The sequence below is a fragment of the Lytechinus variegatus genome, chromosome 12 (genome assembly GCF_018143015.1).
Source record: "Lytechinus variegatus isolate NC3 chromosome 12, Lvar_3.0, whole genome shotgun sequence".
NCBI lineage: Eukaryota > Metazoa > Echinodermata > Echinoidea > Temnopleuroida > Toxopneustidae > Lytechinus > Lytechinus variegatus.
In genome coordinates, this window is record NC_054751.1 from 31446991 (window position 1) to 31519079 (window position 72089).

The 72089-nt window shown below is 34.3% G+C and overlaps 1 protein-coding gene across 1 annotated transcript; it reads right to left on the minus strand.

The window, feature by feature from the left end:
• Positions 1–23338: 23338 nt before the first annotated feature.
• On the minus strand, positions 23339–49736 carry LOC121424702 (UPF0687 protein C20orf27 homolog). Its single transcript, XM_041620452.1, has 5 exons — positions 49724–49736; positions 47448–47610; positions 45848–45942; positions 25863–25991; positions 23339–24903 (listed from the first exon to the last, which is right to left on the minus strand). Exons 1-5 carry the CDS (start codon positions 49734–49736, stop codon positions 24800–24802), a joined length of 504 nt encoding a protein of 167 aa, XP_041476386.1. The 3' UTR covers positions 23339–24799.
• Positions 49737–72089: the final 22353 nt, after the last annotated feature.

Here is a 72089-nt window from a genome sequence, read left to right on the forward strand (position 1 = left end):
GAACAATTAAAATGTAAAAGAAATGAACGGAGGGAGGGAGGGAGGGATGAATGGATAGACAAATACAAAAAGATAGGAAACAAAGTCTATGATTTTGAAAGAGATTGAAAGAATGAAAGGAAAGAGCCTGGGACACGTGGCATCTCTTTATTACCATAAGGGCTCTTATCAACCAAAACATTTCGCGCCTTCTGAGAGATCTGACATCAAATCAGTGAGCGTGACCAATGATATCGGCTCACGTCAACGCCACCGCCATCGATCTCGTTACACAGGCCACCGGGTCTTGATGAAATGGTGGATGCCTCCGCTATTGATTTAAAGAAAGCTTTTCAGATTCCGGAAATTTGAAAAATCAATCGGCTAATTTTGGCGCCGTTTTTGACTGATTAAATGGCGTAACAAAATGACAATAAACCCCTGTCTTTATTTTCGATCTGGGTATGGGCATCAACGATTGTAAATCCATTTTAATCATAATCATCGCATAGGCTTAATTTGTTATGATTCTCCTTTTCATTGTCGTTGTTATTATAATCACCATCTTTGTCCCTCAAGATTTTTGTTATCATTTTATTATTACATATATTTCTTAACAAGAAAAGAATGGAATCGCCAAATTGAAAGGGGCCGCCTCTGCCTATAAAATTATTACTTGATCAAGAAAAATGTGATTTTATTGTTAAACATGCCATCGTGACCAATTTGTTTGTTTCAGTCTTTCTGCTGGCAAAAAAAAATCATTTTGATCTCATAACGGAAAAGAACGAATTTATGTGAGCTGAAATTATCTGTGGCATGTTAATCAGACTTTTATATGAGTCGGAGAGAATCGTGAGATCACAAAAAAGTTTCTTCACTAAGTTCACTTTCAATTCAATTCTTTCACGATGATAGCGGTTGCCAGCTTTCCATGGTCAAGTGTCGTGGATATAATCATTCGAGCTATATTTTCTTCTATACTATGCCAAAATAATTGTTTCAGGTTGATAATCATGATCAGTCATATTTTTTTCAAATGATGTCCTCGCCATTTCTTTTAATAAACGTTCGATCTGTTACAAATATCACACTTCATTTACAAAAATTAATTGGAAAAAAGACATTAAAAACGGGCATACAAAATGATAATTTCCAATTCTTGTTTGTTTGTTTTATTTCCGAAATCAGATAAAAATATACAAGCGAGATACATACAATAACGGAGGATCACCCAATTCAGCTGTATTTGCAAAATACTGCTGTTCTTCCTTGGGGTCCTAATAAGAAACATTATCATTATATATGATAATAGTTTTCATGATAATATGTCTATATTTCGTCATTATTAATGATATTTCTCCTTTTTATTATGGTTAACTGATATGGTTAACTGACTATTTTCTTAATAATAGCAATCATTTTATTTAAAATCGATGATAGTGGAAATATGGAATTGCACATAGATATACGACTTCTAAATTGATATGAAGTGTATCGTCATTTCTTCTGATGAAGGTCATCAACGTATTAAAGGTCATTCAAGCACGAATAGCTCAAAATGAAGCTTCAACGTCAAACCTTATCTCGAACTTGAAGTCGGCTCATGTTGCGAGCAGTCACTGTGAAAAATCCCAATTAAGAGAAAATCCGTGATTAATCGAATTTCTTTTCCTTCTTTAAAATCCATTTTAAGCTACTGTCTCACCAACGGAACCGACTCCAAACCGACCGATGGTATATGTCATTGGAAAGGACGTAATAGATTTGGTCGACCAGAAGCCCGTTTCGCCGTTGAGACTGCGCATGAGTGGGATGTTTCGCTTGTGATCATGCGCAATGGCCCGAATAACAGCGCCTGTTTTTTAAATCATGACCTCCTAGTAATTAGAAAAATATTTTGGCTCCTTTTTGACAGTAATTGGTTTGATTTTAAGAAGAATGTCACCCTTATAACCCATCTGTTGTTTATAAGACGTGTCTCAGTACATGAAATGTCTGTACTATGACGCCTTCATCTCGTGTGATATTCCGAATTCCTTATTTTTTCATGTTTATTGGCCTACCTCAAAAGACACTTTTCTATCTTAAATGTTTCCACAGAACATTTGTTTTAGTTATAAGCAGTATGAATACATGTTGCCTGTATGTCGAGTACAGCAGTGCCCGAAAATTAATCTACCAAATTAAAAAGAAGGAACATGATGGGGCTAACTATTAATTTGATGTCATGTTGTTAGTTGATGTTCAATGACTGAATGGTTTAAAGAATTGGAAATTACTGAAATGTAATGACCGTGATCACTTCTTAATTTGCATCTTTCCTCTTAGAAGAAAGCTTCAACGAATATTTTCTGCTGTTCTCTCGATCAAATTAGATTCTTAAAGGAAGTGGTGTCAAATCTACGTTAACAGTCAAAGTGAACGATCTGCATTGTATGCTCAATCAAGGGGCATCATCACTTCAGTTGACGTGTATTGTTTGTTGTTTTGAAAGAATAATGAGATACGAGATGATGTATACGATCTGTCAACGCCAATTTGTGTTCATAGCCTTTCATAATTATAAGAAAACAAACAAATCACGTGTTCTTTCTTTCTCAATTTCATCATGATACGAGCTTAAATAAACCATGGTATTGGCAGGACAGTGGGGACAATAGAACTCCATTGGGGGTCAACTCTATTTGACTTTGATCCATGGTGATAAGACAGTTGTTTCACTTTCAGGTATCAGGTATGGTCCCTAGCGATAGGGGTTCTGATCCCTCTCAATTACAGTCTCAAACCGTCCATAAAATTAACTACTATGTCACCATCTACCCCCGATCATCACACACACCAATTGGCTTCATCGTGACTTACTTCGTACTGTCTGACCTGAGCAAGAGGGCGGCGGCACGGTGGTTAACACAAAATTGAAGGGGGGGACAAAATGAAGTATTGAAAAGGGTGGGATTGGCCCTTTAACCTTGTTTAACTCAAATTTTACTGAGGAAAAATGAAGTAATTTCTGGGCTCGGAACGACTGATCATGTAGCTGATTTCTTCGATCAATGGCCCATGAACAGTCGCATTAAAAATCAGCTACACGATCAATTGCTAACCATTGTATGACTCCGTAAGGTTTGCTAAAACACGGCCATTATGTCGCATACGCCTTTTTTACGCACTGACCAGCATCCAATCAGTGGTGTTCTTTCATATTTGATATCAATAAACATATATATATATATGTTTGTGCATTAAGTTCAGTTCCCCACCCCTGCGCTTTCCCTGCATTGTATCCCTTTATTGGCTGGTCTTAATGGCCAGTTAAACAGCAGACGATATGGAGTGGTTTTCTAGGTTCATTTGAGTTTTATTTCATTCCTCGCATCGTATGTTGTCCTACTTTCTCTTCAAAGTTCAATCCGATGTCGAAAGTATCGCAATCATCGGCGAGGGGTATAAAGTTGGTCAGGATGAAGGTGATAGAGAAGATGATTATGACGAGGAAGAAGGAGGAGAAGAAGGAGGAGGGGGTGAGGAGGAGAAGAACAAGAAAAATAAGCAGATGGCGAAGGCGAAAAAGAAGAAGAGGAAGAAGAAGAAGATGATGGAGAAGTATGACAAGAAGAAGGATCAGAAGAAGAGGTAGGATGAGTAGGTTTGGAACGAGGAGGGATACAAACTTATTAATGGTAGTGGAATGTCGTAAACGGAAGTGTACCCCATTCTAAATATCCTAAATTGTCAGATTTGGCAACGGAAACAATTTATTTCCAGGGCAATAACCCCGGCAATAACCAATCACGTGAGAATGAAACAAGTATATAAATTTATATCACTACAACAGTGCCTTCATTATTCTTGTTTTCCTAAAAGCCAATATCACCATAGAGTCGATGTATCGAACTCATAATTGTTGCTACGGTGAATATTTTCTTGCACGCCTAATTTGATGATAAACATGTCATTAAATTTTTGATTGACAACCCAATTAGTATTGTAAAGGTTCCATTATGATGCGGAATGATGGGGCGGGCACCGAGGAAAAATTGTTTTTATCACATTCTGTAATGCATCTTTGCAAGGAATAATGCCTGGTTAAATGAATTCTTTATTGATAAATGCAGTCAGTAGGCTAGTCCTTAAAAAGTATAGCTTCTTTCATCCAAGCGATATTCATGAATAGAGAGGTTCTGCATATTTAATGAGCTGGGTGCGAACTAAACACCTCTTTTTTATTTGGCCATAGCTACTCTAAATTTATATCAAATTTCACAATTCTGGTATCATTGTAAAGAAGAAGATTTACTCTTTTAGGTCTTGTGTTTTAATTTATTTAAAAATTTTGTAATATAGGTGAAACTTATTATCTAAAACATGGTACAAAATAATTATTTTCACCTCACAAAAGTTGCCATTTTTCTCTTTTATTTCTGTTTGAGCCCAAATAATATTTTGATGATAAAGCTGAAGATCTAAGCTTTGATATGATATTGATCGGAACAATCGTAACTCTTTGCACCAGCACGGGGCCCAGATATGTGGGTTTCATGCTTCTCAGAAATTTCACAAATCTCGTTTTGTATCTTGATGGGAAAAGTGTGATCTTGACCCAATTAACATATTGAGAGTGACATTGTGAGAAAATACACACTTTCAGCTTAATGATGATATAAATAGTATTTAGGCTCAAAATAAAAAGCTTTGCACAATTTGCAAGAGAAAAACAGAGGAAGAAAATTCATTTTGAGACATGTTTTCAGGCATTGAATTCACCTGTTTGTCAACATTTTTTGATTAAAATAAATAACTAATATAAAAGAGTAACATTTATTCTTTCTTTTGATACTATGATATTCCCTCTTACTTGGGAATAAAGGGGTTAAGTTATTTTAGAAATAAAATCTCACGAATCACGAGGTTTTGCAGGGAGGAGGATTCAGCCACGAGAGGATTTGAATGAATCTTGCTGATTATAGGGACCTGCAGACAAATATTTTGTTGTTATTGCTAGTCTCTATGTTGTCCATGTGTACATCAATTTCTTAATAAACTCATTATTTACAGTGCTGTTTCTGTTTGCCGTGGGTTGATGTTTTATGGTAAGATATTGATTGAAAAAAATGTAATTGCTTACTGCAGCATTTCGGCAGATATAGCCATGGATTTTTGTCACGTATTGTCACTTTTGACTACAGTGGTCTCTTGTCTCTCAAAATAGAAGTTTATTCTCGTCTTTGGTTTAACATATCGAACAGAAAAATGTGATGCAATTCCAAAAATCACATTGACAAGGGGCATTTTTCATAAAATGCATTAAATAAATTCGAACTGTAAAATCCTGTAAAGGAAGACTAGGATATCATTACAAAAAGAGGTAAACTTGGAGAAAAACTTGGAAGAATATCTAAAAGATTGCTACTAATATGGTTTTACACTAGTCTGTTTCCCAAATAATATGGCAATAGAACAAAGTAAATCCTTAAGATTTAGAACATATCTCTCACGCGCAATCCTTTAAAAGAACCAACCCCGCCCCCTTCAAAACCCTACAGGTTATGAGCATTTTAAATGTACAACATCTATCGGTATTTTTCTCTTGTTTTATAACATAACATTGCTTTCCATTGTGATACCCAGCCAATGCTTGTTTGTCCGTTTGTGCAACACATAATACAGACGATGGACAGGAAGCGATATTCGATATAATGTTAGAGGATTGATCCATTCAGAAAATGGCGCCAAGGGATTTCTGAAAGCATTTTCATGACAAAAGGGAGATCTCGCAAAGAGCGTGTCAGTTCATATATACAGCACCCAGAATTGCTTTGTAATCCATGTTTGAGTGCCTCTTATCCCAGTAAGCCGTATAAACTTGCATTTATTCGTCTGCTTCTGAACACTAATAGATATTATTTTATTGTTGGTGCCATGAACAATGCTCATATCGGGCAGGAATGGTCGGACAGAAGAGTTGCGTCTCAAAGTGAATGTGGATAGGGATGTCCCCTCTCAATCTTATAGAAATGTGGGTTTGTATTACAACATAGAAATAATTGATGATGTGGTTTACGGTACACCATGTGGAGTGTTATAGAAACAGTGGATAGAAGAAAAGAAGAAGTGGATAGTAGACGACGACGGACAGTCAACCTGTCCGAAACGTCGAGTCTCTCTACTACTCATCATCTCTACTCGCCGACTCAAGCCAGCATCTCCTCATCAGCTCTACTACTCAAGCTGTTCTCACTCAACATTCCTTCTGGTTTACAGTCCTTTTCAGGACTATTTTCAAGAAAGAATACTCTACTTTCAAATATCCACTTTCTCGCCTATCCACTTCTTCTCTCCTTCTATCCACTGTTTCTATAACACTCCACATGGTGTATCGTAAACCACATCAGCAATTGTACATGCCACCATGCAAACCTTCAAACAACATCTAACATAGAAATAGGAAACTATGTTCGTGGATTTTATTCTACAAAAATATACAGTTAAAATCCTGGGTTTTTATTGTGTATTATTGCGATATTTAGTGACAAATGAAAATATTGGTGTTTTTTTAGTTATTTAATCTACTTTGAATGAAATTTAAAAAAAATGAGTGAAATGAATGATAAATTTATCAATGTGTGACATACATATACATACACACATACAATCACCATCGCGCATACTTTAATTTACATAATACTCTGAAGCAAAATTCAAAATACGCCTTACTGGTTAGGCACAGACATGGATCAGACGGCATTAATATCAGATATTAATTGCAAACCACATGATAACCATGCGGTGAAATATTATTCAATCTTAGATTCCCGATTTCCCTCAATCAACTCATGTTTAATGTTTGAATCAATCATGTTGCAAGATAATCTAGATTGTGGTTGTTCAGTCTGAAATGAATTCCTCGAATTTCTAAGAATATTATGTATGGAGCGATGTGCGGTTGCGTAAATGAGTAACAAAATATATTGAAGGGGCTTTATTATGACTGATGGAGCAAAAGTTCTTAAAATATGTGAGTGTGCAAAGACTTGGACCATTTTGATACTTTACAACAGTCTAATTTATTACAGATTTTACCCAAATATTTAGAAAACAAAATAATATTTCACTCTGCCCTTTCTTTCCTTTTTTTAAAACTTTTTGGTATCCATGGTCACCCCAAGCCCCATCTTTAGACCATTAGTTGTTCTTCCGGGGCCACATCTGACATTGAGATAACGACTCACTTCAGAAGTATCAGGATCGACTACCCTTCAAAATGTGTCAACATGTGTAAATTTGAATATCATATCAAATATCGCCACACTTTGATCCTGTCAATGCATCAGTCTGATTTTAGATCGTTGTAATGTTGTGCACCTGTTTTTACAAAAAATATCTTACTTTACAGAATATGAAAAGGGTATAAAAAGAATTCGGAAAAAATACATGCAACATTATTTTAGGTAGATCTTACATAAATAACATGGATAATGAAAATGCCTTAGAATAGTGCCAACTCGAAAGATTACATAAGGAGAGATAAATTGAAATTATAAATATATTTTTTTCTGAATCTTTGATAATAAATCCGATTGTTATGTCTTAAATAATGTAGGTAAAGCGTTCAATATAACATTTAAAACCATCAAAACGATCGTCATACGACCTCTGTTTCAAACAAAGGACAATACCATATTTTATTGATATTTTTTAATAACTGTTTTCTTTAGCATTTCAATTAATAACTGGCATATGTTGATACATTTTTCATAGGGGAATTACAAATTTCCTTTGGTAGTAGACCATATTTCAAATACTTTTTGCATATAGTAGTTCCACAGCATATGGTAACGTGTTTTATGCCGATAAGCTTTATGAATATTTTCTTTCATGTGAATATGCTTATTTAAGTCTTTGGTTGCAGAATTTATGTCCCATTATAGATTATGTTTCGAAATATAATAGCAAAATCGATTAATGGATCGTAAGCCTTAATTACCCCCATATCTAATATTGGATCTCCCAGATCCGGATAAATCCCTTATCCGGATTGGTACTGGTCCCAACGTGTCTGAATAAGAGAGGTCGGACTGTATTTACAAAAAGGCGAATATTTTTCCATACTTCACATAAATGTATATGTCTACATTATTTTAGAAAAAAAGAGAATGCACAGACGAAACCAAATCAAGTGGGCTTAGTTCAAGTTTCACGTTCAGACATTCTTAAGGACCATTATATTAGAATAAGTGCCAATGTCAGTGTTGAAGTTCAGTTTCTTGGAAATCAAGAGAAAGAAAATCATAATTCTTTTCCCAATTGCCAAAAATGATATTGAAGTGAATTTTGACTTGCTGCTTTTATTAGAATTTCGAAATTACTCTCGAACTTTATACTGAGGAGATTTGGGGTGTAGTTGCGACCACGGAGTATAGAGATAAATACGGTGACAAACTTCCTGGGATGAAAATGGTGTTACAATAAAAATAAAATATTTTAATTAGGGTTTTTCTTCCATCCTGATGAAAGAATAAAAATTACTCTGAGGGCGCAAGGAAGGGATACGACCAGAGACATTTTATTGCGGAGTTTAACCATTTCAATGGGCTACCGACATGCACTCTAAAATATTGGGTGAAAATGCTCCACGAGGGTGATTATGTGTCCAACCAACATTGGGCATTTCTTTTGGGAATTCTTTATAAACCACTATAATGAAAATTTTGACCATTCTAAAATAATGGCTGCTTATTTTTTAACCTTACTGGACAATATGCTTCCTGTTAGAAAGAGTTGGGTAAAATTTTAACCAGCACGAGGGTAAGCATGTTTCCAACCAATTTGGGGCAGTATTTTACCCAATGCGGGAGGCATATTGTCCAGTATAAGGTAAAAAATAAGCATCAATTACTTTAGAATGGGCAAAAATTTCATCACACTGGATAGATTTAAATGCCCGAAAGAAATGCCCAATGTTGATTGGACACATAATTACCCTCATGGAGCATTTTTACCCAATATTTTTTAGAGTGTATTTGTTCCAGATTGATATACAAAACGATAAACTTCACGATGTTCAGTGGTCTTTAATGAAACCAAGCATTTAGAACAAATCCGAGATGAGGAATATTTGAGAAGCAACATGCGTCATGGTACGTCATGAAGAATTATGAACATTATGGGCGCGATATTGTGTTACCATGAAGTTTGAAGATTTTTTTTATAAGGAAACAAAGTTGAAATACAAGCAACCAACCTACTCCAACAGTATTGATGCATAAAAAGAAAGTGTTTTTATAGATCTAATTGATCAACAAAGATGGTGAAACTGTTAATGGTGAATTCAAAGTGAAAGCCATCGAGTCGAATGCAAACTTTGATAAGTTCTATGACCGCATCCCCTCCCGACTTCCGGGGTATATGAATGCTTGCCGTGTATATGGGATACAATATAAGGACAAGATCTCGTCAGCTCCGAGATTTGCGTCAATTTTCATCAAAATAACCTGTAATAAAGCGCGATCGAATTTTTATTACAACCGCAGACGATATGCACTGTCCTGCGCTAAAATTCATCGGCGTCTAGCGCGTATAGTGTGCAAGTGATACAAAATGCATCTATTTTTTCCTCCATGGTTAAACGCTATGAAGCAATAATTGGTAGCGTTTTCTTCTCCGGGGAAAAGTGATTTATAAACAAAGCGATGTTGAAAGGTTAATATCCCAACCAACCTTCATCATTCCAATTAAGGGTAGAGTTTGGGCTTTCGACGAGTGCCATTTATGTCATTTGACATCATAAAATGGTGTTACTGCGCTCATCTCTAACCCAAGTGGTTTAGGTGATAGCACCCATCAAAAGTTCACGCTGCACTCTACATCCGTTGTCTCCAACCCAATTTTTACTTTCCATTCCCACCAAGTTCGCTTTTGTTTTTCAATTAATAAGGAATGTCACTTTGACCTTTCAGAATGGATGAAGCGTTCTTGTATTTAATTAGACTGCACGTACATCATTTACCTTTGACGTATTACAATTTGACTTTTTAAAGAATATTTTCACGCTCATTGAAATGATATTCTATAAAGTTATCTATTCATGTGTTTATTCGTATCGTGAACAGACGTTTCCCTGTCATGAGATGTAACAGAATATCAAAATATTTTGCATTCGTATTATCATTACAAGAAAAATAATTAGAACCCTCGGAAACAGTGGCGTACCTGGAAAACTTCGCGCTGCGTCGTCAGGGAGGGCAAAAATTTGATGACAAGCCCCCCCCCAAAAAAAAAAAATAATAATAAGTAAAGTAATTACATGAATTAATGAAATAAAATAAAATAAAGTAAAATGAAATGAAATAGAATAAAATAAAATAAAATGAAATAAAATGTGATATAATAGAATTAAATGAAATAAAGTAAAATAAAATAAAATGAAATTAGATAGAAATAAATAAATAAATTATGAAAAAATAATGAGATAAAAAAGGAGAAAGAAAGAGGTCATATTCATTTTTGGACGCCACTTTCCCGCATTCTAGAGCACAAAAAGTAAAACCCCACACTTTCCTGAAGACTTAGGGATGTTGGAGAAGTCTGTACCATAAAATGTTTTTAATAGAGTTATCATCATCGTCGTCATCATCATAATAATGATAATAATAATAGCAATAATTGACTTCCATATAGCGCGGTACCAATCTATAACTGCTCAAAGCACTTCGCAATTATCATTACCCGGCTATGATACTTGAGATAGCTTGTTATCACTATTATTATCACTATCATTTCATGAGATAGACAAGAACAACGAAGTATTATTTTCAGACAAAACAAGAACTGGGACAGGAGTCAACATCGCAGTGCTTATGGTTCTAAGCTTTTACAACTACCGCATACCTATCAAAATATAGATTTTTTGCAAAAGGGGACCGACGGCTTGTAAGGTCATAGGCCTTCTTGTGGGTAAAAGTTACTCCGAGGATAAACTATGCTTAGCTCGTACATAGGGGAGATATCGGGATAAAAAAGATGACCGCATTGCTACCACCTTTCCTCTTGCATGCATAAACTAGTGACCATTAGTATTCCGATATATATTCTAACTCCTGAAGTCCAGTGGGGCTTTATGTTGTGGTCAGGATGAACGATTGGCCTTTCCAATGGGTGGTTTGGGGATTCTAGTTATTCTAATGGATATGGGCTGGTAGGATTAGAAATTCATTAAGAAACACTCAAACTGAGTGCTCCTTAATGCTGTGTACTTATTTCTCGCGGATTTCCACTAGTTCTGCTAAAAATAAAGATTTTTTTCACTGATATATATATTCCCGTCATAATTTCAGCAGCTCAATTTCACATTTTTGGGGCAGCTTAAAGCTAATATCGGGAATTGAATCTGAATTTAACGTCGAGCAATCAGGCTGCATATATTTCATATAAGAATGGGGGTGGTCGGAGGAAAGAAACTTCATCTTCTCTGCCGCGGATTTAATAGGTGATAACAAAATTCAAGTTTATGTATCGCCAGTTTTTTGCGAAGTCATTACCGGTCATGCATTCTTGATCCCACCGCATTACAATGACGTAAGTAAGCAAGTTGTGTACCTGCAGAGGGGATTACCCGAATAGCCTTGATACTACCAAGAAGATTCAACCATCATCTCTCAATCAGGGCTGGGATCAGAATCTAAATTGTTTTCTTGGTCCCTGAGTGGGTAAACTACCGTAAAGAACCGGGTCCCTACTGGCCTCCAGTCAATCCCGTTTCTCGCCTTGCCCTCAAATCTGTTTATTGATTTCGTTTTCTTTTTATAGTGTAGGAAAATTAGACTTGGACGTATAGCTGACTTCTGTTGTGGTCAAGCTTCTCCGCGTCACTTCATATTATACAAGAAACATACCTCGAAGCTAAACCAATTAAAAGAACACCATACATGCCATATGAGAAGCAGTGTTCATCTTCTAATGAGGATGCTGGTAAGTTTAATGAGTCTGGTTGTATAATGGTTTGTTAAAAATGCATGGTACAACTGGGTAAAATTATAAATGATTAGTTACTATGAGAACAGTCCATTCCCAGGGTTTCAATCATTTGATTTCTTTATTCTTATTCCGAAGGCAGGAATACATTAGATGCATTAAATTTCTGAGTGAAATATGTTTTTCACCTAGAATCAATGCTTAATGTTGAAAAGTAATCATGGATCATTTAATTCTAATATTTAAGAAAAGATTGATTAACTCTATCGACCGCATTTTATCATGAATGAAAATATCTATAGTAAAATTATGCTTATCTTGTTCAGGGACAATTAAAAAAGATCTAAAAAAAACAATCAATTCTATAAAAACTGTGCCAAGTTCTCAATTTGTCCTCTATATCTAATGAAATATTCCAAGATTATATTTTGTTCAAAAATATTTGTTTCTTCCTCAATAGTGCATGTGAATCTTCCGTTTCGAGTTTTAATCATGATTATAACATACTCGTTAATGATAATTATCTACTCATTCGATTTATATGCAGCACAATTTAATATTTGGATGTATTAATGGAAACGTTGCAGATACAATTTTAGGCTTTGAAAATTGAATAATTGCACACTCATCTCGTCTAGAAAAATGATAAATGATTTATTAGAAAAAAAACAGACATGACAAAGTCGTAGCTACAGTACATCATTAAATGGTACCTAGATAGAGAATCTGGATAAGATATGGGTATGATTCCTTTCTTTAGATCTTGATGTTTTGGGTGATTTGATCGGGTTTAATTTTAAATCCCCAAGATAACACATCAGGCATTATAATTGTTAGGGTTACCGTCCGTGTACAACATTTTTGTTTGTTTGAGGCATACCTCATTACAATGAATATACATACCCCCATTCCAGTCAGACACCAATACCTCATTATTCCTCATCAAAACATACAGAGCAACGTAGGACGTGGTTAAACTGAACCGGTGTCTAGGCAAATAGAATCCGGTGGCGATTTCAGTTAGTGGCAAATAAAGGCGGTTGTTTTTTTTTTATCCTAGTGTGTGCGTTTCCGTACTGTATATAGCCACCCTGAATGAATGAATTCTCCTTCTCACTTTCAGACTTTATAGTCAATGCCAGAATTGTAGAATTCTTACGAAACTTTCCCCTTGATAATCTTTCACTTACACGCTCCCACACACATCAACGTACCATCTTGTTTCATGTGTATACACCCTTTCTCTCTTTTTAAATCATATAACACAATGCAGATAAAAATAAACCAACTTTATTTGAACTAGTAACTATGAATCATAGATAAAAAGATACATAAATAAATATATGAATGAATGAATGAAAAAAAATTAATTAATACATACATGAATAGATAAATAGACAAATAAGTTTATTAATTTAATATTTAGTAAAAAAAAAATATGAATAAATAAAGTGATAGCACAATTCCTGTGACCGAATATGTCGATGAGCGATGAGACAGAGACTGTATAGGCGGGGTATCAAGTCTGCCGTAACACCTGAAATGACGCAACCAATTTGTAGCAGGCATTCCGAGTGGGATTGCAGATGTCAGTGTGGTTTAACTTTCATGCCAGGGAAAATTGGAAATGAAATCTCGAATGTTGTTTCTGGGAGGAATGTCCAAACACCAAGATGCTCATTTCTATCTTTGATCATTTGCTTTACGATGGTGAGTTGATGAAGGGTTTGCCATAACATGAGTGTAAGGAGGGGTAACTGAACTATGAAGATAGGTGGAAATAGAGTTAGTGATGATATTTACCTGAAGGTGATGCAAACTTTGGAAAGCGATAGCAAGTCGAACGAACTTGTCACATAATGCTCTATGTCTAACCTCCCAAGCTGTGATGAGCGTTGTTTCAGTGTATTCAGACAGCATTGTTTCAGAGAATATAGAGCAACCTAATGTTAAAGTAAATATATAAAACAAATTCCATTTGAAAACCATTCCTTTTCGTTATTGATTTGATCGTTAATTAGTTACCCAAATACGAAAGGGTGCAGCGGCGATCAGGCAGTTTTAATAGATTATTATTGTATTTAATTTTGTCCATTAAAAAAATGTGTATCATATGATTCGTCATGAGAATATATTTAAATTTTCAGTTGCCCTGTAGAATGGATATAAATTTCCTTTAAGATCACCTTTCCTTTCTTCAGAAAGCATTAAAGGAATAGCATATCATTTCCACCAACAACTGTATGAGACACAACCTGTTCCTACTCAAAGATCTCAAAGATAGCGAATGAAACTACATGTAGTTAAAAAAAACGAAACGTCTTATCAATAATGCTATGTTCCATAATAGAATCGAGATGAACCTTCTACGCTCGAAATGTCTTTTTAAACGATATTAAAAGTACAAACATGAGAGCTAGATGGAGCAAAAATTCCATGAGTCATTTATTTTATTCTTCTAATCTAATTCCAGAGAAACGTAATTAAACTAATTAAGATGCTCATTAAGTTAAGCACGTATCCCACCTATTGGTATGCGTTCGGGACAGGTGCGGATCAAGGATTATTTTCTCGATGAAAATTTGACAAGCAAAAAAACGGGGGATTTTCACCTAAAATTCAAGGACATTTTGTCCGCAGAAAATTAGACAAACCCCCTCCAAATAAAGGGGGAAAAGGGTCCTTACTTTCAAGGGGGGTGTACACTTGTCTTGAGTAAAAAACGGCATATTTACATTGCAATTTTTAGTATGGTCCTCAACGCATACATTCGTAATTCCGAAGCTTCGTTATTCCGAAGGTACGGATATTCCGAAGGTTCGTTGTTCCGAAGGTTCGTATTTCCGAAGGTTCGTAATTCCGAAGGTTCGTATTTCCAAAGGTTCATAATTCCGAAGGTTTGTTAATCCGAAAACGAAATGAGGTTCGTATTCCGAAGGTTCGTTAGTCCGAAAACAAAATGATTAAAGAACCTTATTTCGTTTTCGGACTAACGAACCTTCGGAACAACGAACCCTATTTCGCTTTCGGATTAACGAACCTTCGGAACATCGAACCTTATTTCGTTTTCGGATTATCAAACCTTCGGAATAACGAATCGTCGGAACAACGCCACAAATGTTCGGATTAACGAACCCTTTTACGTTTTCGGATTAACGAACATCGAGGTATATGTTTAGGAATTACAAACCTCGGAATAAAGAACCTTCGGAATTACGAAGTGTAACCGTTCTCAAAAGGGATCATGGGCCGGATGTACCCCTCCCCTCCATTGGTTCGGGAAAGATTTTTTAAAGTTCTTAAATTTATACTTTCCGAGTGATGTATCAATGTGCGACTTATAAGGTCGATATAAGTCTCAAAATATCACCCACATCCCCTCTAACCCCCCCTCCCCACTATACCTCCATCAATTTTATGGAGTATTCTTTCATTCCATAGTCAATGATACATTATTTCCTAAGTAAACGAACCTCTCTCGTTTCAATATGATGCAATGCATTCAGAGAGCATTATAGGGAATGACAGATATCATCGGATATACTCGAAGAATTTGATTCCATCATCTTTATTTTCCTCTTTACTCTCTACGTGTCCTCGTCCTTTATTTTCTCGATATTTCATCAGAAGTTCCCGAGTAAACGGATGCATTTTTCAATTGTCTGCTATATCAGTCATTTGCTTTCATACAATACAAATTCAAATTCTGTTGGAATGTAAATAAAAAAAAGAATGTTTATTGTGATTTACGATCCATTTTTATGAAGAGCAACAGAGACTCACTATCAACTTAAAGATTGAAAGTCAGGAACATTAATGTTTGATTGAGTAGGTTGGTATATTCATAATGAGGTATATTGCATTTTTATAGACATTTCAAAGAAATTGTAGTTTATTCTGGAAAAGATTGTTTTGAAACTAATTCAGAATCTAATTATCTTCAGGAAATAACAAATCATGCTAGTTTCATATCATCACTAGATTGCAAAGGATTGGTGCAATTATGTTTCTAACTGAATATTTACAATCTGATACTTATTTCAATGTGTACAGCCTAATTGAAATGGTTTTGTATCATGGCTGTATAATCTATACCCAAGTAAATTTTCTTTTGCATTTTAGTGCATAAATATCTATATAAATTATATGAACCTTAAAACACTATTTCCCAGTAGACTGACTGATTGACTAAACTTGAACACAAGCTGGCGCTCAATATTACAGTGATTTCTAACTATTGAGTACACTGCTTCTAAAATCATTGCAATCGAGATGATAATTGTTCAGAAAAAGCAGTGTGAAGACGAACGGTTTTTGCGTTAATTGATTAACTAAAGTTCATTTAACATCTCGAGTCGATCAGTTTGTCGGAAATATTAGCTAAGTGATCTTGAATAAAACAGTTTTTACTTGAGCATTCGACATTACTGACATATTGTCTTTTGTATAACCATATTTCTATCATCAAATCAAATTCATATGAACACATCGTTTTTGATAAAATATGTGGGGCAAATATTTGAGTGAAAATAGTACTACCTCATTTTTATCGACATTTTGATGAAATATTGTATGTTCATTAAAAATATGCATTTTTCTTCCCCGTTAGTTTCAGGTCTTGCGTAAATACACGTTCAGCCATAAAGAGCAAGTTTTTCCCTGACGTCAAGATGCTTTGTTAACAACAGAAAAAAAAATAGAGAAACAAGTATGGCGGTTTAAGAAAACTCTCAAAGAACAACACGGTTATTAATGAATATTTCTGTTTTAATTTGTGACGTCATACATTTATGCGAGCAGCAGGAACCATATTCCCAGTAAATTTAAATTCCACACATTCCTGTTTAAGTTGGTAGTTCATAAGGCATAACATGTTTTCCTATAGACCTGATAGACGCGATGCTGGTGAATCTAAGGATATATTGAATGCACAAATAAAATCATCTCTATTTTACATTACATTCGTTTTAATATGACATGTCGGGTAACTGCTCGCATGTGACATAGACACTATTCAAATTTGAAAATCCGCAAGTCTGCTGTTTTGTATTTGTCAGTTTGTTTGTTTGCTTGTTATTCTTTGAGGGACTTGATTACAATAATAATAATAATAATAATAATATTAATGGGTATTTAGAGGCGCTAAAAACAAAAAGTACCATAGCGCGTACAAAAGTAGGAAACATTTAATATTTGCAATGATTACTATACAATATTCAAGATAAAAAGGAAAATATTAATTATTGAGGAAAAAGGTATGTCTTAAGGGATGATTTGAAGCCAAGAACACTGGAAACATTTCTTATTGAAAGAGGGATAGCATTCCAAGTCTTGGCAGCTGCTACGGCAAACCTTTTTTCGGCAGAGGAGAGTTTTGACAAGGGAATGCAAAGCCTGCATGTGTCAGTGATTGAACGAAGATTACGAGTGGGTGTGTATAATTTGATGGTATTATTAAGATATTCAGGTGCTAATTGATTTAGAGTTTTGTATACATATAAACAGACTTTAAACTGAATGCGTTGGAATAGAGGTAACTAGTGGAGTTCCTTAAGTAGGGGTGTAGTATGAGTTCGGGATCCAAAGCCAAAAATACAATGGTTATCACTATTATCTTTCATTCTCCTGCTTTTGCTTAAGCCTATATAAGCTTCATTATTATGAATGAATCTGGTTGATGGTTGAGGAAACGTGTTTTCAGACAAAGGGATAATGAAACGGTCAAACAATCTTTCTGCTATGCAGGTTTTCAGTGTTTGAAACCCTTTATTTTACTAGTTTTATTTGGCGTCAATAGCAAATAGTCGGAAGAAGCAAATTGCAAAGACCTGATGAATGACGACTGATTAAATATTATCAACAGCGCCAGCTTTGTTCCAAGCTTCGTGAAATAAATTGACGCTTGCCAGATATTCTTTTTATTGAATTGATTTGGGAATATTTAAATGATTATGAAATGGTTAGTGGTATCTTTTTAAACAGTATTTGGGGAAATTCACATAATGAATAAATCGAGAACATGTCACAGTTGTTATGGCTGACATCAACACAATTGTAGTTCTATTTTTATTCACTTTTTAAAAGATTTCTTTGTATGCTCACTCTCCTTTCCAAAACTTTTGATAAGACCTCTTCCACCCACTCTTTCTTCTTGGGATGTACATGTACCCCTTTGTTTAATGAAGAAAATAATTGTTTTTCTGTCTTTTGGTCTACCGTATATATCTTCTTTTTGCCTTTCTTTATTTAATCAACCCTTTACTTTTTGACCACTCTCTCTCCTGTATGTATTTTATCACCACTTTCCGATCCCCCTTTCTCTCTTCCTCTCCTCATGTTGTTCTCCCCATGTCTCTCTCTCATTTCTTCCCTCTCTCCTCTCTCCATCTTCTTCCTCCATGTCCAAGCACCCAGCTCCCCTACCTTTTCCCCACATTTTGAATTTGAAATTAGAACCAAACCACACAACTTCATCGTAATCTACTTTCCTCCACAGTTTGCAAATTAACAAGCAGAATAAAGACACAAAGACGTAGGCCACCATACTAAAAAACAACTTTGAAATACACATCTGGCAATATTTTTAATTGTCTCTCACATGATTTGCATAAACATCATTGGCATCATTTACCATCACAGTGAAAACAAACTCATCAAACCAATTTACAAAATGACGGATTAAGAATAAAATGATAAGAAATTGAGCTGATCATCTTGCGTAATCTTTTTTTTACCTGAAAATAATCATAAATGTATATATACAAAAGCAGCATGACACCGTCTGTATCAAGTCATAGTATAACTAATGAACAACTTCATGCATACATATACAATGATTAGTACCATGAGTTGTATCAAGGATCAAGAGATAGATAAATTTGTGCATCAAAATGATTTCATCTGTGTAGAGTCTGTCTAAACATCTATTGACAGAGAAAGCTTGTCCTCAGCATACTCATCAATTAATGTCAGAGTTTCAAAGTGATTGAAAAACTTCATTTAAACTCTGCAGTTTTCATGGGAGCTCATTGCTAGTTTTGCTAGCTCTACTAATTACTTCTTATTCTCCAATTGGAATTCACCTTTCGTTTAAATATACATTCATTTCCCAAAGTTTCCTTGCGGTCCGTTCTATCTTCAATGTCTTAGGAAAAAGTGGTCCACTCTACAAGCCTCTCATGATGATCAACACTGGTGATGCATGCATTATGAAATGTATGAATTGCCATCAAACCAAAGTAACCAATTGCTTTCGTTGCAATACAACGAGTGTAGAAGACTTCTGAACTAACTCGCATGAATGTTTACAGGTGGTGTTGTCTTGGTGACACAAGCTGATACATCATCATACAATTTGAGCTTACATTGATATTGTTCTAGTGCATCTATCAATATAAATGATAAAAGTTCAAATGTCAGTCTGTAGTGACATAAACACTATCCCAACTTGCAAAGGTACTCACTGGTCCAAACTATTGATCAATTAAAGAGGGTTTCCAGAAGCACTGTTCCTGGTCAAATGTACTGTTGATAATAAAAAAAAACAACTAACAGATTTTATAACTAATGGCAAAATGTGTGGCAATGATACAAGCTAACAAAATATTTATCCTGCGAATTCAAGATATTTTCTAATGGAATGTATGTAACTGGAAGATTGAACCATATGTATGTGATGATCAAACTGAAGATAGAGTTGAGTAGCTAGTATTACCATAGCCATCTTCATTTCTTTACTACTGATCTACAGACAGCGAGCCACATTCTGGTAATCTTGTTAGTAGATAGTAACCATGGTAACAGAAAAGTCATGAAATGCTCATCACTAAGAATTATTAGTCAATAGTAAAAAAAAATATATAAAAAACTATAGTTTTCTGCAGTAATTCGGTCTTAATGTGCAGTGAATTATCTCTGATAAAATGTTTGTTACACTGTGTATCTTAAATGTAATTCAAACAACTTCCCAAGTTCCAGGAATTGGTGATGCTTTTAATATAATAGGTATACATCCACAACACAAGCTTTATATTTCTTGACAAATTTTGGCCATTGTGTCCTTTTTATATGAGTATACATCCTAGTATATATTTTGCGATTAAACAGTTTCAGGAGTGGAATATAAAGCAAATAATCACTTTTCAATCAGCAAGCAATATGAATGTATCCACTATCAATAGCTGTTTCTATGATCTTCACCAACAGTAGTCATCTGCTTCTGAACCACCTAAAGGCCTGGTCACACCGCCCAATGGTTGTTGGAGCGGTAGGGAGAGAAGGTCGAATTTCGCTCACAAAATTGGGGGGGAAAATCGAAATCAAATGGTGAACGGTGATGATTTTTTTCTCTCCGCTCCACGACCGCTCCAACAACGCTCGGGCAGTGTGACCAGGCCTTTACATTATAATACTATTACATTAACTATGTAGATAACCTTGTTATACCTGAGTAGCCATTAAACATGGATGACATGTAATAGGACACAATATGCTTTTATGTTGCTATGGATACTTTGATTTTCCTTTACACAATGATTCTTAACTTCTATTATGATGGATAATGCCCACATCATGCAAGGCTAAAAGATGGATAGTTATGTAACAAGCTTTGTAGCCATGAAAAATACCTTGTTATTCTATACCACTATCTGTCGTGTCAAGACATTGTCTTTTTATGTCATTTTTTACCCCAGTTTAAAGATCAATGTTAATCAGAGAAGTGAAAAATTTCCAGATCAAATATATTTTTTTAATAAGAGCATGCTAAAACAATGAACGATGATTAGATGTAAAAACACAATAATATTTTCCCTTGCATTGTGATATTAGCTTGAATCAAGCTACAGTGTATGTGCACAGATCTATCATGAATGAAGGCAAGTTTTAAGACATTAACTACTCCCTCGTTTCTCATGAATTTCTTCGAAATGCCTTTTAATTTCATAATGATAATACAATAGACTTACTTTTATGAAATTTGACTTTTTATATAGCTAATCAAAGTCACATAAACCTCAGCTAAAGTTTTGGTCATATATCGGATTCAGGCAATGTACGTCATATCTGCTTTCAAAGAATGTCCACACTATTTGAACATACAAGAAATAATATCAGTAATAGTACACATTATAGTTGTCAGGTTGCCAAGGAAATATATATCTTTTCTATGTAATTCAATGACTTTTCAGTACCATTATAATGCTCCACTTCAAGGTTGTTACATGAAACTGTTAACAAAACCTCTCATTATATAATACGCCTGAGTATATGTTACAACATACTTTATGGCAAGGTAAAAGTAGATCTTCTGTTTGCTTTGTACACACATTAACTAAAATATAAGCTTCATCTTCATTAGTGAAATATTTGTTTGATCTTTAAGCATGTTTGCACAAATAAACTTAATTATGTAAAATTTTCTGATTAATAATAAGCAACTGCAACATGAATTCGATAATATAACTTTACCATTCAATTTTATCCTACATGGACCATGATGTCAATTTCTATTTTCCATGATAATTATTTTATTTCCGACCAAAATAAATTGTTACATGAGTAAGGTGTATGTCAAAGGGGATAAAATTGTACAAGACAATTTTTCATTGATTGTTCTTTATTGTACCGAAATCATAAACAAATCTAAAATATAATTCAAAAATTTACATGTATGATCAAACTGAACCAGCAGTTTGATTCCCATGTTTGAAAAGAAACTTTAAAATTTAAGAAAAGCTTTCTTTTTTTCTTCAAACACCTTCCTCAATTCGAACATAAATAAAATATAATGATTAAATAACCTTATCAAGAATCTAAAATTCTTAGACAAATCTCATATTTAAACTTGTAAGATTTTCATGGCTTTATGACTTTGAAATCGTCATCGATGAACTTATGAGCAAATTTATACACATCAAATATAACAATTCAAACTTTACACTATCTTTGCCATTGCAGCAATCTTTAACAGATATGCATAACAAACTAAGAAATTAAAACAAGCATGCACGAATTGATATAACAATTTATATAAAAATCAACTTTTCATGTCAACTTTCATTACTACAAATTTCTCTGAAAAATCTATCCACGAGCAATGAAATTACATTCATAGACTACTAAGCATAGAACACTTGTAAGTATTAAAATAGTAGATATCTACAGTCTTACTATAGTATAAATCAAGATGAAGATGAAGAAAAATAGCAAATATAATATGAAATATATGCAAAAATAAATAAGTTCTTTTTCCTAAATATTTTTTCAGTACATGTTGGTGCTTCATCTATACAATATACATGTTTTAAACATGTTTCAATGAAGTTAATTTCTACTTGAACTGAGTGGTCCATGTACAAGCCTATAGGAATTACATAATTCAGTCACAAAGGGGTTAAGGCTTAAATTACACCTACCCCCCTCCCCAATATTTTTAAGGAAAAAATCATGATTAAAAATGTTTACATAAATTGGCCCCAAAAAATGCATTTTAAAATGCATTTCTACCAGACTCATGATTTTCAGAATCACTTGAACATGATATACAGTATTTCTTAATAGTCTCTCCTGTCACGCAGATGGGGGAGTGGGCGACTGGAACCAACACAATTTCCAAGACTAAGAGAAAAAGAATGAAAAATTAACAGAAAAGAATGGCAAATGATGGATTTTTTTCTGAATTCGACAAAATTCATCATAAAAACTAAGATCTTAATTTAAAAAAGATTGATATTTTTGCTTGCATGCTGTGCTTGCTGATAATTTTGTCCCCAATTCATCACGTTTGGCCCGCTCAAATTTTTCACTCATAAAGCTACTGATAGTCACATTGCAAGGATTCCATTGGATAAGCATGGCAAAGCTGACAAATATTTGAGACAAATTCTCAAGGAATCACTAAGGAAAGCCCTAAAAGAAACTAAGATTCAGTGATAAACACATTAATATAATTAAAACAAATATGTGGGAACACTAACAGCATTGCAAAATGCAATAAGAATTATGATGTACATTTGCATTTTGGGCTTCAAATTTGCTTGAAAACAACACTAAAATACTGAGTTAAATGAATTGATCATCATTGTTACAAGTTGTGATTTTCCATGACTAATTATAAAACGTGTAAAAAATATATTTTCATTTATGTCAAAATTTAAAGTGGAACTTATAACACAGAGCACTCTCTTGGTAAATATGAGAAGGGAAAAAAACTCTTTCAAAGGTTTTCTGCTCTCGCATTCAGGGCATTTCCGGTGTCAAACTTCTCCAAGTCATTTTCATCGCAGGCTTGTCAATTTGAGGTGAGTCAGCGAAAAACATAGGCAAGTATAGCAGAGTGTACATAGTAAATCAACCATTGGTTAACTCTGATTACAGTATTGTTCATGATTGTCTTTTTTTTTCGATTTATAAATGCTGATAATTATTGTGAATTACACAATATAATCAAATTTTGGAAAGAACTTGTTAAGCATGCACCCGTTCTCATTTCAGTTTAAAGAGCGCATTATCAAATAATGCTCATTGCTTTTAGATTTTAAATTTTAAAATGTCATCACGCTTGAAAGTGTACTGATAATATGGCGCTTTTCTTACTAAGAATAAATTATTTCCATATTATTTTACCCACGGAACCCAAACAAATAATTCAGTCTATCTCTCTCTGTCAATATGATATGGAAATCAAGATTCTAGACTACACATTGGTAAATACTACAGAAATGAGATTCAATATTGGGTGCTGGGAAATACATAATTATTGATCGCTATTGTTGTTCTTAAGAAAATTACATAGATTTTTTGGAAACTACACTAGAAAGTAGTTAATGTACAGGAAGATATGATGGGAAGGGCATAATAGACGTATTATCTTCCCAGGATTTTTCAAGATTCCTGAATTTTAAAATAACTCTCAACTTTGAATGAATGATTCATATACTTGAATTTTATTTTAGAACTTGCATACCACCATAATTGCCTTGCGGTCTGATGATAACATACATGTATATATAAGATCACCTAATGTGAAAGTTTCTGCATCAAAAGCAATAAATGACAAAATGATCAATCTCTTGAATATTTGTGAGAATAAGGAATGGCAGTGTTGGATCATAATTCAAGATAAAAGAAAGGGAAATGTATGTATTTTGTTACAAGCAAGTCAAGAATAACTTTTATCATTCACCAGTCTGGTGCTCATACCTATTTTTCATATCATAGGTTCTTCCTACATGGAATTAATATAGAAATTCAGGGTGTTTCACTTAACATGATGGATTTTCGTTGTTAATACATAATTGCTCTGAAGATCATAGTGATGTAGAGTTCCATGGAGGAAAGTAAAACTAATCAAAATAAATAAAATAAATATGAAAGTAGAATTTATACTTTATTAATATCAAATACTCAGAATGATAAATAATCCAGTAGAAATTTATCTCATTCAATCAAAAGAAGAATCTCAAAATGATTTGATCTGAATACAGATAAAGTATACTTCATTTCACTTATAAAATGCTTCTGGTTCATAACAAAATTTGCAATACAACTAAATCTAGACAATAAAAATTATCTTCTTTGAAGACACAAACCTTTTAATTCACTTTGTACATTACATCAACATGCATTGCTTAAAACATCTCTTTCAATAAAAACTCTCAACTCTATTCATAATCCACATAGGCAAATATTTCTGCTACCAGATCTCTCTTCAAAGACTTGGCCGTTTCACGAAGAATTCTTTCTCCCGACATCTATGGGTGCAATCTCTAATGTGACTATGTTGTCCAGACAATGTCTTCCAGACTACAAGGTTAAAGTGAAGGGAAAGATGGGAGCGAAGATGGAATCAATCGTGGGTGTCTCGATCGCTCTCTTCTTCCGAACTATCCTCCGCTTCAAGACCCATGTTTATGATGCCTTCTTTTAACATTGGTCTTCCTTGATCTTTACCTGTAATGATATGGTAAGGAGGAAGAAAGAGAATAGAAGAAGAGACGGAGGAGGGGAAGATGATGATAATTGATATTTATTGTGTTTCATCTAAAGTGACAATTCAATGAATTAATCATCAAAATCAAAGTATATGACCAGTCGGGGATATTGCATTAAAGTTGTCAGCACTGAAAATTTCAGTGAAAATCCCTGGTTTTGGTTGGCTCAGAAGCTGTCCTCTGTTTGTTACTAAGGTAACTGTCACAGAAAGACAACTTGTCAATGCTGACAACTTTCATGAAACGGTCCCTTGATTCGAGTATAAAGTGGTCTACTGCCCTCTCACACCACAGAAAACAAATACAGTATCATCATCACAGTAATTATTCTTTAATAAATCCATGATTTCTATTTCCATTCATTTATTCACATTTTGTTTCAAAAAGAGAGATGATGTTATACATTTGGTGACTGAGTTCTTGTAGAGACGTTCAGTGTCTGAATGAACAGTCTGTATATCTTCCTCCGCAACCGTATCTGTCCACAGTACCTAATTGGTTGAGTGCAATATATTGGGTCTAATGTTTGAACAGTCTTGATATGAGGAGTATTAGTGATAGCCAAGTGTTAAAGACAAGTCTCTTGACATACCTGCTCTCTCTTTCATGTGTGCACACATTGCACGTAAAGTTTAAAGGGTTAGATCCCTAAATCAGCAATAACCACATTACTCCCAAATTTTAAGAATGATTTTGTTTGCATGGGTCATGTTGCATAAATCTTGTTATCAATGAAAAATGCAGGAATTCTATGTCAAATTTGTCCTCAACCAATCAAATGGCAACATACAGTAGCTTATAACAGCGAGAGGTTTGTAACTCGATAACGCATTTTACGCTCGTGAAAAATGCCCTGATATCAGTTAGAGTTCAGTCTTGCATTCTCAATAAGAACCATCAATAATTGATTTTACTTACCTAGTAATCTTGCTCGTATTACAACCATGACTGATTTATCTTTATCATCCATACAGTGAATGGTGAATGGTTCGGCCATGACACCCTCCTTGTGAGAGAGTAGCTCTAGTTGAATATCATGCCCATTATCTGTAATGATACATAAAGAAAAAAAGAGATAGAGTTTAAAAATATGATTGACACCAATAATGAGAGATACATGTATGTCAAAGCATTTCAATGCTAACTAGGGGATAGTCTAGTAATGTAGTAGAGCCTTCAAATTGTATGCATATTTTCTTAATAAGGCCCTTTTTGACAAACTGGAAGCTTGTCAGATATAGCAATATCAAGACACCATATACATCTTGATTCCACATTTGATGTAGTTCTTTTATAGAATACCTTGTTTCTTTCACAGAAACCAAGTGACCAGGGCTCTGTAACACAACATTTAGCAATTAATCGCTAATTTGAAAGAGAAATTCTGATTGGTTCCTCATCAGTCTACAGAGCAAAATGCACATGCAACAATGATCTTGATAGGCTGTTTCATTTAGCGATTAATTGCTAACATTTGAGTTAGAGGACCCAGGTATTCCATTGGCCTATTTTCTCTAAAATACTCATCCATTTTGAACACATTATTTGTTGCTATGTCTGGCAAGTCTCTGAAAGTGGAGAGATTTCTTTAGAACATTCTGACAAGCAAAAAAGGAATCCCTAAAAAAAGGACACAGATGACTAAAAACTGTTTAAAGGTCCCCCCCCCCCATCCTCCCCCAAAAAAGGTTTCTTCTCAAAACAGCCTCTTAAAGATGAGAGGTAAAATGCACTATTTTGGCAAAGAGAGGGGGGGTACACATACCCTTATCCATGCATAAATATATTTCAATCCTATCAAATTATATTTTACACGCAATTTCGAGGTAGGTTACCTGAGCTCACATTAAATCTTGTTGTGTGACTGAACAGAGGCAATTCCACCTGGAGCGATTCAATTACAGAAATTTGAATTGGTACCCTGGCCAACATGACACATAATATCCATCAATGATTTATGAGATTATTTGGAAAGGAAATAACACTTTACCAGTGTGAAAAAGATTAAGAATGTGATTGTTCCTGCTTGTATTCAAAACTTGACGTGGCCTAACATAGAATAGGGTTGAAATTTCGCATTAAAAAAGACTCACAGATTAAGATTTTTACCAATGTTATGTATGTAAAAAAAATAATATGAATAATTAATTCAAGAATAACTATTGTTTAGGTACCATACCAATATTATAATGGCAAATCATGATAGAATTGGGATTAGTGTATTCGGGACTCAATGAGGCCTAAGAACTTTGCCAACATTCCATAGGTAATAGGTTTTAGACTCACAATGGCTTTATAACTTTACCAATGTTACATGTCACCCAGAAAGTATTGTGATGTTGTGTTCAGGGTTCCCTGTGCCCGAAGATAAGTAATAACAAATTGAATTTTCCTCTGCAACTGACATAGAAAAATATTTGTTTATATTGTACTAATCATATAGCAAGGATTAGATCCTACATAAATTAAATCATGATTGCTGATTGGTTTAAATAGCATCATGTGACCAAAGATATTCTGACTATTTTGCGATGATGTTGAAAATAAAATGTGCTATTCCGTGTTGAAAAAGAAGTGCCCACCAAAGAAAATGTGCTATTCCATCATTTACGTCACAGATCTTGACGGCGCAGGCACTGATATGCGTTCCGGGTGCTGAGCGCGTGGCTTCAGGAGAAGTACTTGAATCAGCGCAGCGGGTTATCTATATTTGGTTCAGATTAAAAAAGGATAAAGTACAAGTACAAGAACTAGATCATTAAGATCTATTTCTCTAACTTATTAAAGTAGGATATGAAGCTAATATACCAGGCATTCATTTAAAAAGTATAGTGGGAATTATTCATTCCCCGTTGTATTGGCAAAATCACTATTTTTCCCTCGGAGCTTCGCACCTCATGAAAAATTGTAATGCTAGTCCAACCTTGAATAATTCCCGCTATACTTACTCAAAGCCTGGTATATTTGTATACTTTATGACAGCATTAGAGTGAATGAAGATCTTACATATCATGAAGTTTTATCATTGATTTTTACCGACTAATTTGCTATTAACAAATTAGAAGTGATGATTTTCAACAGCTAATATAACTGTTCTCATAGAGAGACGAATATTTTTTTTTCATGAAATCCTTCCATATTTGATGAGGATGGATGCATGATAAAAATCATGCAGAATAATTCATGGTATGTTTTATATCATGGAATGTCAGCTTATATCTGGCATGATGAACCAAGGTATTTTCTGTGATAAAATTTTTTTGAAACATTTGATATCTAGGTAACAGATGTTCAAAGGTGCAGATGATAACCTATATGGATAAGCATCAAGTATTTGAAGAATAGTAATACTTGAAATAATTCATCACACCAAGAAATGTGGTGCACTTGGTGAGTGCACCACGAGTCTAATTGTCAAAGTGCATCATCCTCCACCATCTAATCATGTACATTAATCACAAAACCTGTAAATCAACTTTGAAAACACTTACTAGTATCTATTTCGGTTTAGAATAGTTTAATTCAAATGAAAGAGAAACTAAGGGTAGAAAAACCAGACTCTGCTGCACATGAAATTATGGCTGCTTGTTTTCTAGAATTCTTGTATTTTTTTTTGGGGGGGGGGCAACTGATGGACAATGACAAGGTTTTTTTTATTGGTTCGAAATTTTTTTGAAAGTGAAAACTGACCAGTTAAAACTTAGAACTTTTCTTAAAAGAATACAAGTTCTAATTTGGACAATTCTATTCCATCTTTTGATTGGCTGCATAGAACTCTGGCCAATTTGATGAATATTGTACCTCACTTTTGACAAAGAGCAGCCAAGAAAGAGAAATTCTCCCTGGTGCCAATTTGAATTACATGCCAATGTTTCAAAATAATGAAAAATTGATTGCAAAAGATATAATTCAATGAATTTATACACATTTTATATACAATAGTTTTAATACATTTTTCAATACCCTGTATTATTAACTGAAAAATGCTGAAATTATATGATTTATCGATACGTGATCCCTTGAAATTTAGAAAACAACAGTATCTACACGTGCATAGATGATAGTATAGTCCAAGAGCGCACCTAGCGAGCATAGCACATGGCTTTCATGTTGTCATTCAGGTAACCTTCAAGTAGGCAGATGAAACAAAGAAGGCGAAACCTATTGACATGTGTTAGGGGCAAGTATGATATTGTGTTAAATGAAAATAAATACAACTATTTAAGTAGAAGATATGGTAACGCCGCAACCATTCGTAATTCTGAAGCTTCGTTATTCCGAAGGTTCAGATATTCCAAAGGTTCGTTAATCCAAAAAAGAAATGAGGTTCGTTAGTCCAAAAACTAAATGATTAACTAACCTTATTTCGTTTTCGGACTAACGAACCTTCGGAACAAAGAACCGTATTTTGTTTTCGGATTAACGAACCTTCGGAACAACGAACCTTACTTCGTTTTCGGATTAACAAACCTTCGGACATTGTACCTTATATCGTTTTCAGATTATCAAACCTTCGGAATAACGAACCGTCGGAATAACGCTACAAATGTTCGGATTAAGAAACCCTTTTACGTTTTCGGATTAACGAACTTCGAGGTATAGGCAATTTATGTGTTTTGAAATTACGAAGTGTAACCGGTAACACAGTAAGGGTATAAAGGGAAATACAAAGGGAGAAATTTGGAAGATACAAAGAAGGTAGGGGAGTATGAGGGGTTTAAAGCATTATAGTCAATTTTATGGGCAAATTTACAAAACACAAAGAAAATAGTAAAAATACAGACATGGAATAAATCCTTACATCATAATTTTAATTTCAAAGGAAAACATCACTTTCCACCGAGAGAGAAGAGAAAAAAAATACAAACCAAGAGAGCAGTTGGCACTTGTGTTATTGTGATAGAATTGAAGCAGTAATTGTAATTTTAAAGAAAAAAATATCACTTGTTATGAAAGGGAGAGAATCAAGATGACATCCATCAAATCGCTATAGAAGCATGTCAGGAAATAATGCCCTGTTAAAGTCTGTTCAGATTTGACATGACAAATCTCAGCAAGACCGCTCAGTAACAATTTGTGAAGAGTCAATTGAAAGTCAGGCGACAAAAATGTTGCAGAGGCAGAAATCCTAGAGCTCTCATTTTTTTGCAACTTGCTTATAAAAAAGCTACAACCCATGCAAATCTTCAAATAGCTAAGATAAAATATCTTTTGATCAGAGTTGAGTACTGAAATCATGACGTACTTGTCATGGGGTGATAGGGCATCTATTTCCAGACTTGAAGTGTGTAATGTGCATTATATTAGCATAAGTGGGACGATTTGACTCAACATGTCAGAACTAAGAATGTCACTATGTTCACTGCACATAGGCAGTGGAAGCGGGTGGGATGGGTCCCCCCTAAATTTGAGGGGGGGGGGACGGTCCCCCCCCTGATTGCTTGTCAATTTTTTTTCCTGCGTACCCCAAAAATTCAGGTGGACCCCCCCAAAAAAAATTTGTTGTGGTCCCCCCTAAAATTTAGATATGCTTGTCAAAAAATTATGGTGGTCCATCATGAAATTTTGGTTGATAACTTTTTTTTTTGGGGGGGGGTATTTTTTTTAACTGTCTCCATCACAAAATTTCAGGTGGACCCCCCCCCCTAAATTTTTTTGCCTCCCGCTGCCAATGTCACTGCACCTCATCTGAACAAGGTTTCATGTGGATGATGATTGTACTATGGTTGACTTGACAATGCATCTTTACATTGTATTTTAGGAGCAGCTTTGGAGTATTTGTCAAGATTCAATGAGTGCCTTCTGATGCTCAGTCATACCAAACTGACTGATGATATGACATTCAAAGTAATGTAATAGCTTTGATCGGTCTGGAGTCAGCTGGTGAGACAGCAGCATCAACGTCTCTTAATAAGAGGCCAGTCAGGGGGTTCATGTTTTACTCCAAAAATGGATGCCTATAAGGGAGTGGAAAATGAAAAAGGATTTTGGAAAGCAAATTTCACAGAATGAAAGTCAAGTCACAGCAAGTCGGTGCTAATAAATTTTCAAGAAATTACATACAATTTGAATTTGAGGCTATATATCAAACTTTAAACAGACAATTTCATTTGTTTTTTCTCTTATTATTGGGATCATCAAATACTCTTTGCTTGACATGAAGTATAAACTAAGTTTTCAATAAATAATGAAAATTATTCACTGGTTCTCCAATTTGCATAAAGCTTCATTCAGTATTTCAGGAAAACAACAAAGAATTTAAATGGTAAAATTTCATCTGATTTTTCATAATTTTTTGCAATAATGCTTGTGTAATGTTTTTTTTTCAGATTGACTTGATATCAACAAAAAGTAACCCTTTGGTAAATCACAAATGAATCTTCTGACTATAGAATTACAAGTATAAACAGTCTGGCCATAAAATTACAAGTTTGAATGATTTTTCCCACTGAGCCGTCAGAGGGGCGGCCTATTGGACAGTGTCTCTGCGTGGGATCAATGGATCTGCAATTCAAATGAACGTGGAAAGCCATAAAGGTGTATCGTTTCAATTCAACACATTTAAACTGACAGTGACACCCTCTTAGCCCTTGGCAACATCTGAAGCGAGAGGTTATAGAACCAGGCAATGGCATGAAGGGATGAGTGTATTCATCTCAAACTGATAAAAAAATTCAGAGGCATGTTTCTTTTACCCCTCCCATTTCTATCTTCCTACAACTCTCTTGCATCAATGAATGTTTGGAGCTGCCTCTTCTCTCTGCTATTCAAAGGCAATAATTCATTTTTTTCTTGATTTCCCTTCTCTCCGATTCATCGACACCAATCTCTCCCTTATCACCCCTCCCTCATCCCCCCACCCTCTCTCTCTCTCTCCATCTCTCTATGAAATATTTACAGCAAATACATTCATGTTTAAAATTCAAACATTTTAGATTTTCAATAAATCATTATTCACACCTACACAGCAAAAACTGTGGTGTTAACCGGTGTACATAGAGGACCACACCAGTTATTTTACACCGGTGTTAAATTGGTGGTGTTAGTTTTACACCTATAGGTGTTATTACAACACCTATGGTTGTTACATTTACACTCTTTGGTGTTATGTTCAATCTCTAGGGTGTTATTTTAACACCTTAGGGTGTGGTCCTCTATTAACACCAATTGGTGTCAGTTTTAACACCACAGTTTTTGCAGTGTATAAGTTGAGCGATATGGTTTAGGCAACTGAGAAGAACACTGAGTGGTATTCATGTGCAATAAGTGTGCATCAGTTTCCATCCACTGTATATAATTGCAGCATACATTTTACATGATTTGTTTAACCATCATCCACTTTGTCTTCTATCTTCGTATTTCTTTCATCCCCTGCTTCCTGCCATCATTTCAACTTAATTGGAAAAGAAAGCCACAGGAAGCCACAGGGAGTGAAAACAATCGAGCTTTGCAATATTTATTGAGGGGATTGATTGTCTAATGTTATCCCACAGAGATAATACACACTGTCTGTAGACACAGTTAAAGGGATGGTCCGGGCTGAAAGTATGTAAAGCTTAATAAATAGAGTAGAATTCACTGAGCAAAATGCCGAAAATTTCATCAAAATCGGAAAGCAAATAATAAAGTTATTGAAGTTTAAAGTTCAGAAATATTTTGTGAAAACAGTCGTCATGAATATTCATTAGCTGGGCTGATGATGTCACATCTCCACTTTCTGTTTTCTTATGTTATTACATAAAATCATATTTTTTTCATTATTTCATACTTGTGTGAATAATATGTCTCCCATATAATGAAATGAGTTGCAGCAATAAATATCTAATGCACTAAATCAGTTGTCAATCCAATTTTTCTAGTTCTTGGTGGAAAAAATTTGAATAAACCTAATTTCATATAATAAAATACAAAAGAACAAGTGGAGATGTGACAACATCAGCCGACCTAATGAATATTCATGATGACTGTTTTTACAAAATATTGCTAAACTTTAAAATTCAATAACTTTGTTATTTGTTATCCGATTTTGATGAAATTTTCGGCATTTTGCTCAGTGAATTCTACTCTATGTATTAAGATATAAATATTTTCAGCCCAGACCATCCCTTTAAGATGTTTTCCCACAAGATTGAGTGGCCATTTTCAAGGTGACTGCAAAGAAAACAAGGGCCTGTTTCATAAAACTTGTTACAATCAAAGCTACTGAAATCATTCTATACGATTGGTTCGTAGTAAACATATTCTAGATATTGGGCATTTGTAATTATAATAAGTCTTTATGAAACAGAACACAGATTTGTTAATATGGCTGCTGAAGAGATATCCATAATGCGAATTAGTAAAACACAAGTAAAACATAACAAAAAAATATAATCTTCCATTTATAATGTGAACATTTCAACCAGAAATCAAGTACAGGGGCCCTTTTATAAAGAACTTGCAACTGTTGTAACTTTTAACATTAACAAAACATTTAAGGCAACTCCAGTGGTAACCTTGATTTTGATTGGCTGCTGAGCCTTGTTGCCATGGTAGTTGGCATTATGGCAAAGTTACAACAGTTGTACGTCCTTTAGGAAACGGGCCCCAGATGTCCTTCAGACCAATTGAATAGCAAGCCCTGAACCTCTCGGAGGAAAGATTTTCAATGTTTGTCATTTACTGCAGATGATCTTCGAGTGCATATAGAAATTAAATAAGAAAACAAAAAGCATGGTGAACAAATATCGTTGACCATCAACATGGAGCTTTGTTATCAAAACATCATTGAAATGGCTATCAATAAACAAAGAATATTATACAGTCTTATTGGTTTATTAATAAGTTATTCAGGAGCATGTGTATTCTCAAATCTACTGAAGATATGAAATAACTGTAAAGCCTAAAGAGTTTATAACTATATAATGAGTAAATATAAAGTACATGGAGAATGGCAAACTACTGGTTTTGTTTGGCGTTTCAATGATTTGTTGCTCCATGCTCAGAGCCGGGAGGACGACACTATACAATTTTACTTTTGAATGTAATTAAACCAGTGAATTCTAAAGTATTTCAAAATTACAGATCACTTAAAAAAATGAATTTCTACTGGACAGTTGTTTAAATTTAGTTATAACCTTTCAGACAAGTTTAACTGTAGGAAATGGCGCAAAGCATCATAAGTTATATTTGAACCTCATGTACTTCACACCCTACATGTACATGCTAGAGAGTGGGGATGTGGTACTTAAAATGTTGGAGAACAAAACCAATTTGTTTGTCTCTCTCTCTTGTCATTTGGAAATGTCAACCAACCTCCAAAGGGTCCACTTTAAAACCTGCATGCATTCAAAATACATCTCCATGTGCACATTTAGCTTCTGGTGCTTAATGACTTACACATTCCATCTCTTCCTCTCCTTTCTAGAATCCTTTATTTCCTACGATCTTTCTCTTAGCACCATACTTTCTTTCCATGTTTTATACCAACAGTTATGTTTTACTTGGACATGAGAAAGTGAAGTTTCTTTTAAAATTAGTCTCTGTTTGAGTTAATCTTGGCTCGTCTTTATCATTGTTGTATTAGTTCATCTCGCCCCCCATTCCCTCACATTCCTAGTACTGCGGTCCCTATCCTTTACCGTGCATGTCTACTTGAAAGTCACTTTGTCATTGCCCCCTTTTGTAAATTGAATTATGATAGCAGTCTCAGGCCAACACCTTACCAGTGAATGAGGATTAATGAAGGAAGGACATGACCTCAGTTGGCTAAGAAAACCAAGGGTGTTGACATTACATAAAGGTGCTAGAGCGAGCACCCTTTTAACCAACGATGGTAAGACATCTATGCAGTGGATGCTGACACTGTGGAAAGGTGTTTGAATTGACACTCTTCTAACTGCAATATGCATCTATCATTAAAGCAAGGATCAGGTGGACGCTTGGGTAGAAGCCCCTTCCTCTCTGTGTCTTAATTTTACTCTACCTTTAACGCTTTTTGTTTTATTATGTAGAAATTCAATTCAATTCTTTTATTTCATTTCCATTCAAAACATAATACAAAGTAATATAAAACAATACAAATCAAATACAATTTTACAGAAGGGCATTCTTACTTCGTAAAAAAAACCCAGTATAATATAGAGCATAAATGGATATGGAAATGAGGGGATCCACTAAAAAGCAAAGCTTGTAAAATTAGAAAGGTTCTAAAAGGATATTCTTTGACTCATGTAGCAAAACAAGTATTACAAAATATTATAGTTCTATAATAAATCACTATTGTTAAATCTTTATTATTTTTCTCCAATATTTATCAAATTTTATCATACATTTAACTATAAAAATATAAATACATGTAAAGAGGAAACAGATATAAGAGAGAACCTGTTAAGACAGAATGACATACATTTACATGTACATTGTATGCCAAAGATCACCCACGGGAAATATGACTCTGTTCTAATATAAAAAAAAATAAATGAAAAAAAAACACACACACACATATTGAAATGGAAGGCCTGATGGAGGTAGAGTAGAAGAGAATGTTTATTACCCAAACAAATATCATTTTGACCCCAACAAATATGAATTTGATGACAAAATATGAATTAAGGTAAGTGAGTCAATGGATACCGATGGACTTGTTTGTTTCTGAGCACTCCTCATTGATAAAACCATGAATTATTGCATGAATTTAAAGGAAGAGCTTCAGAGAGGGGAGAGGGAGAAAGAGATAAAACAGAGAAAGAGAGAGGGGGTATGAACAGTCTACATGGAGTAGATGAATATTAAGAAATATATTATGAAGTTGACTATTGTTTGTCTATACAACACTTCTGCTTTGCTATTCATAGTATACCACTGACACCAAGCCTAAAAATGATTTAGAGAGAAAAATCTGAGAGTTACATATTTTTTATATATACTATTAATGGCTTTCACATTCATTTTCGTGAGAGCAATCAATTTCATATTATTTTTCTTTATTTTTCAAGAAAGATGCAATATCCACAAGCCTATGATTGTTTTCTTCAATATGCTAAAAAAAAAAGCAGAATGGTACATGTATATATTCTTACACTTTTGAATAATACATCTGGAATTATATCTAAATCTAACTCCATTATAACTGTATACGAAGCTGGTCTGGATCACTTTTAAATCCCTGTAAATCAAAACCGATAAGCACTTTAAAATTTCCTGGCCATTCCAGTAATCTGATAACAGGCAAGCATTTAAAAAGTATGCACATTATCCGCTCTGTGGGGAAGAATTTCAGATCATCGCCATGAGAGACACACAAAATGCTTAAGAAATCACATTTGACTGGATGGAATATATGGATTACCATTTAAGAAATATGCCACATTAACATCCACATTGATAAATATAGACTATAGGGAAGAAATTACTGTAATACATGTCAATATATTTGTAAACAAGATGGATTATTTGAGAGCTGGAATCACCTGCTATGTAATCCCCAAATCGGTGAGCATCAATTTTAATCATTATGATTATCAAAACAGCTTGGAGCAAGGATTATCCTTAAGGATGCAGAAGGAATGTCTAATGAACACTCTAGAAAAAAACAGTTTTAATGTCTTTCCAGTCTCGGAAACAGCATCGCTTTGCAAGGATGCATCTGGGCAATTCCATGGAAAATGTTCACTTTAGAGAAAAAAACGAAGTTTCCGATTTCACTTAAGCAGCCAAATTTTCTTAAAAAGTAATCTATAAAGTCTCAATTTCCAATAGAAAAATCGCAATATTGATAAAATTTTGAAGTTTTTTCCTTCATCAAAAAAATAGAATCGTAAATTGCAAAATGTAAAAAATGTGGCTATTTTTAAACAATTCATCTTTCCTGTCTCTACTAAAAGCAAACAAGATCCCAGAGGTCTCTTTTAACTTTTGAATAGTTGATTAATGTTTATATCAACAGAAAATGATAATTAAATTTTATGCCATTCATCAATTTTAGAGAAATCTGTCTTCAGATTTGTGTGATTTCTTTACCATTTTCAGTGTCATGTCCGTTACGTTTTTTACTTAAAGTTTTCACAGCTTACAGGAAATTTGTCTAAAGGTACTGCAGATTCAGATTCTATGTTAGAATTAAACCCCCTACCATGTGTAGCAATCATTTTCCCTTACCACTTCTCATTTTCATAAAAATGGCGTAACAGACATTACGGTTCGCGTAATGGACATGACGCCTTATATATGGCAAATGGCAGTATTCACAAAAACAAAATAATTAGGCTCAGTGTCAAAGACTGAGGTCAGTCTCAATTGTTTGAGGATAGCTGAATGTAATATTTCCTAGAAACTGCATGTCATTTAAGCTATGTTTAGAAGTTGGTGAATGATGAAAGTTCAGCTCTTGTTCTGGTAGATTTTTCTGAGAATTTACGGTATGCCACATAATAATTAGGATAAGATGCAGCTAGATCTGGCAACATACTCAGATCACAATCTGCGTCATTTGTGCTTGAACAAACATTTGATTATCTTAGGTTTTTGCACTGACAGTTTGGAGCATGATAAAACTCCAACTTGTGAATTCATGATCATTGATGATATTACTTCAAAGTATCTGACTTTCACCAACCTCTACATGTACTTCTTCAGTGATGGCATGGGCTCACATTTAAAAGCAAGTATATATCTGTGTTACATGATGTAGCTCTATGAATCCATGAATCTACAGTGGCACTTCTTTGCAGTATCACAAATCAAAGGGGCCGTGGAAAGAATGTGGCGCGATCAATGAATTATTTCATCATAGTATTTTGGTCAGCCATAATCACGATATGAATGATGTATCTTCAATTGTACACAAGCAGCGCGGACAATACAACAAAATTAGATACACCATTACAACCACATTTGTCAGCAAGCAAGATCGTAAGATTTAGAACATCCAAGATTTGATGAAAGGATGATTATACTCAGGATGATAGTTATTTTAAATGAAAAAAATATCAGAAGCTATTTACAAACATTCTGATTACCTTTCAACTCATACATAATCGATAATGAAAGACAGGTTTCCAGGTACTGCTATTAAATTTTTATTACAATACTTTTTAATACCATTTTTTGTAATCTTAAAACTGACATTAATACTAGTACATGTTCTTTATCATACAATACATTCCATAATATGTTCTTCTTGGATTTATACAGGTCTGGTACATTTTGTTTTCTTCTCACAAAAAATGAGATTTGGTCTTCTCAGTGTGCCGTAGTGGTATGATAAACATTGTATTCAATATAAAATTATCACTTAGGCTATGGCTATTAAATTAATGATACCTGCTAATAATATCTACATATTTTTCTTTAGAGTGTTAGAAAAGGTACTTTGCTGTTACATAATTACATTCATTATTCATATTTCTTTCATTTTCAAACTAAGAAGTGCTGATGAATTCACTTCGTAAGGGTGTCATGTCCGTTACGCTAGTATATTATCAAATATTAGGGCATGAATAAAAAATTATCTTTTCTATCAACTTTTTCTCCTTTAATTAGGTGTGGTGGATGGTAGTAACTGGAAAATACTCATTAACTGTTGTTAACCGGGGTAAAATAGAATTTTCTAAATATTTTTTTTGTTTTATAAATATTGTACAAAAAGACCCCCTCTAAAATTGCAAAACAATAGGAGATATTACAGATTACCAGTTATGATATGTGTCTCTAACCCCTAGCCTTAACATGTAAACAATTAGACTTGTACCTTATCTTGTAGTAAAATAATTATATTCGCTTACAAAAAGTGGATGAAACTGTCATGTCCGTTACGCTTCGTGTGTCATGTCCGTTACGCTACATTTTGAGCTAGGAATACAGAATGCACTGCAAAACTGTTGTTAAACACCATTTTATGGATAGAGCATGATCTGAAGGTTAAATTAACACCAACGTCAGGTGCATGCAATCTAAGAATTCACAGGAATTTTGATAAGCAATAGGAGGTAAAAATGCTTCGTCCATTTCGTGTCATGTCCGTTACGCTCACAAAGAGTGCAATTTCTCCACAACTGTCTAACCAAACGATTTGAAATTTTATGTGTATGTAACTGATACTTAAATGTGTCTGATAAGCTTAGTAACAATTATTAAAAGACTACTAATTCTTCTGTATAAACCTTTGAATTACAAAAATTTGTCTGAACGTCATGTCATCTATCTATTGATCATCTATTTTCATATGATCCTATCAAAATCCATGTTATGCAAACATTTAATACACTTAAATTTGTAATGTCAATAAACTTTGGTAATGTATAAAAGAACTTTGGTAATGTATAAAAAATACAAAAGAAAAAACAGAGACTTGTTCATATTAATGTTGCTGTTTGTATTATTTTTATTTCATGCTTTGAAAGTTGCTAATTGCTGCATTTATTTCACCTGTGACGATTATCTACATCTTTACTTGTCTAAAGTCATATTTGAACAGAATAGCATTCAATATAATTTGACTCCTAAGTTACATCCTAACTATTTTTCTTGTCATTTTTACTCTGATTTGAATAATATAGTACCAATTAAACTTTGATCAAATCTGATTCAAAGTAACAAAAAATCGTAGTTGACTCCCAGCTAATGCCACTTCTGAGTTAAATTTAATCAAACATGCACAAATTGTATGTCTGCCAACAAGTAAATGTTCATCCTTTATCCTTGAGACAAAAATAACCAGAACTGAAACGTGAGAAAGTATAGAATAATTTGAAAGGAAACAGCTTAAAAGTCATGAATTCATTATAAAAGAGCTATCTTTAATGGACAACTCAAGAATCTGGAGCTATAACATGCAGTTATACAGTGTTTTACCAGTGCATTAAAATTGCGTATTTTGGTTTGCATCAATCGCCTGTGCAGTATCAGAGCATACCCCTAAAAAGGACCGAAATCCATCAAATATCCTATATATGTACAAAATTTGCCGTTGAATTATGAGATCGTATTCAACAGTAGTGCACACGTGCCAATGCGTACAACAATGACAGCAATGCAGAGCATAGAGCACAATTATGCTTGATGATGTCATAACAAACTACATGCAAGTCGCATGTCAACAACCAAATTTGATCCTAAGAATGATGCCATACATGTAATGTGATAAGTGATATGACTTGTTCAATCAAAGTTCTCCCTCTTTTTTTTTTGGGGGGGGGGGTGGATAGATGATACATAATTATATTGGATGGCTTTATTTCATGAAATACCATTTCATAAAATACCATGAAATCTCCATTCAAAAGAAGGCAAATCAAAGACTGTTTTTCATTCGCCAACTCAAAAAGCTCCATTTGGATAGGTCGATTTTGTCCCTGTTTTACAAGTCTATCATCCAGTCAGCTGTGATGTTCAATGTAATCTGCTTCTATAGCAACCTTACTAAATCGAACAAAGAGAAGCTTGAACGTCCACGGAAAATTGCCCAGAAAATAATCGGTCTGGAATTACCCCCAATTGAAACTCTCTACAACGAAAGATTACTAGCTAAAGTTCAGGCCATCTTAAAAGATCCATCTCACCCTCTACATTGCTATTACAACTTCAATAGGTCCGGTGTTCGCCTCTGTGTCTCCCGTACCAACAAAGTACGTTTTAGGCAGTCTTTTGTCCCAAATTCTCAACATGTGTTTAATAGTACAGTTGTCAGATAGAAGGGGGAATTGCACTTAGCTTACTATGAACCCCACCCCTTTCAATACTCACTTTTAATTTACCGTCTCGCAATATTCGTTCCACCACCCCCCCCCCCCCCCCGTATTCGGGCTGGATATGGAATCACAAACCAATTAGTTTTTGAATAATTAATCAATTTATATATCTGCAATTGTACTCTTTCTATTATATTTGATATAACGTATACGGCATTTTGTTTTGTGTATGTAATGCCATGGTATTGTAAGTCTATTTTCATTCTGTATATGTGCATATCTATTTGTAATTTTTGTAAACCCGATGTGAAATGAATTTCCTACACAGGACAATAAATACATTCAATTCAATTCAATTCAATACCATATATATTCAACTCGTTAGGGTCAATATTCCACCCATCTGCAACTTGTGGAATATTTGCCCAATCTTTTGGAATACTTCTGGTATTCCATTATGAGCCATCCAATATGATACAACAGCATGAAAGGGTGTGGAGTAGGTGTCAATAGACAATATTCTTTTATATGAGATTGTTCTCATTGGCATACATGTATAGGCACAAAGAGTATCACTGTCGACCTGCTTCATCTTTGGAAATTACTATACTTTACTCACTCACAAATTCTTTATTTCAATACCTTTTTCACAATAAAATTTAGGTGTCATGCACGATCTATTTCAATGGTAATCCAAAATAATAAATCAACAAGATGTTCAAATGATTTTCAGAGAGCTACATCAAGTGACGCAACTCACCTTTACATGTAACTGAATATCAGTGCTTTCCAGATTCTAAAGCAAATGAAAGACAATTTTTATGAATTTCTTGCAAAAGAAAAGTGAAGAGTTCTCTATTTGAGATTTTCAATTGGCTGAACACACAGTTCTCATTGAAAATAATATTTTCATTTGAGTACATCCTGTATCATAATGTATTTGAAATTGGACTTTGTAAAGTGTATATTTTTGCATTTTAAAAATTGACATAATGTTGATAGTAAATAGAACTCACACAATACATTCAATCATTCATTTATCTTTCATTTGTTTTCTATTTGTATCTATTCATTTATGTATTCATTCAATGATTTACTTTCATAAATCTATTCATTTATACTAGGTTTTTATTTATTTATTCATTTATTCTTTCATTCGTTCATTTATGAATCTACTTACCTATTAATTCATTAATTCTTACTTTATATTCATTTATCTGCATATTTATCAAGGTAAATTTCCAGTGGTTAAGTGAATCAAAAGTTTCACTCCAAGCATACCAGATTTGCACTCTCAATGATTATTGGTATATAAATGTAGATTTAAAAGCTGTCAGCAAATTCAAGTTGAAAATCAAGTACGAAACCCAAGGTGCAAATTAAGCTCTTATTAAAACCTGACTAGAAATCCTAGCTTCATTCTAAGTCAGTGCTTGGGGATAAATGATAAGCTCTACCTTCAACAAGCTCCAAGCCAACCACAAACTTTCCGATGAATAAATCTTGTTTTCATGAGAATGCTCCGATTTCAGGAAAGACGTGCTTATGTAGGGAGTTTTGGAAAAAGTTCTAAGCAGCTTTGGAACATAATACATGGTAAGATTAAAAAGGAATGGAGTTGTATTTGCAAATTAAAGTGTACATTGTCATTCAATCGTGATTATCGAAAGACAAATAAGCACAAAGAAGATCATGAGTCATAAAAGTACTTTTTTCAATGATTGAGGAAATTGATCAATATCTAAAATGGCCACTGAATTGTGACACACAATCATCAAAACATGATGGTATCTGTGAACTACTGCATTGCCCATGTGCATGTAATAACTAAATTGAGAGAATGAAGTACCGTAAGTAACGGTGTATTAACCGCACCCGTGTATTAACCGCACCCCCAACTTTGGACTAAAAAAAAATAAAAATTCTCACATTTACATGCATATTTGAGGTACATGTACAAAGAAACAAAATCTAAGTTTTTAAGATTTCAAAGTATCCAAAGAGATTACCGGTATGCGGAAATATGCTGTTCTTGATCAATTCATCTACAAATGTTAGAAAGAAAGAACGGTCCCCGGCCGACAATATTGGCAACTTACACACTCACTCACCTCACAGTCACACACAGCACTGCCATTACATTGCAAACTACGATACAGTACCAGTCATGCCAGTACATCTTATCAAATTATGATCTGTGTCTTTCCCAGCGTAGGAGGAAGAAACATTCACATTTTTTGCATCACAATCTCACAATCACTTTCAGAAATTTGATGTCTTAGCATGAATTTTGGATACGGGATTACAGGAAGGTTCAAGAAACAAATAAATTGACATTCTTTCCAGTTGTTTTTTACGGCTTCGTGCCGTCTCTCTCGTGCGTGGTTTACATGGTATCTTATGAAAAGCAAACAGGAAGGAAAAAAACAAGCTGGCGCGAAAAGGGACTTTGAATAGCGCCAGCTTAAGTCGCACTACAACCACATTACAACGCAATAATTAAGCTCACTCAACTCTCGCTCAGCAGTGACAAAATATTACAGAGTATGCTTGGCGTCTCTTTTAAATTAGCCAGGGAACTTCACTACTTTGAATCAAGAATAAAGTCAAAATTAGTGTCATGAAGGTGGGTGCGTTTGTTATGGACAATATTTGATTAAGATCATAATAATTGCTTCCCATTACCCTCGGCTCATACCTCTCTAAACGACATTGCCTGGGCGGCTACGCCCGGCCACTCGATGTGTTGTGATCTGGCAGACATTGTACATGTACGGGAGGGGTTACGGCGGGCTGGCTCAGACCCGTCACCGTGTATAAACCGCACCCCCGACTTTTGCTTCTATCCCGCCGAGAAAAAGGTGCGGTTAATACACCGTTACTTACGGTAAACTCTCAACATCATTTACAACTGGGTGGAAAGCTGTCATACCAAAGGAAATTAGTCCAGGAGTGTTTCTAGTTTCTAGTGAATCTAGGACTCTGTATTCCAGTAATTTGTAAGATTTATAAGTAGCTATACAAACATCATTATATTATACTAGTATATCAATGAAATTAACTTTTCCTGAACCAGCCTCCTTGCTTACATCCACACAATACATGTAGGAATCAGAAGTACCTGGAGGAGAACATCACATCAAACTCTACAAACCAGGATGAGATCAACATGAATAATTGATCATGCAAACATGAAACGATGAAATGAAGGGAGAAAAAAAAATGACAGAACACCCTAAATGCCAATTCTTGATAGAAAAGATGAGGTGAAAAGAGAAAGTGGGACAGTGCTTCTCTATTGCCTATAGGTATTCACTGATCTGAATGCAGAATAAACCAAGATTAGCTTATTTTCTGCGGCAGTTACCGAATGAAGCTAGTCTTTAGAAGATACGGACTAAAAGACAAAATAGACAAAACCTCAGTCTATTTTTACCACTTCAATTCATATTCAGCAATAGCAAGGTGCTAAAAGCACAAAAAATATCCCAAAGTGTATAGTCAACTGATGATATTAGATCTGTTTCAATGCTTTTAATACCCATGGTATCACTGCATATAACAGCAAAGGGCCTGTCAAAATGAATCTAATAGGGTCATGTGCCCAAAAGAATACAAAATCACATCTCAGAACAATGACAAAAAAATAGTTCTAATTAGCTGTGTCCAACAAGGTTCACCCACCATGATCTCCCATTCAAAAGGGATGCTGCACAGACAACCTGAACAGCATAAATCACATTCATGTATTGTCCGTAGAGGCGGGGGGGGGTAAGTACATGCATGTGGGCAGGAGCAAGAACATTTTAAGCATGAGAAAATACATCTTGAGCGGAAGACACAGAGCCGGGATGGGAAAAATTATAAGTAGGAAAGTTAGAGTCGCTAAGGCTCCTTGCATGCTTGGTTGCACTGAAAATTACAAAGGAAAGTGCCATTTCCAATATTTCTGTGTCCAATCATACCAGGACAAGGCTGTCCCATGGCCTCAACAATGTTCAATGTGTCAAGCTAATATATTCTCCATTTCATGAAAAATAATGGATGATGAGGTAGTCTCAAGCATGATGAATGGATCTTCACGATTGAGACAAGGGTGCTTGTTTCAGCTGAAAATGACACCTGCTCACCAAGCGAGGGCCAGATCATTTCATCTTCTTGTTGCTAAGCAACCCATTCATGTGCAATGTCTCATGTTCACAGGAGGTTATTGGGAGAGTGCTCGGTACCTAGCACGGGTTCACCATCAAGGGACCCTTTAACATCGGCTGGTTTCCAGAAAACATGGCGATTCCAAACGGATCCTCACGTTTGAGATGATGTATGTGGAGGCATAAAACTCAATTTCATAGTCTGCATGAGAAGCGTCTTTTAAAATCAGCTCTAATTTGCAAGCAGACAGAGAAATTGAAACATTTAAGCTTTGAAGGAGTGAAAAGACGAAGGAGCTCTGGCACTGCACTCCAGACCTTTCTCTCAGGAATATGTGCATGATGTCTGATGAAGACTAGATACATAGCAGATGGTTAGGAGTATTGCAGGGGCTAAAAATGCATAAAGCCTCCATTAATTGGTAAATCTCAGATCTTTTTTAATTTTTGAAAGTTAGCATAAAATTATACTGTTCATAACTGGGAAAAGCTGCATACTTTAAAGGTAAATGCTAGTTTTGGTAACGATATCAAAATGAGTTTGTACAGAATCCAATGAAATGACCACCAAAGTGTCTGTTTGTATAAATAAAACGCATGTGCCAAAGGATTCTGGAAGAAATTGTGTAATTGCTGAGAAATCAGCAAATAAGCACAGGATTCGAGTAGGGCGTCGGGCCCGACGCTCTAAGCAATAATTATACATTGTCCCACGTGCGCTTATCTGTGTTGGGGATCTTCAGTGTGAACATTTTTCAGCGTAAATTTCAAGATTTCACAAAGTTCAGTTTACGTAACTGTACCAGATCTAGATCCTCGATGATATACTGACAATTAAGCCCTTTTTTACAGACTTTCTCATGAAATCAGTGTTTATTGCAACTACTGGAATTTCTCTTTAACCACAGTTATATGCAGCTGGATATGCAAAGCTGTGACCGAGGTCTTCATTCAGATTTCTAACCACCCTGTACTACATTTATGTAAGATGCATACAATTGTTACTTATTATACCACTTCCACAGATGTTCTGTAATCTGATTGGTTCAGAGCAGGTCATATGACATTCATATTGGTTACTTACCATCTGGTCTTACATGTGCTTCCACTGATTGTATAATTGTACTAGAATTCTCTTTGGCAATGACATCTCCCTTTAATGTATCTCGTACTGTACACCTGTGTGAGGATAAAAAAAAATAATTACTGATAGCTTTTTCTGTAAGAATATTTACACACTAATTTTCAGGCTTTCAAGCTCACACTGTTTTAAATGTTTTAATTTCAATGAATCCCTAAATCTATCTATAATCATCTGCTGTAAAACTTCATGACAAAAGTGAAACGACTATATGTGCTCTATTATATCAAAGCCCACAAGAAATTATTTTCCTTCAAATTCAAAATTTTGAAAATTTTCATTTGATTGCTGCAAGTTCAACAGCATTTGCAGTGTCATGCTTGAGTGAACCTCAATCTTTAAAGGAGAAGTCCACCCCAACAAAAACTTTGATTTGAATAGAAAGAGAAAAATTCAACAAGCATAACACTGAAAATTTCATCAAAATCGGATGTAAAATAAGAAAGTTATGGCATTTTAAAGTTTCGCTTCATTTCACAAAACAGTTATATGCACATCTCGGTCGGTATGCAAATGAGGAACTGATGACATCACTCACTATTTCTTTTGTATTTTATTATATGAAATATGAAATATTTTTATTTTCTCGTCATTGTCATGTGAAATGAAGTTTCATTCCTCCCTGAACACGTGGAATTCCATTATTTTAACATTTTGTGCTTCAGGCAAGGAGGTCGTAATCGTCAAATTCGTAAAAATTGAAATATTGTATAATTCAAACAATAAAAAAAAAAAAATAGTGAGTGAGTGACATCATCGACTCTCTCATTTGGATGTAACTGGCTCGTTCATACCACTATTTTGTTAAAAATAAGCGAAACCTTTGAATGTCATAACTTTCTTATTTTACATCTGATTATGATGAAATTTTCAGCATTGTGCTTGTCTGATTTTTCTCTATTGATTCAAATCAACATTTTCCTGAGGTGGATTTGACCTTTAAACAATAATTTCTCTTTATTCTTTGAATCTCTCCCTTAAATATTTGATATTCAATCAAGTATAGAGATTTAGTTGATTATTTTTTTTTAAATCTACATATAATTTTGAAGCTAATTTGTGTTTTTCTTTCAAAATATGCATACTAAATATGAAAATTTAATTTGGATAACATAAGTAAACTTTGAGCTTAGCATTCATCAAAAAGTTTGAAAATATTTCATTCTCTTTTTTAATACAAACATTTTTGCACTTCCAATAAATGTTCAATTTCAGTTTGAATTAATCAATCTTTAAGGATAAAATTTTGCTTCACATTTTGGTGACTATCATAGTGACAAACAATATCAAATAAAACAAATTTCTTATAACATGAGCTCTAATTTTACCCACCATGTTTGTTACTTGAATTTCATGGTTTACAATAAAAACGAACATTATCATTGAAACTTAAAGGTACAAAGATGTTTTACAAAATAATTTACTAAAAAATCATATATTCAACACTTTCAACTTTATTTGCACTCATTCTAGTGACTGGCATTGATTGCTTTCTGTTATATTTTAGATTCTCTCTTTTATTACTCTATCAATCATACTTTACCTTATTTGATATCTATGATCTGTTTGAAGAAATCCTAGATTAACATCAATGGAATTATCAATCTCTCTGGAGATTAGAATTTCAGAATGATCGGAGACGTCTTCAGGAAAATGAACCTTTGATCGGGATCTTGGTCTTGTTTTTGTTTGGCTGGTTGTCTGATCTGAAAAATACCAAAAAAAAAGAAGAAAATACTAAAGGCATACATATTTCTGGCTTTTAAGGACAACAGGTATTTGTTAAACATGTTCACTCAAAATACAGTTCCCTCATACACACATGTTTAAACAACAGTTTTACTATGGTCATTATAAGAATTATCAATGCATTAGCACACAAGAGCCTTTTGCCTGTTATAAACAGCAATTATTATTGTATTATGTACGCATTGATATGTACACTGCAATGGATATTATCATTGATTGTCATATATTTTCTTATGAGTGGCTGATTTTTTTTTAATGGGGTACATGATAAAAACAAAAGCATTGGCATTTCACGGGACACAGCACATTAAGCCCAAAGGCAGACATCCAATTATCATTGCATCTTTTCCTTCTCTCATTTGATTTGTCATTACCAAGAGAAATATCTTTGATAATCTAATAGTCGTAAAAGGTTTTGCTTAGGGCTGTTGTGCAAATAATTGCAATGAGTCCAAAGAAAGCATATTAGGATTCAAGTGTTGTCAAAAACTCATGAGTTGTTTTCGTAAATAGCTTCTTATGTTTTCTATTTTGGGGTTAATTTTTGACATATTTCTTTTATTTATTGTACATACTATTCGGTAATAAGGAGTTTTATACATTCTGGACTTTCTACATCACAGGAAATGTGATTAGAACAACAGAAAAAAAATGCCACAAAATAAATTGAGAGATAGATATGTGCGGGGTGAGAAAATAAAGATTTCCCCCAGCTACATGTAGTTAGGTACATGGGAATTCCCTAATGGCACCACACGCATTCATCGTGAAGGAAAGATGGATACAATAAACCACAATAGATACATACACATCAATAACAATTAAATGTCATAAGGTAGTATGTCCCCCACAAAGCTCTCGTAGAATTGGCCTTTGAAGATTAATATGAGCTTGTTTGTGGAGTTTGAATTAGTGAAGCATCTGAGGAGCATGAATGATTGTACATCACCATTACAAATATAATACAAGAGTGTTCATTCACAGGAGGTAAAAGAGTGATCAATCTATTAAACAATGATTTGCCTCTTTTATTTGAATGACTTTCTTTGACAGAATGGTTCAAATTTTGTATCATTCTTTACAATAAGCTGGGTAGACACTGTCAAATGCAAGATAAGAAATAAAATTGCAAAAGTCAGTCTGCAGTCCATACATATCTGATTTTCATACACTTGTTGTCCATGCATCCATTAAAAAAGATATTAAAGGTAAATCACTACAAATACGTAATAGAAAACACAAATTATTTTAATTCTGCAAGTCATTAGCTTTTAAAAACTAACACATTTCAAAATGATTCCATCACTTATCCAAATCCATATACAGAGTCTTTCAGAAATCGGGAGCCTTATTCTAAATATACAGGTAAAAATGCTACAATCAGAAGCCAACAGATTAAAGCTCATTTAAAGTGGATTAGTACTATTGCCATATGACTACTACTAATGATCATCATTCTGTGAGTTCGTATTGACCATCTTCATTAGATCGGAATATCTACTCAAAGCATCATCAGACTACATTATAAAGCAGAGTACATGTAATACGGGTCAGTGATGATTATCTTGTTCAAAGAACTTGGTATATACACCCATCATCAAATTAACTTTGTTTTATTTGATTATTTTAACTGCAAGTGGTGTCAATGGACTACTGTAATGCTAAAATATTTGCAGTGGTTTCACGTTCACAAATTCAAATAATCCATATTCACCATACTTTCCAATTCAGTTTAAGGGTCTTCCATATTAATATAAAATATAAATTTTACTGAGGTGTTCCAAAAATATTTCAAATTTTGTGATACAAGGTCAGCATACCACAATCTGTTAAGTTAACTATTTATCAACCAGCATCGATGTGCTCTAATTTGAAGTTGACCCGCAGTATCACCCAACCATCTACGATCGCCCATCTCTTAATTTTCATATGTGAAGCAGAATGGTGTTGACCATCTTCAACACATCCAGACATACCCTGGAGGTAAATGTGTCAACCATCGGATAAATGAAGAATGGGGAACTGAGAAGCTTATATCCGGTATTGCTGCAAAAGTATTTTGCAACATACCCGCAAGCGGCATTTATGCGTCCCTTGGCAGTGGAAGCGAGCTACTGTCGTGCCAGTTCCGAAGTCAACCCCTGCTACTCTTGAAGCGATCCGACCAATCTCCCTGACGGATCAATTCGCCAAGGTAGCAGAGAGCTTCATTGCTAAATGGACAATGCAGGATATGAATCCGTATCTTGACCCTCAACAATTTGGAAACAGGAAAGGTCTATCTACGGTCCATTGTCTTGTTGACATCCTTCACCATCTGTGTCTGAACTCGGATAAACCCAAAACTGTATCCACATTGATATTAACTGACTTTAGCAAAGCATTTGACCGCATCGATCAAAACGTAGCCGTCATGAAGCTCCTGTCTCTCGGTGTTGACCCATCCCTTGTGCGTTGGATAGCGAACTTTCTACAGGGTAGACGACAGTGTGTGAGGTACAACACAGCCGTTTCTGACTGGTCCGCAGTCTCTGCTGGTGTCCCCCAAGGCACAAAACTTGGCCCCATGGTGTTTTTGGCCATTATCAATGATGCTTCCTTAGACATTGTCGACCCTATTCGAAGGTACAAATACGTTGATGACCTCACTCTCCTGGAGTGTCGCAGCCGACTGGATAACTCCATTATCCAGGAAGCTGTATCATCGTTGAGAGATTGGGCTCAACGTAACCAGATGAGACTAAATCCTCAGAAATGTATATCTATGGATGTGTTCTTCATGAGGAATGCCCCCCTTCCTACAACTGTTGTCCTAGGAGGTAGAGAAATAGCAAGGCAGCAATGTGTGAAACTCCTTGGTGTATTCATTCAGCAAAATCTTAAGTGGGACAAACAAGTCACCGAAATGTTGAGGAAAGCATATGCAAAAATGCATATGCTTCGTTTGCTCAAACACCACAAGGTCCCCACTCGTGATCTCGTGACAGTCTACAACTGCTACATCAGACCAACAGTCGAATACGCCGTTCCAGTCTGGAATCCAGGACTTACCAAGGATCATGTCCGAAAACTTGAAAACATCCAAAAAAGGGCAATGAAAATCATCCTTGGACGTCAATTCACACACTATGATGATGCTCTCGTTTTATTGAACTTGAGTACCCTTGTTGAACGACGGCAAATGATTTGTCTCCAATTTGCTAAGGAACTGAACAAGCCGACAGGACCATGTCACCATTTGATGCCAGTGGCGCCAGAAACTGCCCTCTCTATGAGGCTTAGAAAGAGACCCCAAGTTCCGCAAATAAAATTCAGAACAAACAGACTCAGGGATAGCACTATCCCATACTCGGTGAAATTGCTGAACGAACTCTAAATTGAACATAAAACCTCAAGTACCCGAATGAACTAAGTAATTGAAACCAATATTCTTATTTTTTTTATCTACTTCAAATCAGTTTTAAATGTAAATTCCAGTAATTATTCATTTAATAACAAATATTTAGGGAAAATTATTTTAATATATTTCAAAATTTTAGCCAGTTCTTGTGTCTTAATATGTTTGGGCGAGGAAATGTTTAAAAATCTGTTACCATGGTTACAGCATTGTCGTTGGAACACTCTCCCCTGAGGTTTGTAGGAATATGCTAATGATGGTGTGTGTGAGGGTGTATGTGTGTGCTGTGTGTGTGAGAGAATGAGATGTATATTTCTTAGGGCGGGGATAATGCTTCATGTACTTTGTTCGGATCAGGAAGGGGGGGGGTTATCTTCCAATATAGTTCACACTCTGTAACCCAATATAATTTCATCACATAGAGTATCATTGTCATATATGGGTCAATTTTTTTTCTCATTAAATTATCAATATTTCAATCTGTGTGATTCATCTTCCATCCTTCCTCTTTCTTTTGTATGCCTTTTCCCTTTCACCTTTTCTCTTATTTCTCCCCTCCTTAACTTCAGTACCTTCTCCTCCTTTCCTTCTTCACTTATTTTTCCCCTCCATCCACGTGCATATTCTTTATTACCTTTCCCCTGAATTCATGTATTTGTTTTCAAACTGATCTCGTATTATACATCTAAATTGTGTCTAAAATGTATTACTTTCATGAAATTACGAATGTATGATTATGTGATATATTTTTCTTAACTAATATTTTTATTTACTTTGTTTGGATTATTATGATTTTGTAATGCCTCTTTTGTAAACTTACCTTTGTAAACTCATCGCAATTCGACTCTGTCGCAATGATGTTTTTTATCAATAAACCAGTTATCTATCTATCTATCTATCTATCTATATCCATCTATCTAATGTTTTTAAGTCTGAGGAGAAATTGAAGCTAAGGCTTCCATTAAACTTAAACTTTAATATATTAACTAGTAAATCAAGTATGAAATATTCATAGATAAAATTTTCTAGTAAATTGGGTAATTTTAAGTCTGGTATATATGCGAGAGAGATATCTCAATTATGGAGTAACTCATAAAAGAATTAAGATGAGATTTCTACGATTCAAATATTCATCTTGTATACCAATGCATTACTGCAGCATTGTGTGCCGATTTCCACAAACTTATAAGTGTTACACTCTAAATTTCAGGGATTTGCAATAAATATCTGACCGATTAGTGAACAGCCAAACACTGGACTGACTTAAGAAACACATTGAATTTAATGTAAAAGACTTGAATTTAAATCACTCAAGATCTAAAAAAAATCTTCAGAACCTGTGTTCGACTAGTCACCACTCATAGTGAGCTTGGATACCTGTAATCTAATTTATCAACCCTAAATCCCTCTGAGCTTTAATAACTTTGCATAAATGACTTAAGCCGTAACAAAAAGTGCACTCAATGAGTATTGTACAAACCCTAATAAAGTAAATAGACAACAGATAAGCCTTTTAAGTACGACACATCTAGGCACTACAAGCACGTTGATAGCTGTTTCTACCAAGAGTTTCAGCAAGACATCCTCTCAAAAGTCCATACATTAATAAACAGATCATTAATTGATATTCCCTATTATCCAAGCAGTTGTGTGCATTCCAAGTATATCCTGCCATTTTCACCCATGCAAACATATATATTGCTTTTACATAAACAGTATAGCCTACTGTTGGTTAAAATGTATTTATTTTATATATTTGAATTTCCTGTAAAATGTGGTATATTAGATATTTTCGCCAGAGAAGAGTAGAGCACAATAGAACAAATCATGTTTGGGTGTGTGTCTGAATGTAAAGCAGTCGCAGAGGGATAAAATATACAGGGCTTCCCGAGAGGTACAAAACATATGTAGAGGATACCTATGCACCAATACAATTAAGAAAAAAAAGTATAATTACAGTCTGAAGACTATAAAAGCAAAAAAAGTCTAAGACAACTCCATTGATTTTCAGCATTAGCTTTGAGTGTCTGAACAGACTATTTATCTCGCCTCAATTCCTGAAGATCAATTAATACTATCATCAAGACGGCTATCCCTCAAAACCCCCAAATCCATACCATGGTCACTGAATTAAATGAGACCACAGATATCTTCATTATGAAGCTGGTCTGGGCTCATCCTCATAAAATTGGAATAACTGCTGGGTATGGTTTCCTCCTGATCTCAGCTGCTGTGGTGATACAGTATATGAATGTTTACTACACAGCACTATCTACACTTAGAAAGGCAGTTAGTTCCAATTCCATGAGCAATAAATGATGCACAAGAAAAATATCATGAGATTTGCATAAAACATTCACGTTTCACAAACTGCAACAAGTAATGAGACAATGAATGATAATCATGCCCACGATGATAAGAAGAAGGTTGTGGCTTGAATACTATATCAAGTTTTTCTTCCTAAAGATATATCTGTCAGTTAAAGTTATTGTGTATAAAAAGAAACAAAAAAATTATTCTTACTCTCTCTAAAAAAATGACATGAAGTGCAATAATTAATTCAGAAAGTGCTTGCTCAGATTTTTTTTGGGAATCTGCACATTTTGTCAATTCATGCTTTAGAGTGACCTTTAATAATGACCATTGTGATCACATTCCAAAGGTATTAATAACTCAATGAGCAGAAAATAAACATTTAACTCAAAAAGTTACTAAAAATCTACTCTTTACGAGTATTCACTCCTCTAAGAATTTTAACTCAATTGCCCATTTTTTTCTGAAGAGCATCTTTGTTCTTGTTCTCGCATATAATTCTTAAACAGGATAGCCTACTGTCATGCTTATTAAAGCAAAGTAAAAAAAAAATCATAATTCAGAGTGAAATTAATGAACTCGTACAAGTATTCATTCCCTATTATTTCAAAATGCACACAGACAAAGGAAAGAATGGGATGGAATAATTGAATTGGCTGGATGGAATTAACGAGAGAAGCCATGAAAAGAAAGAGTTTCTAAAATTGCAAGTCAGACATGATTTATAACGCTGCTTTGGCAAAAGGTTAATTTAAAAAAATCATGGGGAATTTTCATTGGGAAGTATTGTATCTTCATTAAATTCAAAGTAACAGAAGGAAAGCAACATGATCACGGCTATTCTAGTGGGAGTCTACCAGTGAGTATTGGAAAACACCTACAATACTTTGTGACGATTAGTTTTTATGATGGAATAAAAAATACAAATTTACCAATCCTCAAGAAAAATCTGCTTGAAGAGAGGTGCTAAGTAGGTGACATTTCGCGATAAAAGAAGAAAAGTGGTATGAGTCTGCAATCAAACTTATCATCATGTACAGTGAGTATTAGTAAAATGGCCAAATGGCTGGACTACACTTATTTTCTGCAGGAGTTCAAGTTAATGAGTGTTTACAATATTTCTTATTTCAAATTTTGTTAACCGGTTTAATGGAGTAATAGAAAATCATAGGTGCATATCATTATCTATTCAAGTTAATGAGTATTTACAATTCTTTGTGAAAACAAAGGCCATCAAGGACTTCAAACAAGATCAGGAATGGGGATAGATATTGTCATTTTATTATTGAGGTCCAAATTGGAAATAAAAGAGGAGAAATATGGGATATGTATTACTAACAAAAGAGTTGTGGTCACAATCACAGCTACAGGTTTTCAGATTATTGTTTGCTTTCTGTCTACACCTAAGCTGTCTGATTTACAATAACATCCATATTGCTAATAACCGAAGTGTACCAACTACATACTGTACATCCATAGGGGCCTCTTGCATGTACATATATGCACCTGCAGCATAATATACTTGCAACCAGCATGCATTGATTGATAGGGCATGCATAATTTATACAGTATACTGAAACTTTTTTTTAAATAACATGATTATCAGAATGTCAGATTTTAAAGAATCACATTGCAATCTTCATGCTCTGCTATGAAGTAAGTTCTTACACATCTGCATTAAATGACATTTTTAATATAATTTTCTTTAAATTTTCTATTTGCCGTTTAAATGAAGCAATACATACTATATTACATGGATCCATATTTTTATTCCTCTCTTAAAACATGGACCCATGCATAAAGCATAGTGTGTAGGCCTACCTCTTGGTTTGCCCAAGAAAAGACTAGCACAGATATCCTAAACAGAAAAATAAATTCATTTTGATGAACTAATAAATCACAGAACTATAAACAATCATATACATGCAATCTTTTGTAGTGCATTCAATCGAAGAAGGTAAATAACTAAATATGATTATGATCCTTTTTAGACCTGAACCGCATGTATTTCATTTACAGAATCAATAAAACTCGGTATCAATATCACTTACTGCATGGATACCTCTCCTAAAATTTCCATTCTCATAAAGCTTCTGTAAATAAAATTGCGGTTGAACTTTGAAGAAGACACTCAAATATTGACTTAGATATGGCAATCTGCACAATACAGAGTGGTTTGACATCATTTATAGAACTAATGCCATCACGAACAAATGTAATGCAAATGTATGAGAGGCAAATGGAAATGAGAAGAGTAAATAGAGTGAGCTACACATGGATGTATAATTTACTCTTTAAATCAAAATCTCTGCTAGACTACTTTAGTATTTGAAGTATTCTCCCTTGTTTTTAAAGGTCAAGTCCACCCCAGGAAAATTATGACTTGAATAAAATAGAGAAAAATTAAACTAGCATAGTGCTGAAAATTTCATCAAAATCGGATGTAAAATACGAAAGTTAGAGACATACAAATGAGATAGTGAATGATGTCCATCACTCACTATTTTTGTTCTTATTGTTTGAATTATACAATATTTCAATTTTTACCAATTTGACATTAAGGACCAACTTAACTGAGCCATAAGACGTTATAACAACGGTAATACCACATTTTCAGGGAGGAATAAAACTTTGTCTCACAGGACAATGAGGAGAAAATTAGAATAATTCATATTTCATATAACAAAATACAAAAGAAATAGTGAGTGATGTCATCAGTTCCCTCATTTGCATACCGAACAGGATGTGCATATATAACTATTTTGTGAAATTAAGCGAAACTTAAAAATTTAGAAATTTATCCACACTGTGCTGCACTCGACCCAGGTGAGGTGAATGGGTACCCGGCAGGAGTAATTCCTTGCATGCACTGAGCGCCGGTGATGGTAGCTCGAGCTAAAGCCGGGGTAATAATAGCAGCGCTTTGTATCCTCTGGCAAAAAGCGCTTTATAAATCCAGCTATTATTATTTTACATCCGATTTTGATGAAATTTTCGGTGATATGCTTGTTGGATTTTTCTCTTATTATTCAAATCAACTTTTTGCTGGGGTGGACTTGTCCTTCAAGAACTGTACTCATTTATTTCAAGGAAATGTACTCTAGTCTGAAAAACTTCAGAATTGAAATGATACACACAAATTAAAATATAGGCATTGCATCCAGCAATAACATGAGAAAGGCTTCAAATTAAAAGTCAAGATCGATTAAAATTATAGCATCATAGATTTACATATATATCAAGTGAACGCAATCTAAAATTTGTAACATTTAATGAAAAGTGCACTCTGACCATTATTGCTTGGGAAAATGCGAAAAAACATGGTTTTTCTAATTTGTCAGTGATTTTCTACCAGAATCATTTCTATTCATTCATACAAATACTTGGATAGTGATCGTAAAGGACTCTGTTCTTGATCATTTATAATTTCAATAAGAATGTGAAGGAGACAAAGACTTAGTCTTCATAGGCAGGTAATTGCTTCAAATATTCTTTTCATAGTGCTCTGATGACAACCTAAATAGACAAGTCCCTATATATATTTTTCAAATAAGATGAATTATATTGAAACATTCAAGCAGGCCCTATTCAAGTCCCAACTGAAAACTTATTTGTTCCTCTCCCATGAACAATCTAAAAGCATAGTGTGTTGTGTTCAGGAAAATTCAAAACTTGTTTCACTTTCTATTTCATTTCAATTGTTGTTCATGAATGTCTTCTTGAGGTGCCATTCGCATAAGCATCGAAAGGTGGATTTGTGCGCTTTACTTTACCTGCATATTGAACATTAGAACATATTATTAGATCAACACCTGCATGTTCATTAGAAATAAGACATTCACCATCTCAGTATAATGAACTGTTTTATTTGTTTAACATTTCAATTATTGTTCATGTATGTCCTTTTGAGGTGCCAAGAGCATCGAAAGGTGTATTTGTGCGCTTTACTTTACCTGCATATATTGAACATTGGAACATAATCAACACCTGCATGTTCATTAGAAATAAGACATTCAGCATCTCAGTATAATGAACTGTTTTGTTTAACATTTCAATTATTGTTCATGTATGTCCTTTTGAGGTGCCAAGAGCATCGAAAGGTGGATTTGTGCGCTTTACTTTACCTGCATATATTGAACATTGGAACATATTATTAGATCAACACCTGCATGTTCATCAGAAATGAGAAATTAAGCAGCTGAGTAAAATGAAGTGCTTTACAGAGACATTAATACCCACTCAATAAGCTCTAGAGGATGGTATTGTATATGACAAGTGTTATGCAAATAAATATTGCCGGTGGTATAGAGATTGTATAGATTGAAGACAAACTAATTGACCTCATGTTGCTGCAGGCCTTAGGCAACATAATCCCATCTTCATATCATTCTATTTATAGAATCAATTGTTGATATGCACTAGATCGGCAGGCTCACGCTGACACAATTTCAGAGTTCTGTGGTTTTCATGTGCTTACCAAACAGAGCCATTATTCTCGAATTTTCTTAACTTTATCATTTTCTTGTTTTTTCCCCTTTCTTTTTCACTTTTATTGATGAAAGGGAATGGAATACTAGTATTAAAACATTGTATGTACATGTAGGTCAAGCTTTATCCATTTTCCAATTAAATATGAATGAGAAATGTCACACACACACACAAATTCATCGATTGGGAAGCTTTTCTGATGACTCCTCATGTGTTTTATGCGCTCTTTCAATTTTTTCAAAAATTACAGTGGTTTCAATGTATTTCATATTCAAAACAATTTGATTTTGCGCAGTTTTACTTTTAAGCACTGCAAAATCAATTTCCCTGTAAAATTAGTTCAGAAGGCAACAGACTAAGATCTTATGATCTCTCATGGGAACTAAAATCCCTGGGGTTAAAAGAAACATGGTGGTAAAGGTCCTTCAGTTCCAGTTGACAGGGTAAGATGTTTAGACATTCAAAGCTCAAGGGCTTTACATTATACCCTTCACTAGGTAGCAATGAGGCTTGAAGTTCAACCATACCAATCTCATTTAAGCCTAAGTCACACCAATGAAAACAAACGCAAGTCCGATGAAAGATATCACGTTCTTTCAAATAGCATGTCATCAGTTGGATTGGAGTTGGTCCCCTCAGTGTGTCTGTAACATCACTCCCATGCAAAGACCATTGGAGTGAGTGCTATACCATGGAGGGATGGTCAAGTGCAAGATGTAACAACAGGAAGTGTAAATAACAGCAGGGTAGCAATATATTTCAATCGAATGCACACAGAAATTGATTGGCATTTGACGATAATAAATGAGATCTTGGCCTAAATTGAATTCAGATTTGTAATGAAGTGCAACAAAGAAATAAGATGTCCAAGGTATCTGCAATGAGACAGGGATTTTTTACCACTTCTCTATCTTGAAATAATAATAATAATAATATAATAATATAGAGTATTTCTAAAGCGCCAAATCCACATTGATTATGTGCTCAAGGCGCTGAAATATACTTGGTATATCATTGAGCGGCCATATAGGCGCTAAAGCATTCAAGGAATAAATCCTACCGGGTACCCATTCACCTCACCTGGGTCGAGTGCAGCACAATGTGGATTAATTTCTTGCCGAAGGAAATTAAGCCATGGCTGGGATCTGTCTGTATTAGTTGCATGTACATGCGGGAAGCATTTTATGATAGGAATAGCACTACATTTATCTTCAAATATAAGAGATGAGTCCATGAAATGTAATAATTCACTAGAAGATAAGAGATTCTTTACTAAGAAGAAAAGTATACCAGCACTATCGATGTTCATTACCATGACAATATGATTTCATTTATTTTTTTGTTAACAGAATTTTTTGTCTCGTCAACTTGGTAACCTCATATGTCTTACCATTAAAACACATCTCACCATGACGACATGTATTCTTGCTAAGATGACAACATGTATCTTAGCAAGTCAAGAATACATGTCTTCAGGGTGAGATGTGTTGTGAGATGGTACAACTTCCTCATGAATGACGAAAACTATCATTACATTAATATCTTTGCAAGTCAATAAAATACAAATGATGTGTCGACTTGTAAAGATTTCTACTAGTTGACAAGTTGAATGGCACTTTAAAACTTCTGTAAAACAAAGAGAGAGACTACTTTCAACACTACCTGGGTAGATCATCAAAACTGTTTTTCATTTTTCTTGTGAATCATATGCTTATTTGTATGCAGGATGCATGAAAAATAAATGTCATACTGACTGATGAGAAAAAAAAATAATGTCATTAAATCAAATCCACTGGGGTGACCGAACCCATAAGAATCAATTTACAGATGATTGAGTAGACCACAGAAGGAAAACAAAGAGAATAATGAGATGGAAAATAGAGACCAAGGAGAATAAAATGAATAGAGAGAGAAATAAAGAGCGAGAAATATTCATGGAGAGGCAGAGATATACATGCATATACACTGTAAAAAAAACCTGATTTTACAGAAAAAACAAAATTTTGCAGAAAGCAATGACAGAATCATTCTGTAAATTCATAAAACAGAAATTTTTCTGCAATTTAACAGAACAGGTCACTTTTAAAAAGCAGAAAAGGGTGTTTTACTTAAGGAAATTTGTAAGGTTCCATACACCAAATACCAATTTCCTGTAATTTTACATGATATAATGTAAGATTGCATAATCTGGTAAGATTACAGGTGTTCTCAAGACTCTGCTGCAGGAACTTCTTTTATTTTAAGAATAAATTTTCTAACAGTGTACTGAAAAAAGGGTAACTTTTATGCATTGCATAAAGGAAGGAAAGATGATAAACTTTTAAAGATACACAAAGAAAGAAAAAAAAAGAATAGTGTATTTACGGGTGTGTTATTAGGTCTATAAATACTTAAAAGAGAAGGGATTGAGAGAAATAGGGAGAGAGATAATGAGAAAGAATGACAGACAAAAACAGACAGTTAATGAGTGACTAGGATAGGAAGAGGGAATATGAGAGAAAAAAATAAAATGCAGTACATTATAATTTAAAACAGATGAGTGATATACTTCTTTGATCCACCACATTCATTTTACTTTTTTTGTCTTGGAGTAGAATTGTCCTTTTTAGTATACTTATTTGATTTTTCTCCATTCATTGTACAACTTGTCTTGATTTTAAGAGTAGACTTGTTCTTTCAGTATTAAATGCAAAACAGTTCAGTTCGATATCTAGAGATGGAAATGCAACAGGCAACGGAATAAAAGTACATGTATGAAAGATGGAAAGAGGAAACAAACAAGATAGGGTACAGTGATGAAGATTAATACAGATGCATTCGTAATTTGAGAAATTGAAATGCGAGACGGCATTGCAGGTGGCCAAAAAGGATAGATAATCCAATACATTGCATTACCTGAAATTATCCCTTCTAGCACTTGACCTAAATATCTTACTTTCAGAGCAAAAAGGCATTATGAGTAGATACCATTATCGTTCCAATATCTGATGAATAAGAAGAGGCGGGTGAATATTGGATCAGCACTGTCTTGATCTTATTTCCTGTAGAGTTCATTCATGACATTCTGTAGTTTTGTTATTCATTGTACATCTTACCCCGCGATTCTAACATGGAGAATAAGATGTACAAAATGATGTCTTCCTTCTACAATAAATAGAAGTGGAAATACCTTAGAGGTAAAAGTCCGACAAATTACCCAAATTTTTTTTACTGTGTAAAGAAGAAATCTGCATATCCATTAATTCACTAAACTCCTAGAATGATAAAGAACATGAAGATGATCATTTATTTATTCATTCCTGGTCTTATGCAATCTTTTTGATTGCCAATCTTTAAAAAATATGCAAATTCTTTGTGTAAACATCTGATTGTCTGAAATTCAGGTTCTATTTCTCTTGAAATTAATATTTGATGAAAGCCATCCTATGCAATAAATTCACAAGTAAAAATGGGAGCATTTATATTCAGTCAACCCTGAGAGATAGGTATAGAATATAGGTGAAAAATTCTAGCAAAAACAAAATAAGATCTGTAAAAATAAGGCACTGTTGACACCATTCAAGAGGAAGTTGTAGCCTTTGGAAATATCGAGCTCTTAAGGATTTTGATATGAAGTATTAGTGACACCATATCAGCCAGACCTTAACCGTATCTACCATAAATAGCATCTCTCGTAACTGAGTAGAATCCATTAACACTATTTGCACTGACAAACTGATCCTGACAGACCTGACCCAGACGATACCAATCACCTTTTACAATGAAGATGGGTACAGAATTCTCTTGTTATCTCAAATTGAATCTCTGGGAAGAGAAGGAATAACGACCCAAAAAATTCTGATCAGGCCCTGTTTACGCGAATATTTGCAATCATTCATAAATTTCAAGCTGTGGATCTTGTTCATTAATGGTACGATATGTTCATGATGTATACAATATGCCTATGGAATAATCATCTGGACTGGCCATTGTCTTTTTGTAAGGAGACCAATAATATGTTGACATCTACTATAGATATAGCATATTCAATATTTGCAAAAAAAAATATGGGAAATTAAAATCAATTCTTCATATCTGTTTGTTTGCTGGTGACCCCATCATTCTTCAAAAAAGTACACATCACATTAAATCAAATTACCAAAAGATTCTACGTCAGAATTATATGTTTACTCAATATTAAGGGCAATTTTATCTGGGACATCCACTTGTTCCACTCAATTACATATTTCCTGCAATAGTGCACCATATACATGTATAGCGAATGCATCACGCTCCTAATTTTGCCTCATTAAATCCCCATGTACAGTGGGCAGCTTGGTAGGTAATCACCCAAACAAGCACCCTTATTAAAACAACATCTGGTGACATCCCAACAAATAATCCCGACAAATAAATTTACATGTAAATCACATGGATTAAGAATTAATCCAGGTTAATAGTGACAAGCCATATACTGGATTTAGATTAAAGCTATCAAGATCTGAGATTTAAATTTCAAATCCTTTAAGATTAAAACATAAATCTGAAAGATTCAAATTGAATCACTATTCCCAGTCAATCTGGATTTATTTAAAATCAATTGTCATTGATTAAATGTATCATGAAGCATACACTCTGAAAACGCAGAAGGCCAAAAGGGGGGAAAAGAGTGGAAAATGCTGAAGAGTGACAGCTTTTTCCACTCTTATTAAAATTACTATGTCAATGTCACCCCAAGCCCTTCCAAAAGGTGACTTACCTCTTTCCATTCTTTAACTTTGTAGAGTTTACTCTTTACATGTGATTATATTTTCTATAATAATTGGGGAAATTAAAAAAATAATAAATGAAATGAACCCATATTAACATGGCACTGAATTAGACCTCATGTAGTTTAATGTCTTACTGAAAGAGTTCTTGAAAAGGCCTGAAATCCACGAAACAAGGAGAAATGAAGATTGCAACGAGGAAGGCAATCAGAGCTGTAATCATTGTTTGAGAGGAATTTACCTGGTACGCGATGGCAGAAGAATAATTAGCCGATCACGAGAGACAATACAGGCTGAAACACAAGGTGACGTTATCTATTCACAATACATAATCATCATCTCTTGATGACAATATCTACATTCAAGCAAGCCAAACATCAATACTTAGACTCTTAATTTTGATACAGACACACACAAACCCACACACACATCCTTCTGGCGCCCTCTACTGACCAATTCATACATACTCACATGAAGGATTACTGTTGGTACATCATCATTCATGTGATGTTAATTTGTAAGGTAGGTCATGTTATTACAGCCTCCAAACAAGCATGTTTTCTATAGTGAATCGACCGAGCAGATAAGAAGTGCCTCATCGAAAGGTTACAACCTACCTGCTTTAAAACTGCAAATGGGTGCTCAAGAAAAGTTAGAAGGCAGCTGTTTCACAAAGTGGAACATAAAGGGCTATATCATTTGCTTGACAAATGAATGGAATATGATCTTTGTGCTGAAACAGATTCTTAATCATTCTTAAAAACCATCAGTGAATGAAAGTAGATCACATTTGCAATTGACATTTGTAGTTACCAATAGAACATTTCAATACGAAGTTGTCGAAGTGTGTCAGAGTTAGATCAGGGTTCACTAATCCATCCTATTTTGTTAAAACATCAAGGGAAAATTAGGGAATCTCATATAGAAGAAAAGCTTTCATTGTTTGAAACAGCTCCGGGTCTGATGGTCAAGCGAATTTAATCACAAAGCCTCATTCAAAATTCAGCGATGGGTTTCATGGATTTCACACAGGTGGATTTTTCTTTCTTATTTTAGCGCACTTTTAGTGCAGTAATAGATTGTAACTTTATACTTTTGTCTGTTCTATGTGTTAATGTTCTAAATTTGGTGTATATACATGTAGATCCATAATGAAAAAGTTTGGAAATCTAGGATTTACACTATCAAAAATAATCTTACCTTTAATCCAATTTACTGGTGTTATTGTTATAGTAGCATCTTCAAGTGGTAGAAATAGGAACATGATACTACTACTAGAGTCCTTCAAAATCATTCCACTTGATAGATGAAAAATAATCTAATATCATGCTAGCTTGAGTGGCCTCATAATACTCTGGGCTCACGTACATTCTACACTTGGAAAATCAATCAAGTTCATTATAATGCAACTGACATTTAGCTTAGTTAATCAGGGTTGGGACATTCAACACTGTTTTTTCATATTATATTTGGATAAAATATTAGCATGGTGTCATTTGAAACAACATTTCACTTTCATGTATATATGTACTTCCCTCATATTCTGAAAAGAAGAAAATGTAAATATATATTTTTATATATTTCTTGTTCAAAAAAGTCGTAATTTAAAGAAAAAATACTCTCCTGAAGCCCCTGTTCAATGATTCTCTTTAGCTCTACAAATTCACTCAGAAATCACATTCTGGCCCATCAATGTTAAATGTGAAACATACTCCACTCCCAGTGGAGTTATGAGTCATGCTTTCTACAGAATGTTAGATAAACATTCTTGCAATACTCTTCTTGAATAAAAAAAATTATATGATGATGGTGAATTAATACCTATTGAGCGGGTAAATGCTACTTCATTTTTAGCAACTTTTAAAGAAAGATTCTTCAAGCTGACTTAATTGCATATATTATAATACTACATGTATTACTTTAAATTGACAAAAAAAGCATACACTATGAATTAAATATTGACTTCAACAATACAAGGGATTGATAATGTAAGAGAAACCAAACAGGTATGGAATGCCGACTAGAAATGCATCACCTGCTGTAGATTACCTTTTGATGTAAGTTAATAAAATGTTCTTATATAAGACTCTGACAACTATGCTATGTTAATATTTACAATGTATGCAGATATTGTGCTAGGGATATATCTGTGATAGATTTATGTTAGGCTAATGTAACACTTTATGCAGGGTTTTATAATTATGAGAACAATTGCTGTTAGAGCAGTTATCTCCAAAGCAAAATATCATTCAATTGATTAACATTCAAGACAACACCCATCTTTTGTGGTCAAAATTATTCTTTAATACAATAACACTCGAGACCCATCTTTTACGATAGTGATTTTTTAATGGTTTCCCGTCTTCAGATAATTGGTGATTTTCTTCCTGAGTAGGCTGGGAAAATAAACAGATGCTCATCCCAATCAAGAGCTTTATGATCATCTTCCTTGGTGATCATCGGAGCATTAAAGGTAAGTTAATTAACCTGTGGGGGATTTAAAAATATGGCATTTACAGTAGTAGATTGAGTGGGTGAAATACGACTATACATTACATCTTGATAATGAACAGACGGACAAAAGCAATTAAGGATATGAGAAGCAGTTGCCAGGTGAAGATTTTACAATCAATATAGGGTTTCAAGATGATCAGCAATACTGCAACTGCACAGGGCTTAGGGAGGTAATGTACCATAATAAGAGCAGTAGCAACAGGTTTTACATCGTTTTTTGTTCATGTAGCCTCTGTTTAACTCACTATGTACTGTAGCCAAATGAATTGTAGTTGAATACTTCAATTCTATTGCCGAGTACAGATGAATACTCATTATGGTTCTACCTGACAGGTCAGCAATGGCTGTTTATTTTTGAGGTGATGTTCTATTGTCTGGAAGAAAAATGTCGCTGTCGCCATAAACTGGCATATAGTGCTCTAGCACAAAAAATGTTTATTTCAAGACAATCATGTTTAATGTTTTCATATTTTTAACTTTACATTTGAATGTGTTAATCAAATGAAATCTCTCTGAAATCTGAAAACAAGTACAATTCAGAAACACTGATGTGCATCATTATGAGCAACTCTCTCCATTGACACAGGGGCTAGTATTCACATCACACCAGGCCATTCATCAGGGGGAGAGCCAAGGGGCCCCTGCATATTGTTTATGAGTGTCATATCTGGGGCCCTTTTACACAAAGAGGTGCAATTTATAAAATCAACATCAACTATGAAAATTGAAAAACCAGTGACACAATCACCTAAAAGTAATTCTTTTTACTTTCTTCAAATGAGACATTTTTAACCAATACACATGACAGGACAGATATGTCCATGGATGAAGAATCTTGTTTGGGGATATGTTGAGGATCGATAAATATCTTATCCTGGGTAAAAGTAACCATCGCAAAGACCACATGCATGTTTTAACGACTTGTAAAAACCAAAACAGAAATAATCATAGACTTTTTTTATACTGTTACAAAAATAACTTCATATTGGCATGAAAAGATGTTGAAAAGGGTTAACAGACCATACATGTGCCACATGTTGAATATTTTTGCACATGAATGATCAATGTAAAACCATATCATGTCCTTGAATGCATTAAATTGTAACATGCACATGTAGGTATTTGAAATCAGGTGACTAAAAACATGCATTAAAAGAAAACATTTCAACATGATGTGTCACATATATCCAATCAAACATTAACTGTATGAGAAAAAAATAGATGAAATCAATTTTCTTTTTAAAAGAAAATTAATCTTATCTATTTTTTCATCAAAATGCAAAGCAAGCACATTCACTCAGCTGGAATATTGAGTACACATAGAGAGGCAATATGTGAAATATGGGAAATCAACACTCCATGGACATCAATTCAGATGTATACATGTAGCACATTCAGAGACACGGTCCATGGAGGAGCTTCAATACACAGGCACACGTTCCTAGACTTCTAATAAAAACATGATTATTTTTCACAACCTTACGAAGCAAAGTCCACATTATAGTACCGACATACGCCAAACTACCCAAAAATTAACATCTCATTTTGTTAATAATATTGCCTCGTATGAATAGTGATTGATGAATACAATACATTGCCAGACATTGATCGTTAACCTGTTGAATACATTTATAATATAAAGTCATATTTCAGATATTAAAGTCAATATTTCATACCTTAATGTAGGAGGGCAAGATTTCAAAAGGTTCTTTGTGGGGGTTAATTAGCTAACGTCATTGAGCCTTTTTATTTTGATATTTTCTTTAACAAAATAACAAAAAGTGAAGAGCAGTCATTGCTCACAAACAAACACGTGTGTTTATTTACAACCTTCAGAATGCCGACTAGCGATAATGTTCCTCCTGTCTATCTAATAGCTTATTCATAATTGATACAAATTTTTAAAAAATATTTACCTATTGATTCAATATTTTTTATTTGCTACTTTGAGCACTGCATTTGAAAATTAATGACAATGTATCTGCTGAAATGATTTATGGCTACATGATAGATTTCGTGAAATCAAGATTCAATCATTTGAATGTAATCTTCATTGCAAGAAGAAAGAAAACTTGGATTAGAAAAATTAAAAGGGAGGAACTACATGTAGGATAGTCTGAGTGAGAACTGCTAAACTACTGAGTCAATATTGAGAATAAAACAGAACCGGTACATGTAGGTTCAATGTCGTGAATGCACTTTCAGACGTGAGAAACTGATACAAAAGAAAGGCTGTTGTGTTACAAAATACACTCTTGTATTTACCTATACCCTGGCTGGCTATTTTTTTGTGAACAGATAGCTAGACATTCGCCATGTTCACATGAAGGTTATGCCACATGTAGACAGCTAGACAGTAGCCATGTTCACATGATAAATGTACCATACATGTACAACAAATAGCTAGACAGTGCACGTAGAGCTCTGTATTTACATGAAAACATGCTCATTATAATAAAGTTTGCAAAAAAATGAACAGTTACAAATAACTTTCCACGAAGGGCTAGACTTTATACAAGGTTATAGTCCATCCCAACAAAAAATTAATTTGAATAAAAAAGTCAGATGTCCATAAAATTATTAAAATCGTGACATTTTAAAGTTTCATTTTATTCTATTTACATGTCTAAGAATTAGAGACCGAACCGAAACATGAGATCACAGAAAATCACACACTTAATATTTCAATTAATAGCAAGAGAAATAAAATAAATAACATTTTGTACTGAATTTAAAATAAGGGCAAAGGGAATAAACAATACTACACTATACACCCCCCACCACCACAATGCTACATATGAATAACTATGTAAACTAATAGGTGTATAGTATAATAAGTAGTATTAAGTATAATTGTCTGGTATATACATCAATAAAATACTTATTTATTTAAGAAATCTACATGTATTCCAAACTGTGCAGATGTTACAAAATATTTTATTCATACATGTGTATAAAATAATGAAATTGTTCTGAAAGAACTTAGAACACATCTGTATTCTGTTCTATCCAAACCAAAAACATGGGATTACTTAATATTGGATTGAAATATAATTCTTGCAATATGAACCAAAACCATATTGCCAATTTCAACACCTTTTTTGAACCCACACTAACATAACAAATACGCTTTGTCAGATGTCAGCATGTTTATTACAAATCAAATTAAATCTTACACACAAGAGACATTAGAACATGCTTCTCAAATTTCATATATCAATGATTTTTCATACAACCTCATAAAATATCTTTCATATTTTCTCTAGTTATTAGTGCAGGCAAACAGCCTTTGGGAGGGAAACCATCCCAGAGAGACACGTTGCCATAGCAACAAATGTCATGCCTGGATTGTCAAGCAGACGACAACGCATGCACGATACCGGCAAATTTTCATATGCCTGTTGGCCTCCAGAAATTAAACGGAGACAGTCATTAAAATCTGGTTAAATTAGTGCTTGCTGCAGAGCACTCAATTAGTCTGGCGACAATTGCAAAGAATATTTTTTTGAAGAATACTCCAACTACAATATGAATTGAAATATGGGGGAGCACAGCCAGATTCTTATAATGGAGGTACCCCTTTCATTTCATAACTAATTTTTTGTTTACCATTTTACAAAGGGGAGAAGAGAAGTCAAGGTTGTTCTAGCTTGTTCCCTATGGGGATGACAACCCTTGCTTGCTTCCATACAGGCTTTGAAGGGGGAAACCGTGTTTCAGTCCCAGGCTCCCAGCAAAAACCTCCTTGGTCCCAGGAACAAGTGGCCTAGGCCCCTGGTTATGATTGGTTTGGGTCGACTGCCCATTCCATCTAATCACTATTGTCATGTAATGTGGCAGTCATGGACCACTTTTCATCAGTTTATGATGGCAACATTGGGCCCAAAGAATAATCTAAAAAAACATAAAATAAAAAATACCTCGACATTGGATATTGAGCCACTTTGACAATCACAATGCTATTCATGTAAGAGGATAGTGATGCTAATGCTTTGAGATGTTTGATCTAATTACTAAATACCATGGAGATTAATTCTCCATTATTTCCCTATTCAATCAAATCAACCTGATGTTATGCAAGGCTCAGACATTAAAATGAAACAAATGAAACAGACAGTAAAATGGGCGCAGTTGTCAAATGAGGCAAATCATGACTCACTTTCTGGGGATCATAATAAATTTTTATGCTATTTCTATCTGATGTGGCATTGATATAAAAAAGGAGTGACTCATTTTCATACAGACAGGGATAAAAAAATGCAAATCATATGGAAGCAAACAGACGTAGATTTTTTTTTAATTTCATGTACAGTATCATATTTAAATTCAATGTGTGAAAAGAGAGAAAAAAAGAGAAAAATCCAACAAGCATTAACACTAAAAATTTCATCAAAATCGGATGTAAAATAATAAAGTTATGACATTTTAAAGTTTCGCTTATTTTTCACAAAACAGTGATATGCACAACTCAGTGACATGCAAATGAGACAGTCAATACCTATGTCCCTCACTCACTATTTCTTTTGTTTGTTATTGTTTGAATTATACAATATTTAATTTTTTGCAGATTTGAAAATAAGGACCAACTTGACTGAGCCATATAGTATTAAAAAGAATGCTAATACCACATGATTAGGGAGGAATTAATCATTGTTTCACTTGTCAATGAGGATAAAATTTGAATATTTCATATTTCATATAATAGAATACAAAAGAAATAGTGAGTTGATGATGTCATCAGTTCCTCATTTGCATACTGACCAGGATGTGCACATAACTGTTTTGTGAAATTAAGCGAAACTTTAAAATGTCATAACTTTCTTATTTTACATCCAATGTTGATGAAATTTTCAGTGTTATGCTTGTAGGATTTTCTCTTTTAATTCAAATCAACAAATAGGGTGGACATGTCCTTTAAAAGATACAAATAATGTTTAATTTCACAATTGACACTAGTAATAACAAATCAACGAGTGATAGGAAAAAAACCTGATTATTTCTATTTTCACACCCACATGTATATTGCAAGACAAGCTCACAAATAGCAATTTAATACCCTTTTCATAAACCCATCCTCCAATTAGCCGCCTAAGAGTAATGCGGATAATTCAATAAAAATTGCGTTCACAAACTCCGAAAATAAGCCGCATTATTTTTACGAGCGCCCGTCCTGAAAAAGGCGGATAATCGTCATGACAACTGGACACGCCCCCTCCGATGCGGTTGTGTTGGAAAAGGGTGACCTTGTGACCGCACCATGGCAATTATCCGCATTATTTGGAAATGCGTTCATAAACTCAAAATCTTGTCCCTATGCTGCTATTATGCGGATAATAGCAGCATCAAAATAATGCGGATAACTCTGGTCCTCCTCCAATTTTACGACCAAATTATGCTGCTATTAGCCGCATAATTGGGTTTATGAAAGGGGTATTAGAGCATAATACCTACAGTCTAAAAATGCTATGCTTGGATTCTGCTTTGTTGAATGGGATCATGAAAGCAGAGATGGTTAAGGGGAGGTCTCTCATGAAAACATCCTCAGAGGTATTGTGTTGACTTTAACCCAATGCTAATAGCTCATTACTTGCAGGGAAAGAGAAGAGTGCAAAAAGGGGTGAATGCAAGCTTAACATCAACCCCTGAACATGGAGGAATAGGGTAATTGGGACTGGGAGAAAAGAAAAGAGAAAGGCAAAATGAAAGGGAAAACAAGAAGGAAAAGAGATCTTAAATTAAAAAATATTAAGGAAAAAAGGAGACAAAATGGGGGGAAGGGGGGAGAGAAATAAAAGACCAGCAAAATGTCCAAACAAAATATATTCACCAGTAAAATGTTACAGCTTTTTGTAAATAATGAATGTTTAACCCGTTTGCTTTTACATGCATGATTATTCTCTTAATTGCAAAATAATTTCCTTTCGAGTCACAAATGAATAATACTCTGGTCTTTGTCTAGACAAAATGCATTGGCTGTATATTCAGGCTTTTAGAGTTCACTTGAGTTAAGATAATGTAAAAAGACTGCAGGTTTATGCATTTTTAGGTTTTATTTCAAAAAGGGGTTTCGGGAAAAGTGCAATTGCTAATTTCACCATATTTTTAGTGTAATAACGGGGTAGGTACTGGCATGAACACGTTTCAAGAGAAGATAGGGTCTATTGAGAGATAATCATGGTAATATATTCACACACACTTTCCTCATGCCATCTCATAAAGCTTCTCTGGAGAATACTGCAACTGCAAAATAGTTTCTGATGAACTATAAAATAGGAAGCCATATTGATGCGAAGGAAGGGAGGGTATCTTAATAGGGAAATGAGTGGGGATATAAAAATGATGACACAGTCATACAGAGAACTCATAGGAAACACAGGAGAAATTTAGTTCTGGATACTGAAAGAAAAATGGTTGAAAATGATAGTTTCAAGAGACAATACACAGTGATTAAAAAAAATGCATTCTGAAAATAAACCCCATCTTGTGATTCATCTACTCTTGACAATCAGGGTAGATATATTAATTAGAAATTGATATGGTAAATCCACTTGAAGGTTACGATTTCCAAAGAGACATTCTGATTCAATAATCCAGTATCCTTATTAAACATTCTTGATGAAGTTAGCAAATCAGAGGAAATTCAGAGATATTTTTTATCCTAATTAAATGTTAAAAATCAAACAGAAAAGCAAGAAAATGAGAACTTAGGAATGCAGCTGATAATGAAGTATGGACGAAAGGCAAAATAATTTCATCAAAGCTTTTGGAGTTCATACATTCACACAAGCACACTCAAGCAGTAATCAAAGAACACCTACCTACCATACAATATAGAGTTAATCTAGGAGATCAGGCTTAAAATAATCTGGAATGTTAAAGTAATTTCATACTCTGTCACTCTCACACTACATCATGCAAAGGAATTTGACTTGGGTTGAGTTGGGTACGATGATTCTACCACTCATATACCATCCTT

Bases quoted from the DNA above. Each gene is read 5' to 3' on its own strand.
- LOC121424702 (XM_041620452.1), bottom strand. The intron at 45,943-47,447 runs GTAAAGTATGAT...ATCCTCACACAG, and splicing joins GATCATAGATATCAAATAAG to GTGTACAGTACGAGATACAT. The intron at 25,992-45,847 runs GTAAGTAACCAA...GTATCATTACAG, and splicing joins AGCACATGTAAGACCAGATG to ATAATGGGCATGATATTCAA.